The sequence below is a fragment of the Sinohyriopsis cumingii genome, chromosome 3 (assembly GCF_028554795.1).
Source record: "Sinohyriopsis cumingii isolate HCF-2022 chromosome 3, ASM2855479v2, whole genome shotgun sequence".
Classification (NCBI taxonomy): Eukaryota; Metazoa; Mollusca; class Bivalvia; order Unionida; family Unionidae; genus Sinohyriopsis; species Sinohyriopsis cumingii.
Window position 1 is genome coordinate 106,695,271 of NC_142963.1, and position 72,089 is coordinate 106,767,359.

The 72,089-nt window shown below is 34.7% G+C and overlaps 3 protein-coding genes across 3 annotated transcripts in view; 2 read left to right on the forward strand and 1 right to left on the reverse strand.

Annotated features, from left to right (window-relative positions):
• LOC149803486 (ubiquitin-conjugating enzyme E2 S-like) overlaps positions 1-10,994 on the forward strand; it is a 26,789-nt gene extending 15,795 nt beyond the window's left edge. Inside the window, exons 4-5 of the mRNA XM_089953210.1 lie at positions 1,571-1,707; positions 7,515-10,994. Coding sequence (XP_089809336.1) covers positions 1,571-1,707; positions 7,515-7,641 — 264 coding nt within the window. The 3' untranslated portion in view covers positions 7,642-10,994. The remainder of the gene's footprint in view (positions 1-1,570; positions 1,708-7,514) is intronic.
• An 8,103-nt stretch (positions 10,995-19,097) lies between these two features.
• LOC149803487 (uncharacterized) lies at positions 19,098-45,596 on the reverse strand. The gene is made up of 7 exons (XM_089953937.1): positions 45,547-45,596; positions 44,850-44,864; positions 40,968-41,093; positions 36,305-36,484; positions 33,403-33,638; positions 25,114-25,252; positions 19,098-19,849 (listed from the first exon to the last, which is right to left on the reverse strand). The coding sequence occupies exons 1-7, from the start codon at positions 45,594-45,596 to the stop codon at positions 19,735-19,737; spliced, it is 861 nt and encodes a 286-aa protein (XP_089810063.1). The 3' UTR covers positions 19,098-19,734.
• Positions 45,597-48,420: 2,824 nt separating this feature from the next.
• Positions 48,421-72,089, forward strand: part of LOC149803488 (protein-lysine N-methyltransferase EEF2KMT-like) — a 31,466-nt gene continuing 7,797 nt past the window's right edge. Inside the window, exons 1-5 of the mRNA XM_089953211.1 lie at positions 48,421-48,551; positions 55,414-55,554; positions 56,141-56,251; positions 64,414-64,491; positions 67,516-67,571. Of these exons, the coding sequence (XP_089809337.1) occupies positions 48,447-48,551; positions 55,414-55,554; positions 56,141-56,251; positions 64,414-64,491; positions 67,516-67,571 (491 nt within the window). The 5' untranslated portion in view covers positions 48,421-48,446. The remainder of the gene's footprint in view (positions 48,552-55,413; positions 55,555-56,140; positions 56,252-64,413; positions 64,492-67,515; positions 67,572-72,089) is intronic.

The following is a 72,089-nucleotide window of genomic DNA, read 5'->3' on the forward strand; positions in this document are numbered from 1 at the left end:
AGATACTCCCTTTAGATAAATTTCTGTCAGCATCTCTGCCAACCCCAATCTTGTTTGCCTTCCTCATTTGCATGTGACACAGATTATTGAGCCTGCAGAATCAATTTCTGACAGGAAGTGGGTCTAGTTGAGTTTTTGCAACTCCTCAGACTACATAGTGTGGCAGTGGATTTAATTCTTCTCCGCCATCTTTTCATGCACCTTCTCCAAATGGCTTTGCTAATGCAGTGGCATTTCTTTTATGGCTCACGCAGAATCATGATCTCGAAAGTAGTGTCTTTCCTGCATTAGTGGCATAGTAAACAAAGGCTTACAGCAGAAATTACTTTACAGATGTTCCAACCAGAAGTCAGTGGCAGATGGTAGCCACAAGAGTGGGTAATATGCTCTGAGATCTCAAGTGATCAAATATGCTGCAAGAAATATTCAGCTCATGAAATAGTAGTTATTTTGGCAAGCCTTGTGTTGGAATGAAACATGGCTGCTATCCAAGACATAATAGAGACAGTTTGGCTGGCATGCACTGTCAACCTTTTCTACGTGATCTTGTTTTGCAGAGACAGGAACTGAATCTGGTAGGTCTTATGGTCATAGAGCAGCACTTTCACTGGATCAACATGTTATTTACTCAGTAAAAAAAGGAAATCATAATTTCCCTCTTCTATTAAATAGGTAATGGCCCCACAGTTTAGGTGACTCTCAATAGTGCTGTTTCCTTTTTAGGGGTATGGTTTATCCTTAATAGGGAAGAATCCTATTTACTTTTGTGTGACCATGATAGAGGTAGAATGCTCAGCATTTGCTCCTCCTATTACTTCTTCTGATGTTAACATGATCAGGGAATGTATTCAAATGAGACAGCAAATTTGGTAGTAAATTCTGGTTCTTTGAGACTATTTACTTGATTACAATAATAACCAACATAATTTACTACACAAGCTGTTTTTTCAGTGGTAAAACATTTTAGTAGGTTGAAGAGCAAAGGTAGCTGAAGAATGCTGAAGTTAGTTAACTTACGGTATATTTTCATTTAACAAAACAAATATTTATGAAAATATTTCGCCAAATGTGATTAGCCATATTCGTTTCATTAAATGTAACTGAATTCATCATTTCTCAGCTATCATCGCTCTTCAACCAACTGATATGACACACAACAGAGTTTGACAAACTAAACCATTTGATTGTGCTGGATATACTTTTAAAAAATCAGGACTGTAAATGTAATATGATTTCAGCAATTAGACTTTAATTATGCTTGGATACACCTAAGTAAATAAAAATATCATTTCAGCAAGTATAATATCATTAAAGCAGTTAGACTAATCTGCGGAACAATGTTAATATGAGCTGCCAACTACTGGTTATTTTGAAAATGTGGCCTTTAGTTCCAGGGTTGACTTGATGGGGGAACAACTATTATATTCAGGCAATAAGACTTAAGAGCACACACACTCACAAATACTAAAATGACTTAGTGATTTATTGTTATTATATATCCCCAAGGAGAAATCTGGGGTAAGAATAAATCTGAAAAAAGACTAATTTTTTGTACTGCTTACTTTTTCAGACAGTAAAATGTTTATTAATAGTACCAAATCCAGAATCAGCTTTAAATGAAGAGGCAGGAAAGTTGTTACTAGAACAGTATGATGATTATTCAATGAGGGCAAAACTCTACACAGAAATCCATGCCAGACCTTTGAGGTAAGTAAAATGGCTTTTTCTGATATGGTTTGTCATTGTTTGCATCATCAGCCTTTTGAATCAGACATTAATACCTCTGTTTAAAATGGTCTAACAGATTTTCAGCCCAAGAGTCAAAGCTGAAATTGTTAATTTTTCCACAGTATCTAAATAAAATGTGACTTAAATTCTTGCATTTTCTATGTACACACATGACTATTCCAGCAACATTTAATAGTAAATGATGCCAATAAATTAACCTTGGTTAGGTTTCAGTCTCAATTCTGTTGGTGTGTAACTTGCCTTTAAACACCAGATATAAGACATGTCTGTGTTGTACAGCAGTAAATATCTGTCCTTTTTAATCTAGTTTCCTTGTGATAATGAAAGTGACATATCACGCAGCCAGACTAAATAATTATGATAAACATATACGAGATGCTTTGAATCTGGATAAGTAGGCCGGGTATGTTTATCGCTTGGTTCATCTTCTTTTATTATTTTATAGTTCTAATTGGATAATAATATCTTAAGGAGAAAATCCATGAAAATTATCACTTTTATTTAACAGATATTAACTCCTAAATATTGAAAATGTTATTGAAGTTTGAAAAACTCATGTTTATGGAAATATTTTGTTCAGACATTTGAAAATCCAGCACTTCCATATGTGTGGTGGTGCCATATTACAGAGGTAAAATGTGAATGATGTGAAAGCATCAGAGGATCTCCAAATGCGTTGTTGCATTACGAGGTCGGTTTGTATTCACTACACTAATAAGTAGACTAAGAATCTTAAACTGCAATATTTTCATAAAGTCAAAACGTTAACAACATTAAACCTCAAGTTACGTTTGCTTTCAATTCAGCATTAGGCATGTGTTTTCATAAGTTAATAAATCTGGTTTGACATAGAAGTGTTGTAATAACAAGTTCGACCTGTTTATACAGTTCCCATTCACTTAAAAATTTAAGTGAGACGTGCAAACATTGTCCTTGGAATGTACAAAATATTGGCCTGATATGTGCAGTTTACAGATAGAAATTGGAGCCTAGTGAATGCACTAAATTAAATCTAAGAAACTATATTTACTGCTGGGTATCGTTGTTAGTCAGTTTCTGTCAAAATTGAGATGGATAAAAAAGTAAACCTGATCCAACTTGGCTGATGTGTGATATGTATTGGAGATTTCAGTGGTAAATATACTATAATTGCCATATTGGCAATGAATGATAGACTTGTTCTTTGTCTCCAGAGATGCTCCCAGGTTGCGTGATTGCATGATTATAAGATTTGTACTAATTCGCACACTTGGAAAGCAGTGATGCCTGAGAACTCCTGCAAATTAATTTCGAGTCACATATGAAACTGTTCTGTGCACTGTATACAGTCTTTATTCACCCATTCACCCTTATAAGTGCTTGTATTGATCTCATTCAAGTTGGTAGAAATTTTGTAGTGCTTGTTGTGACATGTATTTTTTCGTAACTGTTTACACATCTGGTTTTTTCCGCTTGAATGGTTGTTAAACAAATTAGATTGGCACACTGGGCACCATAACAGGAATTCTGTCATAGCTTGAACTTTATAGTGGAAGTGGAAAATTGTACAATTCCCTCTTATGATAAAAGCCTGGGAGCATCTCTGTGTCTGAACTGTACTAATGCACATATAGATCTGGAAAAACATCCACAGAGATTACAAAATTCTGAAGTGGCATATACGACTCATGACTTTAGAAATAAATGATGCATTGGTGAGCCTTGGGGTTACTTATACTAAAGTTTTTTTTTTTGCTAGTACAATATTTGGAGATGTTAAAAAACTTACTTTTGAATCGTTTTGTACATAACAATTCTTTATGTAAATTGCCATGTATAAACAAGTTGGGAAATTTGTAATTATTTTTTTAAATATATACTCCAGTCAGTAATACTATATTATTTACAATGTACACACCCAAATTTTTGTGTTGTTTCCCTATTTTGTGACCCAGGACCCAGTGGTACAGAACCTCTGAACTGAAGAACATTTGAGTCCATGTAGTGCTTATAAAAACAAACAAACCTTGACATTATAGCCAGTTTCCAATGGTGGACAACTGTGACAGTGATAATACAGTACTATCAAGTGATCTATTTCCTTGAAATAAAATGTTGTCCATTCTGATGTGGAGATAATTTATAACATGTCTCCTATATACTGTACATAATAAATAAAATGCAACATGAATTGTAATATATGTCCATTGATAATTTCATGTTTCCTAATGGACCTAATATGGTAACTTGTGCATTTTGTAAGAGATGACCAATGAAGGCAGCTGCCTTGGTGACTGATTGATTAGGTAGTATGCTGAACTTGTGATTGAAAGTGTGTAAGTTAGAGTCTACCACTGAATGAGCCTGGATTGGCTCTAGTGGTGCATCCTTTGGAGAAGGCACTTTACTCTAATGAGAGTGTCTGCCTCGGATGTGGGAGATTGTGGGTTTGACACCCGGCCGAGTCATACCAAAGACTTACAAAAATGGTACTAACAGCATTAAGAGATTAGTGTTAGGACTGGTTGGCCTGGTGTCAGGATAATGTGACTAAGTGGGACATGATGCCCCAGTGCTAGAGATCACTAGAAACTGCCACACTGCAGACATCATAGCGATATGACTGAAAAATTGTTAAAGCTACGTTAAAAATCCAAATCACACACACATACTTTAATGAGGACTAGTGGTCAGTTATCTGAAGAAATTGGTGGTGCCACTGCTACCAGTTTAGCAGCTGATATACACACATATATAAATGTACATTTTAAAGTATGTTTAGATATTTATCATGGAATCAAAATTTGGTTTAATAATGATTCCTCAGTTGAGAGTAGAACTAAGGAAACAAAATGCTAGGATTACTGGACAAATGAATAAGCTGGTTGAAAGGTTTGCATGTTAAAGTATGTCTCTTAGCACATGTTACACCATGTCATTAATAAAAGTAAAAGTAGAAATTCTTAAGAAATGGGTCGCATGTAAAGCTATGATTCTAATGTGGTTCCGTGGTCAGTGTGCTAACTATTATACCATGGTTGACGAACTAATTTGTAAAGAAAGTATAATTTTATCTCCACAAAGTGAAATATTAAAGATTTAAAACATATTACTCCTTTGTGAGTTCTTCATTGTTAAAATGTTTAATGTTTTCTCTAGATATATCTTTATTTCAGTATGTACTCTTTTACGACTCATCTTTCTGTTGTCTAATACTACCCAGGGAAACAAAACACACTCGTGACATAATTAAAGAAAATGTAACCCAACAGTTCAATCTGGGAAGTGTTTGGGCCGATATGCAAGGCAACAGATAGAATGGGTAGTGTTTGGGCAGATATGCAAGGCAACAGATAGAATGGGTAGCACCAAGCTAGCCAGATCATTTACTGCAGATTTGTCACTTATGTTGATTTACATGGGATCCTCCTGAATTTTTGTTGAAAAATCCAAAAATCTTGATTTCTCAAAATAAATTTGTTCTAAAATCCCAAATTTTAAAATGTCAGAATGCCAAAATTTTAAAAAGATATCTTTTGATTCATGATGGCTGTGCAACGAGAGCAAAAGTGATGCAGAAATTCTGCAAGAAAAGCTCTACAGTCCTACCATGAATTTAATGTGTTAATTGACTTAAGACTAAATATCAGCATAAAAGATGAAAATAGAAAAATGGTAGATTTTCAGAGTATGACATTAGCATACATTTTTAAGTAAATAGCATAAGATAGCAGAGATATAAATTCCTTTGTGTCTTGTGTGTGATTTGTAGTTTGAACATAGATCTAAAAAAATGTCATATTGCTATGATGTCTGCAGTGTGGTACTTTTGTAGTGATGTCTTGCACAGAGGCATATTATCCTGACACCAGGCTGACCAGTTTTAACACTAACCTCTTAGTGCTGAGCACCAAGCAAGGCAGATGCTATTACCATTTTTTTTACAAGTCTTTTATATGAATTGGCCATGGTTTGAACCTGCGATCTTCCACATTCAAGGCGGACGCTCTAACCACTTAGGCCACCAGAGCTTTGTAAAAAATTTGCAAACATTGGTTGCAAACACTGATCCTGATTTTGTTTCTTCTCCAAATCCTGCTTTTCTTTCTTTATCATCCTGATTTTCATTCCACTCAAAGTGGGAGGTCTGTTATTGTTGTCACAAATGTCAAGTCTGCACCTATTGATTTTCATCCTACCTTGGCTGAGATCGATTGTGATCAGTTTATGTCCAGCTCATCCTTTAGCAGAGTTACAGCCCCTGGATTAAGAACCCCACTCAGTGAAATCTGGGAGGCCCCGAGTGGTCGAGTGGTCTAAAGCGCTTTCCGTTACAGATCACTGCCATCTCACCACTGTCTGCGTGGGTTCGAGTCTAGGATTCGGCCAATGTGGGTATGTGAGAAAGCTTGCCAGAAGCTTCTCGTGGGTCAGTGGTTCTTCCTGGGGTTTTCCCGGAATCTTCCTCCACCATTAATACTGGCCGCTATGCATAGCCTATTGTGCTGAAAAATGGCGTTAAACCCAACAACAACAACAGTGAAATCTGCAGTCATGTAGTAATTGTGCAGGCTGTCCGTTTGATTTCTGCAAGTTAACTTTACTGGGAATTATTAGATTTTGACCAAATTTTGTATAGCTTTATGTGTTTGAATAGGGTTCTCATGTCAAAATCTTGTTTATGTTTACTTGACCACTGGAACATAAAATGATTGTTTTAACATGATTAATCCACTTTCATGCCAGAACTGGCAGTTTGTGGCAAATATGTTGTTTATATTAAAGATAATGACTGGAAAAGTAAAGTCTTCTTTTTTAAGTCTTACCTTGTTCTAATTTTCAAGTGATTGCCTAAATAGCATTAATGTTATCAAGATTAATTCCCATAAACTTCAGTTATACATGTAAGCCAAAAGCTTCCAGTTGTGTACATGTATTTCACACTACACTAACCAAACGGTTAAGCCTGTCACAATATTTACTTCAAATATGTAAGTGTTGAAACATGTAAATTCAGTCACGTAGAATTTACATGCAAACAATTACAGCTATCTCTTAATTTTTTTGTTAGTATTCTTAAACAGTGTTGGACATATCAAATTCAGGTAGCATTAATGCCTATATAATAACAATACACCTAGTTTAAATCTTTTTTCACCATTTTAGTCAGTGGCTTGTGTGCCAAGCTGGAGGGGTGATCTCAGTGTTACTAGCATAATGATCTATATGAAATATGCAATTCACTTGGAAGAAGCAAATTTTCTTCTTTTTTTTTATTTTCTCCTCAAACATATTGACTAGTAAACTGTATAACAGATTGAAGTAGCATTTTTCTTCTGATAATGTCACATCTGTGTTGTGTGTATATTCACACAGAAAATTTGAATAGTAACAATTCTCTTTCCTAATTCAGGATTAAAAAACCCCCAAAGAAATATAGAAATTAAAAACAATAAATAATTTATAGGATCGTAACTCCTGCATGGCAGGTTGCTATGCTTACCACTGGACCAAGAAGTTAACAAACATTGCAGATGTAATGTTTTAGCTATAATGTTATGCAGTAAAAAAATAAAAGTACAATTCAATCCTGTGAATTCAAAATTGTCTTTGAATTTAAGTCTCCATGAAAATGTCCTTTTTTCTTTTTACAAAACTGTGAACATAAATAAAATCACAGTATTGCCCTTATATATTTCCATATTAAAAGGGAGATCTATGTTGGATGTCTGATTATAAATTTGCTTGTTTTACTGATATATCATGTATTTTTTCATTATTTGCAGATCTTCTAATGAGGAAAATACCATAGATAAAACGACAGAAGGACCAATGGCCAAGAAACATGCAGGAGATAAGAAAATAGTTGATAAGAAGAAAAAAGATAAAAAGAAAGTGTTGAAAAGATTATGATCTTTGGCATTTTGTACAAGAAAGAAGCCCTCTTCAGCTTGCGTGCTGTGTGTTATATAGTTTACACGAACTTTACTAAACTTTTCCAAGACCAAGTTGAGTAGGTTCCTCTTGCATCAAGAACTTAAAGGATTTCTTTCTGAAGAAATATCACTGAACATTTGCTGTCAGGGATCCTCTCTCATAACAAGCCTGTCAGATAAACATAATTTTAACAACCATATAATTAAACTTTTTTGTGAAAGTTGGTTTACTTCATGTCTTGAACTCTCTGTTTAACCAACTTTTTTTATTTAATTCTTTTTATGAGTGTGTCCAATTTGCATGTTATCATATATGGTTAATGGGATTTAGACCAAGATTTGTACCATTGTACTTACTAATTTCTCCATGTTAAATTTAGGAAAATTCAAATTCAGAAGTACTTTAGAACTAGTCACATTCATTAACATCGAATCATTCATTTTTAACTCATTTGTTGATATTCATCTCAGATAAGTAACAAAGACCTACCTACTTAGATTTCAAGTGAACAGTTTCATTGACCATGGTACTAGATGCTTACAATGCTGTGTACTGTTGATGATTTTGTGGTTTGAACTGTTTCTGATGAGGTCTTTTATAAGCAACTTCCCCCTCTTTTATTCATTCACTATTTGGCATAGCATATCATGCTATAATGTTTGCCATCCATCCGTGCCAGATAGTTAGCCTGGAATAAACTCTTACTTAACCAGTGGTTTTTATAACTTAAACAGTGGTTTTTATAGTCTTTATGACTAAAGCAGTTGAGGATTTCAAGAGAAAAATGTATTTGTGCAAATTGTTGTTTTCTGGAACTCATTATATGATCCTTCTACTAGCGATTGTTATTAATTAGAAATTGAGACTGGTCAGGTCTTCATGTAGTAAGCATTTATTATTATTAAAGAGTGAAAATGAAGTGCTTCCATGAGCATGATCAAATACAAATGGAAAACAAATTTCCAGTAGAAAATTTAGACTTTCACTAAACAAAACTCTCTTAGCAGAAAATCATCTTCATTGAAGAGAAACACTGGTGATCTTTGAATCAGCACTTGACAAATCTGGACAGTGCTTGGAAAATTCATTAGACCACAGGAAAGTTTTCATTTGCCAGTTTGAGTTCATTGAGTAAACTTAGACTCTTGTACCATACCAAACTATATGAAGCTTTCATTTGTGGCAGCGAAAAAGCATATTGAGTTAAAACTCCAAAGGTCATGGTTACCAGAACGAAAAGAAGGAACTGTTGCCACTTGATAATATGACCAGATGCCTTGACTAAACTTCATAAATGGCTTGCAGTAGGGGTAAGATACCTATTGAATTGGTATCAAAAGGTTAGAGGTCAAGGTCATAGGAATATGAATAAGGAAAAATTATTTCTCCATCAAATACATTATCTAATTATAGTAACACTCGGAATTCATTTTTGCTACATCTAAAATCCAGTTGTCTTGACAAGTCCAAATAATTTGTCTGTTCCATCTGTATACACAAGTATTTGTAGGAAAAAAATTACCTCCCTTTGTCACTGCTAGGTAGCTGCTCATATAGGGTGTTCTTCTACAGAAGCTTTTGCGTGATGCAGGCAAAATTGCATTAGTATGCGTATCAAAATACTTGGATTGCATCCAAAAATATCAACCACTTGTCTGCAAAGTCTGTTGTTTTGAATTATTTTCAAGCACAAGTAACTTAAATTTTGCATTTTTATTTCCCTTCTGCTGTGGACTTAAGTTACCAACTACGGTCTATAAGTAGTTGTGTTTAGGGGACACTTTTGGGGTGTCCATAAGTATTTATAATTAGGGGACACTTTTGGGGTGTCCATAAGTATTTATAATTAGGGGACACTTTTGGGGTAATATTTTTATTTGTAATTTACAGCTACAGTGTTTTGTTTATAGTTTGCACCTTTTTTGGTCATTGCATTTCTTGGTCACTTTTAGCTCAACTGATTATAGTCCAGAAAAACTTATGGGATGTTATGTTTTCTGCAATCTGTCTGTAAGCACATATTTTTGTTGTTGCTATTCTTAAACAACTTGTAGGATTGACATGAAACAATCATCCATTTCCTGCTGTAGTTGACCCTGAATGAAAATGCTGCTGCTTGGACATCCATCTTGGAAATCTTACTATCTCTTCTTTTAATTCATTTAAGGACTCGAAAGTCATATTGAAATGGTGTTTTCCCAAAAGGCTTCTTATGATATATAGTTGGCCCTAAATGAAAATTGTGCCAATAATTTCAAAGGTTTTTTTCCCCATAGATTCTCTGTATTATGGTCAGTGCAGTATAAACAATGCAAAAACAAATGCTTGGTTTTATCATTCTGGGAGGAATGGATTCAGGAGGTTGCAGGTTAGTTCTTTATGTCAATGTGATTAAGGTATTTAGTGTAAAAGAAATCTTAACTTTTGATTTTAAAAAGTTTTTTTTTCCCCCAAAATATGTGCAAATTTTGTAACATATAGTGACTAAACTTGTGTATAGCCTGTTGATTTTGGGGTGAAATATCAAGGTAAGAAGGACCTTAAAAGAAAAAAAAAATTCCACAAGGTATCAGATTTTGTGGATCTCAACTCAGGGGTTAAAGATAAACGTCAATGTCACCAGAAATGAAAGAGAAAAAAATTGTTTCTGCAGAATACATGACTATTTATAAGGTGGAGCATACATTTAGAATTGTAATGCTACTTAGTGACAAAGTACAAAAGGTAGATAGGGGCTGCATCTTAGAACCAGAGGATCCAAACTAATAAAAGGGTTGGGATTTGCATTAAGTATAATGATACTATTTTACCACAGACAAGTATATATTGTACTGTTTATAGGACTCCTTTTCTTGGGTCATCAGATTTTACCCATACTTACCTCAGGAACCTTTCTTTGTCAGTGCTTTAAGTACATCAAGTATTAGTATAGGTTAAAGATTCTCATCAATTATGATTTCATTTCTCATCTTACCAAAAGACAGGAGGAGACAATACCTGTGCACAATGAATTTATTTTATCTTGCTATTTATTTGCTAATTTATTTGTAATCTCATTCCTCTATTTGTTCATGCATTGAAGCAAGTTCATTGTCATTTTACTCTACAAGTCACGTTACACTGGAAAAGAATAATGCAGTATATACTTTCTCTTTTCTTGGGAGTCTCTTCCACTTAATGTGATATTATTTCAGTTTGTGCACGTGGGACTGCATGATTGTGTCAGAGAGAGGTTGAAGAGTTTATTCTTGTCATCATGTCAATTGAAATTTATATGGTAATATATACAAATATATATGTACAATAAATTGAAACAGTAGCATTAACAATTCTTTTCTTGTTATTTAAGTCAAGTAAGCTATATTAAACATTCACTAATGGAGTAGGAATGAGATCTGATGATTTTGATGTAAACATAGTTCACACGCTTTTCTAAAGATAAATTTCCAGGGTTTTTCCAGGATGAAATTAATTTTTTCAAGGTTCACATATGACCATTACTGAATGGAATTAAAATACATTTCAGATGATAAAATATGCATTTTTATATCTAAAGAGGTTTCTCTTTCAAGAATTTCCAAAACATCTAAGTCAGAAATGATGATGTACAAAACCAAAAAATGTATCACATGAAACTATATTCCTATAATTTGACATGTAAAGTCATGTCAATGTGCAGAATAAAATTTCTAACTTTGCTGCCATGGTTTATGTTGCTATGTGGAAATAACATAATGAACATAAATTAGTTTTGTTTCCTTTTAAACCTTTAACCTTTAATTCTAAAGAATTCTATAGCAATATATATATATATATATATATATATTTGTTATACTAATTAAACATTTACTACCGGTCACAGTAAGAAAAAAAAAACCCAGTAAAAGCAAAGTATTATTGTAATGAAAAAGTTTAACCCTAAATTTATCTGTGCCAATAAAACCCCAAACAAGATTTTTCAAACAACCTAAACTTCTTAAGACAATTTGATTCAAAATTATTCTTTTTAAAAAACGATTACAAAAGGGTTGGTTTACATTTTGACAAAAGACGTTCAAAATTATGTACTGTATTGTTGCATAAACAAGGACTGAATTTTCTGTAAAATCGACTAGTCTTTGTGTAATTCAATAAACCAGTACCCAAACCTGTATTGATACAGGGGCTAGTATCGTTTTTTTAATATATATAATACAAGAGGCGACAATTTCCCATTTTTTCCTGTGTTCTGTTGAAGATCTGAAACCAAAATTTCAAGCTTCATGCCACTGTAATAGTTTCTCACCAAATTTCAGCTCAGAGATTTGACAGTTTGGACACAAAAATTGGCTTACAACGAATAGCAGTCTGTTTTCTAATCTGGGTTCCTGCATATATTCCACCCCATTTTTCACATTTGGACATTTAGGTTGGGTTGTTGGGTCAGTAATTGCATTTAGAATTTGCCACCACTGTGCGTTAGTGGCATACGAGTCACTTTCCAGCGGGCCTAGAAAATTTAAACGATGTAATAATGACTTGTACCTGCATGAAATTGATAGGAAAATTATTTATTTTCTCATAAATGGCAAGTATTTTAATTGTTATGTCTTTAATCCACTGATAGATCAGATGAAACTACAGCATAGATGAAACCTGACCTTGTAGTCGCCATTTGCATTACTAGTCATGACTTTAAAAAATCTCAAACAACTACATCTTAAGTCCAATTGTCATGTTATATCAACAACAAACTCCATTTTAATGTTTTTGTTGTACAAAATTCAATTATATTAAGTCTGATACATTTTGTAAAAACCAGAATGAACATATAGTTCTCGATGTATTTATTTTGAGAATGACAAGAAACCAGTCCCTGTCACAGCAATCTGGCCTGTCAGATTCATCAAGCAGAGAGCACATAAACGTGGTAGTCAACAAAACCCCAGTAGTTGCTCATGGAATATATATAGAGAATTTTGTGTTCTTTTATTTTTGTATTCTTTTTACAACTGGTATACAACTTGTTAATGTTTAATTTTTGTCTACAACATTTGAAAATGTGCGTTTTGAGATTTGTGTACTCGTGTGACAAGGAATGCAAATCAGAGTACCAGGTCAAATTTCATAAACGCCTTAGTTTTATCTTGTTTTTTAGCAGATTAATGACAAAGATTTTAATACTCTCAATTTCTGAGAAAGTAAATTTTCATATCGATTTCATACAGGTATGACTTGATTTAACAAAGAATTTAACAACAGCCAATTGGTTAGCAGCTATGCTTTGCTGCCAATATGTTGGCCTCTTCTGATGCTAGACTGGTTTTCATACCTTCCATGTAAAGAAAAATATGGATATTTGAGCTGTGGAAAAAATCTACTAATCAAATCGAATGCACTGAGCGTCTGGATTGACGCAACAAATTTGTTTATGGCAAGCACCCAAATGAACCATTCTGGTCAGAACAGAATAAATTTAACTTGGGATCAGTTATGACTCAATTACGTAATTGTTTTGGGCATCAAGTGGTGGCAGAAAATCCCTGGGTTTTTCCCCCAACATATTGCTCATAAATTAAGCATATTTTTTCAAAAAGCCATTTAGGTAATTTCTTCATGTTTGGTCTGAAGAAATCTTTGAGCTTAGTGTAACCACTATTATCATTTTGCCCCAGTTTGACTGATTTCATGTCTATATGTTGTTAATATGCTACTACAATGGGTTTTGAATCTACATTTTTCAGGTAAAAGATTTTATTGTTTCAACATTGTTCTTTGCAATATGGGTTGATACAACTATTGCTGTGTATGTGTGTGTAATCAGTCCATAAACATTTTATTTACAAAGCATAACTCGCCAACTGTTCATGATATCCATTTGAACTTTGTACACAGATGAGATAAGTGGTCCAGATGTCTTGCTATTAAAAATTCTGTTTAAAGAATTGTTCCGCTATACAGCAGTCCATTATCCACGTTATGGCATAGTGGTGCAGATGTGCCTTTTGTGCACATCATTTTTATTTAGTCTCTTTGTCACACCTGAATTCCAAGGATAAACTTCAACTTGTTCAAGATAGCTATGTGCACATGTTCTAGATCTGCATTCTGCTCATGAGTCTTCATTTTCAATATTTTAATGGTTTTCTTCATTGGTGCACTCATCCAGGTTTGTTTCTTGTGCAAAACTCCAAAACTGTTCAAGATAAGTCTGAAATTTGGTCCATATAATAGATTTGTGGTCTCGATGTGCTTTTTGCTATTAGTTCTTAGTTTCAATTCTAATGATAAAAACTATTGGCATGCTTAATACAAAACCACTTTGGGCAGACAAATTAAATTTGGGAGGCATGTTTGTATTTATATGTTTATTATCCGATTTGACTAGACCACTATATCCATTTTTTGGGGGGGGGGGGCAGCTTGTCTTACAAACCCAAATCATATTTTAGCTATGTAGGTTGTTACATGTTTAGGCTCAAATAAACAGTAACACAAGAAAGAGTGAAAACAACAAGCTTTGAAAAATATGATAATTTATTTCCCTAAAAGAAATTCTGTAAAAAAAAAAATATGAACTTAGGTTTTAAGAATCAAATCCAAAAATAATCCAAGAATAAAATTTTAGTAGTCCTAATAATAAAATGTTCTAATGATTTCAAGTCCCGATGAAGAATCCAAGATGGAAGACAATGATATATGCTGTAACTTGTATTGTTGAAGTCTACAGTTCCTTGTAGAAACAAGAAATATCACTCCGGTTTTGGAAATCTGAATAAATTTTTATAAAAGCTGTCCTTGTTCAACAATTTCATATGAGCAAATGTATTTTTCAGGAAAGAAAAGAACTAATCCTTTTGAATCCAACTAATTTGAAATAACTCTAAACAGCACAATGTACAACTTCCAGTGTAAGAGCCCAAATGAGAATATGTCTCCAAAACAAAGGTTATATCTTATTCTAAAACACAAAAAGGGGGTCACGTGATCATGTTCCAGAACCTCGTTGAAATTATTTACATGTTAAAATACACGTACACCCAGTGTGGCCCTGATGAAAAACAATTATTTTACTCTAAGAAATAAAAAAATTTAAAATTGTTTACATCTTAAACACTTAGTCCCATCAGGACCTCGACAACAACCAATCATTTTAAAATAAAAATAGAACTTATTTACATGGTTGCTACTAATTTTGTTTCAAGGTCAGGATCTAGGTCAACACCTGTTGTTTACTAAAACAGTCAAGGTAAAACTATTTTCTAAAAAATATTAAGTTCCTAACAAACAGAACTACATTTTGAGATATAATGAAATTTAAATTTTTTTTTTTAAAAACTTACAAACAATTAAATCAGATATAATTTAATCAAATATACATAACACTTTCCCCCATAAAAAAAGAAAGATTTATATGATGAAGTTTTCTTTTTACCACAGACTTATTTAACATGAGGTTAAAAAAGAACTCGTAAATTACAGTGTACATGAAAAATTACATTGTTATACACAGGAAAGTGCATCTGCTATTAAATTATCTTTTTCCTTGATGTACCTGATGTCAAGATTATATTCCTGTAACAACAAACTCTAACTTAATAGTCTTTGATTTTTATTTTTATCTTGCCGATGAAAGTAAGGGGGTTGTGGTCACTCAACACAATAATTGAAGAAAGAGCTGAACTAAGGTGAACTTCAAAATGTAATGCTATTATCAAAGCCAAACATTCCTTCTCGATTCTTGAATAACTTCTTTGGTGCTTATTTAATTTCTTAGAAAAACAGCACACTGGATGATCAATACCATTTTAATCTTCTTGAATCAAAACTGCTCCAACCCAAAACTCACTTGCATCAACAGTTTTAATGATTGGCTGAAATTTGGAGCTGTACAAACTGGCATGCTTTTAGGTATGCATAGCTGCCAACCTTCCAGCTTACAATTAGTGAAAATAGGGATAAAAAGTCGTGAATTTGGACATGAATTCATGAAAAATACCATGACAATAACTCCATCCACTCTGACTACTCCGACTGTCAATACTACACTATATCAAGTTCGCAAAATAAAAATAAAACACTACATATATGCAGAAATATTTATTTATCAAGACATGATACTGTTGCAGACTTGAACTTCCTCAACTGCTTGATCGTAAATTTGTTTTCTAAACAGTTCAACTTATTGCCTGCTGGTTGATCTTGGGGACTAAAATTGCTGACAAATTTTCTGCAGCTAAGGAGGCCCTAAAGTCTGTCTTATTTTTCCTCACTAAAGAAAATACGCTTTCACTGTCACTGTTGCTGTGAGGAATGCACAGGAACTGCAGCATTTTTTGTTCTTCCACAGGAAAATTTGGAAGCGATTTTCGAGTCCGGAAACATTAGTCAGAACAAATGTTTAGCATTGTCTCCAGCTGATAACGGTAGATTGTGTTTGACAAGAAAACTCACAAATAATGCTTCAGCGTTGGTAGCCTGCAGGTCTTCCGCCAATGGTTTAAAATATTCCAGAGTTGAAATCTGCGAATTCTTAGTTTTCCCAACTTCTTTGTGTTTTTTCAACCGACATTCTTCCTCACATCGTCTCTGCAATGGCATACTGAGTGCAAAAAGGATGAATGAATATCAATGTTTAATGGCAGAATGCACGGCCAATTTTTGATATATTCCAAATTAAACTTCACTTTTTGAGTAATACATTTCTTTTTCCTTGGTGGTGAAGACATTTTCAAGATCTTACATGCGATGCCGAACGGTAACTCAAATCAGTGTTTTGATGCATGCGAGGAGCGAATTTCCGGTTAAGCCCCAGTTTCTCTCAAAAGCATTTGTAAAACTACTCTTATACATATAGATTAAAATAGGCTAAAATGCTTGCTACCGGGCCAACTGTACTAATCGGCTGTAGATCTACTAATATCGTGACCAGCAGTACCGGACCGTTTCGGCAACTGCGAATATCACGACTAGCGCTTAACGGGAAATCGGTTATTTTATTAAAGATTTAAAATAATTAAGGATTGGAAAATTCGTGAATTTTTGGCTTACGGCATGAATCGCTGAAAAAAGTCATGAAATTCACACTGAATTCGTGAGGGTTGGCAGCTATGGGTATGGCTTTCAACTTACCAAAAGCCTCCTAACATTTTTCAGACCAAAGGAACTTGTTTTTCTTTATACATTTGTCAGGGGTTCAGCAATTATAGAAAAATTGGAACAAAAGTTTTGATAGTATCTGGCCATACCTAAAAATCGCATCAGTTGCTTTCTATTTACAGGCATGGGAAATTCAGAGATAGCCTTGACCTTAGCATCTATAGGTTTAACTTGTCCATGTCCTAGAAGTTATACTCGCATGGCAGAACTCACTTTTAGAAAAATTAATTGTCAAACATGCATCAGTGAGTCTGTCAAAGAATTTCCAAATTGTTGCTAAATGTTCTTTCCAGGAGTTGTAGTTGTTGTTGTGGGGTTTAACGCCATTTTTCAGCACGATAGGTAATACTGGCCGCCATGTATAGCCTATCGTGCTGAAAAATGGCGTTAAACCCCACAACAACAACAACTTTCCAGGAGTCATTGTAGACGACATCAATGTAAGCATGACAATTGTCTAGACCAGAGGTAATCATATTCATCAGATGTTGAAATGTACTCATCCCAAATGGCATTACTTTATATTGGTAAAGTCCATCTGTAGTCATGAATGCCAAAATTTCCTTTGCTCTTTTTGTTAATGGAATTTGCCAAAATCCTTTCAGAAGGTCAAATTTGGTTAACATGCTTGGCATTACCTGATCTTATCAATACAGTCATCGATTCTTGGTAATGGGAATGAATGTTTTTGTCACGCTATTCACCTTCCTATAATCAGTACACATACGGAAAGTTTTATCTGGTTTTGGAACAAGTATGTTTTGTGAACTCCAGTCACTTTTACTGGGCTCTATAAAATCATTCTCCAGCAAATATTGAATTTCTTTTTTCAAGTATTCCTGTTTGCGAGGCTTCAGCCTGTGTTGTTTCACAGGTTTAGAATTTACAATTTCAACATCAAGGAAAATTTTGTTGGTTCTTGTAGGAACATCGGGAAATAAGTGCTCATATTCAAATAATAACTGTTTAAGTTCATTTCTTTCTTGCTCTTGCAAATGTGTAAGTTTCTGGTCCAGATCTTTCATAATTTCTGGATTCTGAAGATTTTTCACTCCAATATCAATTTAATCCGATGATATTCCTTCACTTAAAACTTCACTGAGTGGGATGGGTACAACTAAATTGCATTTTTAACCTGGCTATCTCTTTCAATATACTCTTTTAGCATGTTTATGTGACAGAGTTGTTGTTCACGCCTCCCAGAAGTATACATGATGTAATTTAAATCATTTATTTTCCTGTCAACTTTGTAGGGACCATAATACTTGGCCTGAAGAGGATTTTTAGGTTGGGCAAGAGAGCCAGGATTCTATCACCAGGCTGAAAGCTCCTTTCCTTCGAGTTTTTATCATATGCTGACTTCATTTTGGATTGAGTGCAGATTTGCTTTTCGACCTCACAAGACTTTGACAACTTATAATTAAAATTAGAAACATAATCAAGAAGATTAATTTCAGAAGCTTCATTAGAAAGAAGTTTCTCTTTCCATAACTTCAATGGTCCATGCACAGTGTGTCCAAAATCCAGTTCAAAGGGACTGGAACCTAAAGATTCTTGAACTGATTCCCTGATAGCAAACAAAAGTAAATGAATGCTTTCATCCCAATCTTTACCTGTATCAAAACAATATGATTAAATCATATTTTTCCTCTGATGGAATCTTTTTAATGCCCCTTGGCTCTCAGGATGATAGGCAGAAGATTTGAATTGTTGGATGCCTAATTTGTATATAACTCGCTGGAAAATTCCAGACATGAAATTTGAGCCTTGATAAGACTGGACAGACTTGGGAAGGCCAAACCGAGTTAAAAAAAACTTTTTTAAAGCCTTTAGTATTGTTTTAAATTTTATATTCCTCAAAGGCTGCCTCTGGAAACCTTGTTGATGCATACATAATGGTCAACATGTATTGGTTACCTGATTTGGACTTGGGTAAGGGACCAACACAATCTACAATAATTCTACTAAATGGTTCATCAAAGGCAGGAATAGGTTGTAGATGAACCTTGGGAATTTCCTGATTGGGTTTTCCTCCCATTTGACAGTTATGACAAGATCGACAGTATTTAGCAACATCACTTTTGATTTAGTTTTTTCAGTCCCACTGGGTGGAATGAATGGTCAGTGTAATAACTATACTTTCATTTATTTGCACTAGTTATAGGGAAAAGAAATTAATCACAATTTTGAAGCCATAAATATTTATGCATTCCATATAAGCAAAACCTGAATCAACTGTACCTATGAATACTTTAAAAGATTAAGGCACAAGGACAACTTCTTAAAAAATGATGTAAAATGAATATTTTATTGGCATGTACTATATAAAATTGAACTCATTCACATCACATATAAATATCACATTCAATATGAAGAATAATCTTCCGCTACTCCAAGTCCTGACATACCATGAGAGATTAAAAGCAAATTGTTTCAATAACACTTTCTTTGTATGCATCATAGCTCTTGTCTTAAAAGGGTTATCATTTTTTGTTTATATAAATGAACAGACAATTATTAAAATGTGTTCAACAGCATGACACAGAAAAATGTTTACGTAGCATCATAGAGAATCATTTTCTGTCGTGCCAAAATGCAGCATACCTGCACAATGGAAAAGTGCTCTGTCACAAACTAAAACCGAAATGAGCCAATATGTAATAATTTTTGGATTCAGTTTTAGCTGGCAACAAATATGCCATTTTGAACGGCTCCAGAATGGTTCTTAATGTGACTTAGAATATCATAGAAAAAGTATAACTAATTGGAGAGCTAATTTATTAAAATGACAATTGAACTTCTGAAAGTCATGCTGAAAAACGGACACATAAAAATGTTGAAACACATGATCCACTAGTTAGACACCAGCTTGATGGGAGTTTTTTTTTTTTAGGGGCATGGCCTGGTTTCAAGGGCAACATCAATTTGAAATTATCTTGAAGAACTGGAGCTTGATCGACTGTATCTACGACGTTTGGCTGGAGAGCGTGATCGACTTCGTGATGTACGTCTTCTGGCTGGTGGTGAACGTCGTCGTGGAGGAGATCTGAGACAAATAATAAGAAGCTTTCATTTAAAAGACATGGGGAAAGCAAATTCTGATGCAGTCATGTTTCAATTCGACAAATGATAAAGAAAAGATGCTCATATGCTTCATGAAATAAAACGGCAAACAGTATTATCACCACCCATAATTGTTATTTTAGAAAACAGGCACAAAATAGGCTCTTGTTTGCTAACATTTAAAATCTGCAATCACAACTTGTAAATATAAGTTGTTTGATTGCTGAAAATAGCAGTGCACAATAATTTTGGAATCAATACCATGAAATTTTCAACATTTAATATGAAATCATGTACTGCAATATCATTTTTTCATGGGGTACCAATTTATATTGAATTTAAAGACCCAATGAAAAAGTAGCCACACATGATAAAGAAGCCCCTTCCCCAAACCCCTCTAATTTCTTACTGTGTTTCATTCCCAGGACAGGTCAACAAAACTGTTTGATAAATCAATATCATTTCTGTAATCCAAAAATAAAATTAGCTTTAACATGCATTTAATATTGTTTCAATGCACATGTATCTATATGGTATCCAGTAGCTGCAACTTCCACATACTTCTTTTAAGCTAATATGTGTGTGTTTGTGATTTTTATTTTTATCGTAGATTTAAAAAAAATAAAGTCATATTGCTATGATGTCTGCAGAGTGGCAGTTTATAGTGATGTTTAGCACTGGGACATCAGCCATACGTAGTAAAGCTGTACCAATGTCACTTTTTGGCGATTATGCCGACACAGCATATAGCCAATTATTAAAATTGCCAATACTGATTATTTCAAGAAAATGCCTGTTCTATAATTAGTGAAAGCACTAGCATTTGATTGACAAGTAAACCATGCCCTATTTTTGTTATAACTAACAATGCCTAAATTGGGTGCAGATTTATGTTGTCAATTCAAATGTGGTCTCAAGCCACCATACATGTGAGAACTATTTCCCACATTTTATATCCCACCTTATTTCTTATTGTTAACTCATATATGCAAATCAAACTCTTTACTAAATAACATTTATTCCAAATTAATTTTTTTGGGGCACATATGCTCTGTGATATGTTTCTTCATTCCTTCTTTTAATTTAATGATGATAATCAATGCTTATATATATATATGGTACAGTAATGCCAGCTCAAGTTGACTCGTGTAAGTTTCATTGGCGGGAATGGAGATCATAATTTACTTGTCGAGAAAACATCTACAGCATTCAGTGATCATTCCTGGGATTTAGGAAGCAATTCACTAACAAGCAAAGCATGTAAAGCACAGCAAAAATAAATTTCTGAACTCCTGGTTGACACAGATGTATTTTGTGAAGCTAGCCATAAGGGGGGGGGGGGGATTTAATTCCTGAATGCGTGAAATTGACAGTTGCATTATACGTCACTTATCTTACATTGCAAAATACGATCATAGGGTTTTAGTATTAAAATGTCATTATCTAAATAAAGTTTCTTACGAAACAATTTGGAAAATAATATACATAATATAGATTTGCTTAATATCTGATGTTTCTATTAAAAAAAGGGAGACAGTAGGAAAGTAGATATTTTATATTTGATAATGCATTTATTTCAGGTGACAACAGTTAGACCTATGCATTAACAGTGATGCGCAATGCAAAGACCATGGAAGTAGTGCAAAACAGTCATGTTATGATTTATTTTGTAATATTATGGCTGTATTGCTTGCTGTCAATAAGTAACTATCCCATCTTTTTCAATTTTCATTGCCTATTACATTAGTCTTGGAAAAATATTCACTACTTATTCTGGTGACATTTTTTGAAAATTGGCAACAAAATATTGAGATTAGTGATTTTTTTTGGCGACAACTTTTTTAAAGCCAGGACCATCCCTGTAATGTGTATGTTGGAAGTTCAACAACCACATGAGACCTCATTGGCTGGTTGGCTGCTGTGATTGGGATGAGTGCATGCATGGTATTGATAATTTGTTGTTAGCAGACAATCAGCGGTAGTTTACAGCAAGCATGTTAAAAAGTATTTACTTTTAAGAATATACTGTCTTTCAATTAACCCCCAAATCAAATGTTTATTCCTTAATTTCCACTATTTAATTCTGATTTAAATTCAATCCATGTCAAGATGAATGTTGTGATTAAATTTATATTTTGGAAATTTGTTTACATCAGCACCGATTATTTCTGCTGATACCGATTGTTCCAATAATCGGCCTGATTATGAGTATGGCCGATTAATCGGTACAGCTTTAACATGTAGCATCATGTCCTACCCAGTCACATTATCCAACCAATCCTAACACTAACCTCTTAATGTGGAGTGCCTAGCGAGGCAGCTGTTAGTGCCATTTTTTAAAGTCTTTGGTATGACTCAGCCAGGGTTCGAACCTGTGACCTCCTGCATCCGAGGCTGACATTCTAACCACTAGGCCACCGGAGCGGTCTGTGACACAAGTAAAGATAGAGAAATGAGAAAAGCACAACATGCTCAAATACTATTATTACTAAAATTAAAAGAAAGAAATGATACCAGAATATTAAAATTAGAATACATATTCATATAGATTCTTCAATCAAGTGAAGCTTGTCGACTCAGTTTATCCATGCATGCTTAATCCTAATGAACAACATGGCTGTAAAATACTAGAATTAATGCAAGAAGCACGTTTAGTAAATAAACACGTAGTATTTACATTAATTACTGCACACTACTTAAGCTCTCACTTCACTGATTTTTGGACAAAACCACTGAATCAACATTGTTGAAGTTTGCCGATAAACACAAATGTTTATCAGGTAAACAATCCTGGCATTGTTGAATTAAAAAAAGTCCAGCATTCTCCAAGCCACTGATAATTAGGTCTTATCTTCACACATTTTTGCATGAGCCACAATCATGCATTAATCATGAATTGGTTTTAATTGCTGAAGTTTTAAGTAAAGTCTAGAAGCTTAAGTTGGTCTGTACAGGCAGACTCAAAGAAAGGATTGATCATGTTTCTCAATTTAGTTGGCATTTTCAGATTCTGATGGGCCCTGAACACAGGAAATGTTGACACCACTTGCCAAATACACTGAGCAAGGGGTGGTTGGTCACATGTAGAATGATGACATTATCCAAACTGCTGGGGATCTTCAAGTTAAAAGTCACACTTCTCAACCATTGTTGTGTTCATGCCATGATCATCAGAAACTGATCGTGCAATTTATGTATAGTGTTTTATGGAATAGATCATATGTGCTTTATTAACCAATTAGCTTTGTGTTGTTAAACACATCAAATACTGACAATTCACTGTGCAAAGAGGCAGATGGTCACATGTTTGATTCACATGTGGAATGAAGACATTATCTAAGCCAAAAGGGATCTAAGAATTATCCACTCTTGAACCAATGTATTAAAGCCTAGGTCATCAGAAAATAACTGATGGTGCAGCTTTATGGACATTGTTTTGAGAAAGAGATCACATACATGTACTTTAATAACCAATTAGCTTAATGCTGTTGACTGCATCAGGTCCCTTTGATTTTGAATGTAAGTGACTGATCTTGACAGATGCTGGATTTGTGCTCAAAGGTGGTAATATTGTTTTAATCATTAAAATGACTGCTTTTTATTGTTGGCATAGGTCTGATATTTTGTACTATTCATTTTCAATATTTGTAGAGCTTAAACCACAAAATGAAAAAATACCACTTTTATGAGGCAAAATAACGTAAAACCATGAAAATTTAGACCAACACAAATAAACGATACAGAATTCTGTAAGACTGTCTGAAGTAATAGTAATTTCTCAAAGAACATAATATACATTGAAATACTGATCAATGAAAATGTTGGGAAATGCCTAATGGTGGCAACACAAAGAAATTAAAAAAAACCAAACATTTTTACTGATCCTGCCTAAATTTCACTGATACAATAAAAAATCAAACAGAAACCAGTTCATTTTCTAATTCAACTCCATTATTCATTAAAATCATCTATAAATGAATAAAGGCATCCACCCACTTTTGTATTTCTCTGAATACCAAGTGCAGAAAGTGTACAGATCATGGCCTCTCCTCAAACTTCAGGCATTTTGTATTAATTTTCCACACATTTCTAGGACTTTCTAAGTTTCTTCTGTATATCACATTTATGATCATGCTCTCTTATCATCATCTATTTTCTGCCATTTTAGTGGCAGCTGTGCAAATTGCAAATACTTCCAAACTTTTTTTTTACAACAGTCACCACACAATGCATTGAATATTTATCAACAATGATATACATATAAAAACACATCATTCAGTATAATTATGGATTATTTGTTGGTACCTGCCAGCATTCCTGTAAGAACCTAAAATTAAGTCAGATTTATTTTAACTGTTGACAACTTTTGTGGTCCTTTGACATGACAACACATGGTAGGTAACAGATTAATTTGTTTCTAGAAGGGTACAATACTTGAAAGGTGGCAACATGATGTGTCTAGTGTCAGCTAAATTTCTTGTTAAAATCACACACTGTAGAAAACTCCAAAGTTGTTTTGTCTGCCTTATCTGTGGCCTGTTCCTCAAAATTTCATTTTATACATTTGAAAATCAACTTGAAAGTTCTAAAACAAATGCACAATTTGTTGTCTTTTCTCTTTCTATGTGGTAAATTGTTTGTTTTTTTATGTGTATGTAAGGTTCTGTATTTATTAGCATACATGATACAGGGTTGTTCACAGCCATGTGCTATCAATGAAGTGACATTAAAACTTGATGTCTTGTGGAGTTAACGTGAGAAAACACACTTTCTAGCTATGAAGCTTTAGTTCTCTGGTGTTTGCTTAGTGGGATACACATATTCTACCTGTATAACATAAATAACTGCAAATTAATGGGTATACAAACATGTCAACCTGAACTTTACTTCATGAACATGGTGTTGGACAAGTTAAATGATATTACACATGCATACAATGACAAACAGAATCACATAATTCTCCCATGTTTCTCGCCAATGTGGGTATATGAGAAAGCTTGCCAGTAGCTTCTCGTGGGTCGGTGGTTCTTTCCGGGGTTTTCCCGGGTTTTTCCTCCACCGTTAATACTGGCCGCCATGTATAGCCTATCGTGTGCTGAAAAATGGCATTAAACCCTACAACAACAACAACGTTTCTCCGGAACATTCCTACCCTGTTTCAGCAGCTTATAATTTGCTTGACAGACATAATAGAGAAAACTGCATTACAAGTTTCTTAGTTTTCCATAAATCAATAATTAAGATCACCTTCTCCTATCCCTGAATCGTGGTGGTGAGGCCCTCCATCTGGCTGAGGGTCGTCTTACTGGACTTCTGCGAGGTGGTACACGCACTGGGCGGGGAGCCAATACAGCAGCTGCAGTTATTTCCTGCCCATCAATCTGACCTGATAAAGGAACATAAATACTTATAATGTCCAGTACACCAAGTACTTTGAAACATTAGTGGCCATATGGTAACCTTGTTTTTAGTGGCCATTTCTCTTCTTAGTTGGTACAGACTCTTGGAAAGATTGGACAAACAACTTCTGTCCCTTTTCTTTTATTGCACAAGAATTGTTCTCAATATTGCATGAATATTTCTAAACAATTTTAAGAATCAGAGTAGATTACTGTTTTAAAAAAATGAAAAGCCAAAGAAAACTATACATGATTTGGATGTGTCGTGTTTGTGTGATTTGTATTTTTATTGCAGCTTTAGCAAATTTTGAGTAATATCATTTTGATGTTTGCAGTGTAGTGGGACATCATGCTGCACACATGTAGCATCATGTCCCATGCAGTCACATTATCTGACACCAGGTCGAACAGTCCCAACACTAACCTCTTAATGCTAAGCACCAAGCATGGCAGTTGCTAGTACCATTTTTATAAGCAGGAGTCATTCTACCAGTTGAAGTGGGCGAACAAGTTGCCGTAAAAATGTAATCTTCGTCTTCTTCTGTTGGGAAAGTGAAAATGACTTTGCCCTGTGATTGTTGAGAGGAAAATTGAATGGCCATCCTTTTGAGATGCTCCCAAACCTTGGCCAGGTTAGTTCCAGTGTTATGTTACAGCTCAGGCGAAATGTAGGCTTTAAGCCATCATATAGTTGGTGTTGATATCAATTGTACTGACAAACTCTTGCACATTCATAGGCATGTGTTTTGATAGCTAATTGACAATCAACCCGTCCCCAAGTAAGTTAGCAACTATTATTGCCCAATTTCTACAAATCATCCCTTGCTGTTAACAAAATACAAGCCTGTGTTTCAAAACTTACACTGATGTAAATAGCAATTTGTGTTTTAAGAATAGAATGATAACATGAATACTTTAACTATCATGTACATTATTTTCTTCATAAAAATCAGTCTCCAACTGTAATGGAATAATGGCCAAAATCGCTGTGTCTGGGATGTACCACTTTATTCAGAAAAAAAAAAACAATTCAAAGAAAGCTGAGTCTAAAGATTATGTTATTGAAGATTTAGCTTTAAAATGCAATTATGCATGTCAGAAAGATACAGGACAATGCTATGTTGTAGAATTTGACTTGCTGTAGGGTCAAGAATGTATTCTGAGTTCACTCATTTATGTGAAGCTATAAAGAAAACAAACATACAAAACAGCAAAGCAAATACTATTTAACCAATGCCTAAAGTAACACTAAGTATGTAGACAAATAATAAAAGCTTATACTGCAATCCTATCAATGTTCCTGGGGTTGTTTTCAAACAAATTTATAAATCTTTTTAAGTGCTATTTTATAGTAAAATTCTTGATTAAAGGTAGGTAATTAAGCTAACTTGCAATTAAAATATTGGAATCTATTTACTTGGTGAAAATTCATCACAATGTATAGCATCTGTTGTTCTCTTTTAAGTCATATTGCCAAAATACACTGCATATAAATATGACAGTATTTAAACACGTACCACATGTGTTTATAACATAGATAAAATTTAGGAAATTTTCTACTCAGATATAAAATATTGCTTAAAACCAATGGCAACTGCAAATATGCATACTGGGAAACTGAATGAAAACACATACACATTTGTATCTATCCGTAAGTATGTATGCATGTAAAAAACATGACTTGTTTTTCTCCTACTTCTCACTACACCCTGTTCTGTTCAAAAGGAAGTCACTTCTCCCAAAATTTCAAGTCCATCTTGACCCTTTGGTATTACTTGTCTAGGGTTTGAACCAACATCTTAGGCAGACACTCTAACCACTTAGACCACTGGCATGGTCACATGATTTGGGGAAATTTTAGGCAAATAATTACCTGCCATAATCAGATGCGTGTTGTGGACAACCAATGTTATCTCAATAATTATTGTGGACAACCAATGTTATCTCAAATAACTGCTGTGAACAAATAATGTTATCTCAATAATTACTGAAAAAATTCACACACCAATGTACCCTTTTCAATGTACTGGTATCTTTATTAAGCAGTCTCATATTTGGCCAGTGTAAATTTGATGTTTTTTTAAAATAGTCATTATTTTCAGCTGGTACAGCTGTGCAGCAGAAGTTCACCGAGGATAATGAGCCATCAGGTGTCACAACTCCTCTAAATGATGCCATGGAATGCAGAAATCAAATTTTATTCAAAAGTTGGGCGAAGGGCAATCTGGGCCAATAATTTCTCTAAATGATGTCACGGAATGCCAGAAATTAAGCTCGCTTAAGGTCCCACCAATATAAAGGCGAGGCTACATTTTGTTGAAATCAAACAATATTTGGTAATGATATGCTGCAAAAACCAAAGTTATAATGACTGCCAATCAGAGAACCTGCACATGATATCGTGGAACATACAAAGTTATGATGACTGCCAATCTGAGAACCTGCACATGATATCATGGAACATACAAAGGTATGATGACTGCCAATCAGAGAACCTGCACATGATATTATGGAACACACAAAGTTATGACAACTGCCAATCAGAGAACCTGCACATGATATCATGGAACACACAAAGGTATGATGACTGCCAATCAAGAACCTGCACATGATATCATGGAACATACAAAGGTATGATGACTGCCAATCAGAGAACCTGCACATGATATTATGGAACACACAAAGTTATGACAACTGCCAATCAGAGAACCTGCACATGATATCATGGAACATACAAAGGTATGATGACTGCCAATCAGAGAACCTGCACATGATATCATGGAACATACAAAGTTATGACGACTGCCAATCAGAGAACCTGCACATGATATCATGGAACATACAAAGATTTTAGCATTCATTACTAAGCTGCAATACAAACATGGCTGAAATTTAAAAATCCTTGGTCAAGTGACATGTATGTCCGGGAAACCAAAATCAGAAGAATATGCAAGCAAAGGTCAAAGGTTCGAACCCTGGCCAAGTCATACCATAAAAATATAATAGCAGCTGCCTTGCTTGGCACTTAGCATTAAGAGGTTAGTGTTAGGGTTGGTCAGCCTGGTGTCAGGAAATGAAGCTACGTGTCTGTGGCATGACGCCCCCCCCATGCTAGAAATCACTATAAACTGCCACAGTGCAACATTGATGTGACTAAAATTGCTACAGCTACATTAAAAATCTAAATCACACACACAGATGAGGTACTTCTTCTTCTTCCATAAAGTAAAACAAGGTTTGGAGAAACAAAAGGTTTAGGTATTTCTTCCATGAAGTAAAACAAGGAAGAAACGAAATTCTCGTTTTAACATTGAATTGAATAATCAATTAGTGGTGTGGGACTGGGGCCTGGTCTTGGGCTTTGGAGAAATTGTGTAAATTTTAAAACAATCTGAATAAAATCAAATCTTCATTATGCTACGTGAAGCTCTGACAGTGTCTGCTTAAGGGTCAAGTTCTGGTGACATTTGAATTAGCCAATGGAAATGCAGCTTTCAAAAATCTGACAGTAAATCAAATTATTCAGCACACATTGATGTTTTTCATACATACTGATCAGTCTCCCAAATAATAAGATTTAAGACTTCATCTGATTCGCTGATGAAATTAGTAATTATGGTAAAAACATGGATCACCAGAGCATGAGATCTAAGCAGTCACTGTCAGATCTTCACTTAGGACAGTTGAGATCTGATTTTAATCAAATTGAATTTGAAACTACATTGTAATTTTTAAGTTTTTCAAAGCTTCCAATTTTTTGCTGTTTTTATTGTTGTTATTATTCTCCTTGTTAGTTATACTTACTCTATCAACTTACTCCTTTTATATGTCAAAGTTTTTTTTGTTTTGGTTTCCAGGAGTAATAATGATATAATTTAAATCAGTTTCTTTTCAGCTGTGCAAGTACCATAGTACTTAGCCTTAAGAGGGTTCTGAGATAAGGTCAAGAGTCAGAACTCATCTCCAGGCTGAAAACTCCAATTTTTTGTATTTTTGTCATACCTTAATTTCATTTTTAAGTGCAGATTAGTTTGTGCAACTTTACAAGCCATTTACAACTTTAAAATTTGAACGATAGTTGAAAAGATTAATTTTTCTATCTTCATATGAAGGAAGTTTCACTATTAACAACTTCAATGGTCAATGGAAAGCATGTCTAAAACTAGCTCAAAGGGACTAAATCCTAAAGATTCTTGAACTGATTTCCTAACACCAAATCGCATCTGAACACCTTCATTTCAATCTCTTCTGGTATCAAAACAATATGACCAAACATTTTTCAAACTAGTGAAATCTTTCTACAACCCCCTGGCTTTCAGGGAGATAGATGACTTAAAACTGCTTGATGTCAAATTCATGCATAACTTGCTGTAAATCTGAACCCTGATCTGAATGAACAGATTTGGAAAATTAAGCAAAAACACTTATCAAAGCTTTTACTATTGTTTTAGTTTTAACATTCCTCTAATTTTCTCAGGGAATCTTGTAGATGCACACATTATTGTCAACAAATATTAGTTGCCTGATTTGTTCTTAGTTCTGACAGTCATCTACCATGTTAAATGGTTCGTCAAATGCAGGAATAGGCTGCAGATGAATCTTAGGTATATTCTGAGTGGATTTTTCTACCATTTGACATGTATTACAAGATCTACAGTATTTACAAACATCATTTTTAATTTTTGAACAAAAAAATTATTTAAGATCTTGTGATAAGTCTTATTAATTCCTAAATGACCAGCCAAAGAAGTTTCATGGACTAGACTAAGAATTTTCTGTCTACATGACTTAATTTGATAGCTCATTGACCACTTGTCATTAGTGGGTACCTCAGGTGGTCTCAATTTTCTCATAAGGACCCCATTTTTAACAAAATAACAAACAGGATATCTCAGGATCTTGTTTCTGTTCGATAAGTGATTGTTGCTGGTCACCCGGATTAGAATAAAGAGAATTAGTAGTAAAAAGAGGATCACTTGATCAATACCTGTCGAATGATCAATGTGAGGAGCAAAAGTGACCTCATCAAAAGCCTGACCAATACATGTGTCAGCTAAATGAATACTTTCCTGATCAACATGAATCTCAAGAGCTTTCATTTCCATAGCTCTAGTAACTGCACCTATCTGATTAAAATCAGATCTCAAATGTCCTACATAAAGATCTTACGACTACTTATGGTTCATATTCTGGTGACCTTTAAATTAGCCACTGGAAACGGGACTTTCAAAAATCTGAACTTGAATCAAATCATTCGACAGATAATGATGATCTTCAATCATACTGCCCCATCTTCCAAATGCAAGGATACAAGACTTAATATGATTGGCTGAGAAAATTACTGATTATGGTAATAACCTAGGTCACCAAAACATGACTCTTAAGTGGTCTCTGCTGTATCTTCAAGTAGGACTTTGGGGATATGATTTTAATTAGATTGGTAACTGCACAATCTGGGTATAAATCAGGGATTTCATTTTCAAATGCATAGCTGCCAACCTTCCAGGCTCGCAATTAGTGAAAACAGGGATAAAAATTAGTGAAAAATACCATGACAATAACTAAATCCACTCTAACTGCCAATACTACACTATATCAAGATCGCAATATAAAACTAAAACACTACATACATGCAGAAATATATCTGCATTTCTATTTATTATGGTATTCATAAACTTCACTTGTTCTTGTGGTTATTTATCAAGACATGATACTGTGGCAGACTTGAACTTCCTCAACTGCTTGATCATAAATTTGTTTTCTAAACAGTTCAGTCTTCTTGCCTGCTGGATGATTTTGGTGACTAAAATTGCTGCAAATTTTCTCCAGCTAAGGAGGCCCTAAAATCTGTCTTATTTTTCCTCACTAGAGAAAATACTCTTTCACTGTCACTGTTAGGAATGCACAGGAGCTGCAGCACTTCTGGTTCTTCCACAGGAAAATTCGGAAGCGATCTTCGAGTCTGGGAACATTTGTCGGAACAAATGTTTAGCATGGTCTCCAGCTGATAAAGATAGATAGTGTTCAACAAGAAAACTCACAAATAATGCTTCAGCCTTGGTAGCCTGCTGGTCTTTCACTGATGGCTTAAAATATTCCAGAGCTGAAATCTGCGAATTCTTAACTTTCCCAACTTCTTTGTGTTTTTTGCAACTGATGTGCTTCCTCACATCGTCTCTGCTACCATGCCAATACTAAAGTTTGTGCCACACTGTGTGCAAAAAACATGATGTATATCAATGTTTAATGGCAGAATGCACAGCCAATTTGTGATATATTTCAAATTAAACTTCACTTTTTGAGCAATACATTTCTTTTTCCTTGGTGGTGAAGCCATTTACAAGATCTTACATGTGATGCCGAACGGTAACTCAAATAAGTGTTGTTGACGGATGTGCGGAGCAAAATTTCTGTTAGGCTCCAGTTTCTCTCAAAAGCATTTTTAAAACTACTCGTGTACATATAGATTAAAATAGGCTAAAATGCTTGCTGCTTGCTACCGGGCCAACTATACCAATCGGTTGTAGTTTTACTAATATTGCGACCAGCAGTACCGGACTGTTTCGCCAACTGCCAATATCATGACATGCGCTTAACGGGAAATCGGTTATTTTTATTAAAGATTTCAATAAACTGAGAATTCGTGAATTTTTGGATTTGTGGCGTGAATCTGTGAATCGCTGAAAAAGTTGTGAAATTCATGCCAAAATCGTGAGGGTTGGTAGCAATGCAAATGGATCAACTTTCGTAAGCAATCAAGGCATGTCAGTAACAAGTGGATTAAACAAAACCTATTGTCTGACTAGGTCATTGCCGAGTAGTAAATGAATACCCTTAATGTCAGTGTTCCAAAAATGCTGCACTTGACTAACTGAATAAGAGCACTCTCATTAGCACAAAAGACCTCTCAGAAAAAGGAAAAGTACCTAACAATAAAAGACTGAGCAGAACCCATGTCCCTTAAAATTTTAACAGGGCTAGGACTGGCATTAATTTCCATGAGTGATACAGGACCGTTTGACGTGAATGGTTCATAATTCTAGATAATAAAATTAGATGCTTTCAATACATGATTGTAACCTTGACCTCTTAGAAATCAGAGCATTTGGAATACGTCTGTCTTGATTCTATTAATTATTTTTCAATTTGTAGCAATCAGAAATAACTTGCCATTCTTGCAATAGGTGCATGTTGGAAGAGATAAGAAACTTGATTCCTAAAAGCTGTGCAAGATTGAGATTTGGAAATGCTCCTACAAGACTGAAATAGCTTTTTACCAGAAGACTGTTGAGTGGCATTCTTACTGACAAAAGAAACTCTGTCAGTTACAGAATAATTGTCAACTGTACGACAGGCGTTGTTGTGCCTGTAGTGACCTGTAGTACTAATCTACAAATGGTATAAATTGTAATGATGTGCTAACAGTCTTTTCATGAATCACAATTATAAAATCCAAGATTTCCTTGTCTGAATTCACTATAATTCCAAGTTAATGTCTCTGTCCAAGAACATCATAGAACACTTTGCAATTCCAGAGAATGATAATTTGAATAAATTCCAGCCCAATTGAAATACTGAGCAGAACAAATGATTTGCTTCAAGATTTTCACTGCACGATTAAATAACCTTCCCAGTAAACAAGACTATAAAAATATCCACTTGACCTAGGTCAAAATTAACATTTTCTCTCTCTCTCTCTCTATATATATATAAAAGCTATTATCTTGTGGAAAATTCCATTCTAGAAGATTCTGTTACTAAAATTATAATAAAGAACATGATAAACACAATGTCCTTGACTCAGACCAAGATAAAGATGCTAACTTAAATAAAATATTAGCAAACTACTGTTTAGATTTTTTATATATACAAAATCAACGATTCTGTCAAGTACACAATGAGCTTGATTTTGGACAAGGTCTGCCATAAAATACAAAAAAACCTAACAAACAATGCAAATTAAATATACATAACACTATATTTCCTTTAATGTGGAGTATAAAAAGAGAATTATATTTAAATAAGCACAAATGTGTAACAAAATAAATTTTTTCATTCATCAAACAAATGGGATTGGTGACTGGGGCCAGCTATGGATGACAAAATGTGTAGAGTGATGCTGCTGGAAACTTCTTACCTCCATCCATATACTTGATAGCTTTCTCTGTACTGTCAGGTGTATCATACTCCACATAAGCAAATCCACGTGAAAAGTTTGGATGTAATCTATCCACTGGCATTTCTATGTGTTTGATGACTCCGTACACTGAGAATATCTCATTGATATGCTCTTTGTTTACATTTCGAGTGAGACGACCCACATGAACTTTTGTTGGTCTGGGTGTTGGACTTCGCTTCTTCCTCTTGGGTGACCTTTTTAAAATAAAGTGTCACACATCAATAAGGCAGTGTAAATGTTTTTAAAAAAAGCAGTTCCTCAAACGGATTAAGACTCTACTGACTGAAAAGCATTTCTAGACGTAAATAGTTCTCACTCTCGATGTGCACATTATTGAGGTAGAAATCAATCAAAGGTAAATATATGAGTTTCAAGTTGCCCAGTTTTGCTGATTTGTTTACTTCACATGTTTAATTGCTGATATCCATCTAGGCAGGTTCTGAATACAAACCATGCATCAGCAATAATTGTAGCTACCCTACTACGTAACTGGATTTGTCAGTTAATCCACAATGTATCTTTCCGTAAGTACTAAACACACACACCACATGAAAGTAGTATTTGTAGCTACCATTATGTGACTATCAGTTAAGTGCTGTATCCCCATGGGCGAGTACGAGGGAAAGCTGTATTGTAATACCATATTCTTCAGTCATATCCCACTACTGTCAATCGCATACATGGTGGTGCATAACGTGCTTGAAGATCAGGAACTGCTCTATTTTGTTTTCTTCATTAATGGTTCCAAGTGAATCACACAGACCAGCATCAGCACATTACGCACTGACAAGTCTACATCATTACCAGTTGCATTTTTTACTATCGTAGAAATAAAGGTATTACTCTGACACCATTAATATAGACCATCAGTAAAGACTCCAAAAAATCTGACTGTGACTCATCAATTTGACAAGTTAGGGGCCAACTAACACCTAATATGGAACAACTGGTTGAAGCTCTTCAAAGTCCATTCCTACTGACATTTTATATTGCTGAATATCGAAAACATTTGACATTCTTGAGAAAACTCCAACATGTACTTATTTTGATATAATACCTGCTACTATTGCAATGCTTAGTCTTCCAGGATGCTAAGTCCTCAGTTGAAGCCAATATTCCATCCTCCTATTATTAACTGGGAGAGGGAATATTAACTTTGAGGACATCAATATGACCCCTGGATGTAACAATTTAGGGGTCAATTAACCCCTTAAATGGAACAGCTAGTGGAAGATCATTAAGTCAATTCCAACTAGTTTTCTCAATTTTTTTCATTTATCTTCTGAATATTGAAGTCACTGAGTGGAATGAAAGTCAGGATGCCAAAGGAAAAGAAAAAAATCAGGATATTTGACAGAAAAAGCACAGGATCAGTGTTTGTGACCATACAGTTACAAAAACTTTACAAAGAAATGGACGTCTCCACTGTCGTATGCTATTTACTTTACATGAAAAATGTATGCTATGTTTATAGCATGAAAATCTATCATTTGTCTATCTTCATATTTTATTCTGATATTTAGTGTTTTTTCAATTAACATCCTAAATGTCAGAATAAAAGATAAAAATTAAGAAAAGATTTTCATGGTATGACTAGTGTATTCCTTGCTGAACTTCAGCATCACTTTTGTTCTGTTTGAAGAAGGTGCAGCCATCATGAATCCAAAGGTATTTTTGTGTTTTGCAAAATTCGGGATTTTGTAGAAAAAATTGGAAAATCTGACGTTTTAGATTTTTAATCAAATATTTGGGATGATCACGATAAATTAGGATAAGTAGCAGGTCAGTGAAGGGTCCAGTGAGGAAACATGTTTCACAATAAAAATATTATCGACAATAAGAAGGAGCATATTCTTAGCCATGAAAGCAGCAATGAAATCAAAACATCAGGATAAAACAGTAAATAGTTCAAGTGAATTGAAAAGGCATCTAACTCTATGTTTCTACCTGCTGATTTAGCTAGAATGACTAGGAAGAAAGTTTTTTATGAGAGGTACACCAATGATGCTCTTGATAGCAGTTCATATGGTGCCTTACTCAAACATGTCAGAACCTACTGTCCATTTTATTTTTGGCAGAAGGTCAAAGCTTATAGCCATCTTTTTCTTCTTTTCTGTCTTGACAGAACAGTGCCATTCTTTCCTTCTTTCCAGTGCCAAGTTCATGATACTAGGACAAGTTAGGCGACTTTTAATCCCTGTAACATGTTGCTGTCATCAACAGCTGAGGCTGTCTGAGCTGGTATTGACTGTTGTTGATCTTCCTCAAAAATCTCTGAGAAGGTGCAGATGGAGGCTATTGCATCAACGAGGAATGACTCCTAATGGTATTACTGAAAACATCTGTTCCAATTGAAAAGGTGAAGGTGGAGAAGATTTTACTATATTTATTTATTATCTTGCCTTGTATGAATTCACATTGCAAAATACACTGTAGGCTTAAAAAGACGCAAGCAACAGCTGAATATTAAGCCAAGTTTTGTTTAAATCCATTAAGTCTTTCAAAAACAAACATGTTATTTTCAAGTACATGGACAGAATTCTCAGTCAAAAAAGGGAACTCATTCAAACTGTATAGCAACATTTAAAATTTTGAAGGAAAATATGCAAATCAAATAGAACTTGGTCTTTGCATTAATTTGGTCTTTGTATTAATTAGGTACAAAAATTCATTTTAAATTCACAAATTCCTTCAAAACTATCGAGTGGAAACAAAAACTGGCACATATGAAACAGTTGGAGAGATGTGGGAAAATTGACAACTGTCCCCTTAGGCTAAATGGAATACGGCAGCCCCCACCTCCTTCTTCAACAACAATAATGATCAATTACGATAACAGAATACTGCAAATTCATCTTACTCTGGGGTTGACTTCCCTCTGGTTCTCTGTCGACTGCGGCTGCGACTTCCACTGCTGGATGATCCACTGGAACTGGAGCTAGCTGATCGTGAAGAACTGCTTCCTGAACTACTACTGCTTCCAGATGAACTGCTTCCGGATGATGATGATCTTGACCTGCTTCCTGATGAGCTGGTGCCACTGTAAATAGAGTAATCTTGGGATATTATGTTAGTGCAAATTATTATTAGGAGTACTCATCAAACAGGTCCTTCTCTCATTCATGCTATCGAGTGTTGATGAAAATGTTCTCTAGATCAAATGCAATATATCTTCTAAACAATGCAACCATACATCATAACAATACCCCCATCTAAAATTTTAAATATCCCAGTTTAGGATGCAACTTCATGCTAATGCTGATGACTACAAAGGCATTACATACATTATGTATATACCATAAACCCACATAAATCCATCAGAGCTAAGCCGACTCTTCATCTGGTGCTGTGTTGTTGTCAATCACTGATCCAAGTCGATGGGAACATGGGACTACAGCTACATGAAAAGAATAGATTGGCTTCTGACAAGCTTAGATGAGTGTGTTTGATTTGGATTTTTAACGCAGCTTTATAAAAAAATCAGTCACATCGCTATGATGTCTCAGTTTGACACTTTATGGTGATGTCTAGCACTGGCGCATCATGCCACAGACATGTAGCATGATGTCCCACCCAGTCACATTATCCTGACACCAGGCCAACCAGTCCTAACACTAACCTTTTATGCTGAGCCCCAAGCGAGGCAGCTGTTAGTACCATTTTTGTAAGTCTTTGGTATGACTCAACCAGGGATCGAACCCACAACCTCCCACATCCGAGGTGGGCGCTCTAACCACTAGACCACTGGAGCAGTCACAAGCTTTGATGATGGTATATACCAGTTTACTGGAATCTGACTTGTCTCCAATCTTGTTTAAAAAAGATGATTGTTGCATTTGCCTTACAAATATCAATAAAAATGTCTTTTTGTCTCAATTTTTGATGGAGAGAAAGTTGTTCCTTACAAAACAGTACGAAGCATGAGTTTAAGTATCTATTTAAATGCATGCTTGACTGCCATCCCTGCATACCCTGCAATACTGGCAAACACAGACGTTGACATAACGTGATCATGGCATAGCTTCCAAATTTTAACCTCAATTTCTCATAAATTATTTTTAATTACTGTTTTTAGTCCAAAGTAAACAAGAATCTGACATGTTACTTAAGCAAGATATGCTGTTTTGTAGAAGAAAACACATTAGTCTAAGCATTTTATCGCAGTTTAAAAAAAAATATTTATGAATGTTCATTTTAAACAGGTCAACAGTCAGTCCATGGACTTTGTTAGTCTTAAAAGATGCGAGTCATTAAAAAAAGCTGATAACTATAAATCGAATTTGTACATTCCACAAAAAAGCTGTTATTTCTTCTCTGTTTAACTTCAATAACCTACAATTGTCTGGTCAACCAACCTGTACACAAACCAATAAACCACACTGTTATATATAGCTGTATTATGTGTGTACATTTTTATGATTACACATTGTAAGGATCATTCAGTATAAAAAAGGAGGTTAAAGTGCTCATTTTATCCATTGTGGGTATTAGCTATAAGATAAGGTCATTTTGTTTGGTAAACATGTTATTGTGGCCTTTTGACCTTGGAAGGTGTATAACAAATTTTGTTGATGAATGTTTCGAGGTTTGAGTTCAGGTCATTCGTTTTCCCCATCAAAAATCAGGTCTCTGATTTCTGATTGGCTGGCTGTTAAAGAACCTGCCTTTGTTGACAAGTTAAAATAATCTGGAAATGAATATCTGACCATCATCCTGGCGTCGTAGTTTATTTTGTATATAAGGGATGTTTACCTGAGAAAAAGTCAGTGGATTCATTTGGTTGTGTTCAATTATTATTTGGGAGGATTTATTAGTTACTCACTGAAATGGCAATGTGCTCATAAACTTTAGGGCTAAGTAACTGTTTTAGAATTACGGTAAAATCATTTAAAGACATGGATTATATCATTGTGATACATCAAACTAATCTAGACTATTGGCACATCAGCACAATATATTGATCCTCATTTGGAACACCACTGGAACTCATTTGGAACACTAAAGACTTCTGAACTTGTGATAGAACTTTGTCTTTGAAAATTAACATTAGACGAGATCAAAACAGGTCCTTTTTTGCACCATACCCTGTGTTAAATCGACAATGTCATGCATGGAATTGTTGATTCTTATGTTGAGTTAAAAAAAAGACAAATCTTGCATATCTGGCATTATTTTAATTTTAGCGCAAATTTTAGTGTGAGTAATGGCATGACAAATGCATGCTCTACAGATTTATTCTTACCATTTCTAAAGATATTTTTGAAAATTGTAACTGATGCTCATTGCATGAAATTGAGTTTTGCATTAATTGTGTCAGACATGTATTCCAAATCAGAAGATGTATTGCCAACATGATGGAAGAAGTACAAATACTTAGTGATATTTTCCCAAAGCTTGAAAATATGTTACACTGCAAATTAATGTAAACTTTCTGACCAATATCATACAGCAAATTCATAATTTTTCAAACACTAAATACATAATTTTAATAAGACTGATCACCAGCTTATGAGGTATAAACTTCTGGACTGCTACTCTGGTGACATCTAGTGGTCTCACAAGGACTTTAAATCTAGGAGTCCAAGACTCACTTTGATAAAACTTGAAGTCCTGCCATCAAAAGCTGCAGTCCTCTCCCATAAGCATACTAGGCATGCCTGAAGTGACTAAATGTCCAGATAAGAAGAACCAATGGTCGTCACAGAGTTTAATTTTCCAGACCGGTATGAATATCAAACAGACAGATGAACCTTTGCAAAAAGTAGGATAAGATGGGTGTTTGGAAAAAAGAGTGGTCTCGATACAAAATTAACTTTAACGCTTCTACTCATGCGTGAGCCAAATAGCCAATTTTCTTATATGCATTTCCGTGTACATTTATCCGTTGCAAATTTCCAATAATTAACGGGTGTACGCATATTTGTTTGAATGGCTGCAGCAAGAATAATTAACAATCAACACATGCTTTCAGCATGTATATAACTTTTACTTTAGATGCTGTGAATTGTTTGAGCAGCGATTGTATAAGGAATTAATTGAAGACAATCACAAAGACGACTTACTGGCTTTACTCATGAGCAGTAATAAGTAACATTTCCAATAATGTTTATTTTGGCACAACACTTCAAGAACCTAGTGAAATTGTTAAATTTCAGAAGCCAAGCCATGATTGCATTAGATTCAAATTTGTATGCGAACTCTTCCCCAAAATGATAATAAACATTTTAAACGCTATTTCTCGTACTTTACGCCACGATCGTATTATAGTTGAATTCAAACACAATCTCTTCCCCAAAATGATTTAAAAAATGTGCGCAAAGTGCAGAGAATAAATTGCATTTGTGAACTTGCTTTTCCATAACGGTAAAATATATTTTAAATAAAATACACGAGTTCATAAGAAAACCTCCATACACATGTAAAATCCGATAACTAAGTGCAGCAGGCCTGCAATGGTCACAAGTCAATTTTATAATTATTTTTTACAGCTGAACACGTGTAAAATTTCATACCCTTTCAATTTCAAAGCAGACATTATTTACTGGCCAACTGATTGCGTCTTAAAACACTGCCAAGCACAGCAAACATCTTGGTGGCTTTTGTTTTTTGATGTTTATTAAACTGTGACAATCTTCTATCAACCACTGCATTGTATACAGAATTAATTGAAGACCATCATAAAGACGACGTACTGACTTTACTCGTGGACCAGTAATAAATAAGTAACATTTCCGATAATGTTTATTTTGGCATAACACTTGAACAACCTGGTGATATTGTTAAATTTCAGAAGCTATGCCACAATCATATTATATTAAAATTCATAAGCAAACTCCTCCCCAAAAATGATAATAAACGTTTTACACACTATTTCCTGAATTTTAAAAAAATGTTCTTTGCCGGTATGAGAAAAATACACACAGCTGTATCTAAAATTTCAGGAACCACGTCAAGATCACATTAAATTCAAAATTATATGTGATCTCTTCCCCATAATGATAATAAATCGTTATACACTATTTCATGTACTTCGAACAAAAAATATTTTTTTCATGTGCGAATGACTATAAGAAATTTCGGGAGACATGCCACAACCGCGTTATATTTGACTTTGTGTTATAGCGGGTTTCCACTGTACTATCAGAGATGTAAGCCACTGAACAGACATTTTTGCTTTCGCATATTAGGAATTGGTTTGTTACTATAGGTTTGGGGAAAAACTGTGCAGTAGAAACAAATTAAATTGCTAAAACTTTGATTCTACAAAATTTCTGATTATTAAATTCAGAGTTGGGGGACAATCTTTGGCCCCTAAGAATCACTAAACAAAGAAATTAGTCGATAGGACATAAAACCCTGCCAACCCAACTTACAAATAAGCCTGCATACAACAGTTCATAAAAAAGCAGACTTAAAACACAGAACTTAACAAAAGTGTGATGTAAATCTGGCCAGCCCTATGAGTTGATGGACAAAAGGCTTATAAAGTATGCACCATGTTGAGACTTTGCTACATATCTTACCTGCTACTGCTTGAGCTTCCACTGCTTACAGATGCTGCACGTTTTTTCTTCTCCTTCTCTCTACCTCTCTCAGGGCCTGTCTTTTTCTTTTCAATTCTTTCCTTGCTTCGACTTTCACTTCGAACCCTTTAAAAATGTAAAGGAAACAGATGTAAGAACACTTTTTCAAGTTATGAAGGAAAAAAGCTATTTTGTGGGGCTCAAGTTTTCAATATCTTTCACTCCTGCATAACAATGACACAAGTAATATTGTGCAAAATACAAAAATACACAGCATAAATTAATTCCCAAAGCTTATAAATCCCAATTTCAATCCATTTTGGAGATAAATACATCAAACATGCACAAACCTAGAAACAAGATTGATAGGTTACTGTATTTGTATGGGAAAATATGAACAAGTTTTTCGGACGTAAATACTGCACGACCTTGGGATTGCAGTATATTCATCTGACAAAACGAGTTCATATTTTCCCATACAAATGCAGCAACCTTTTTATTTATGCTCATTTTTTAAATTCTACCTAATGCTTAATTATATTAACAAAATATCCAAGAAACAATATAAATGAATGTATGCCGTATTTCAAACTAAATACACAAGTGCAGATTCATCATTACACAACAACAACATCATTACTGCACACCAACCTTGCCCAGATAAGTTTGAACTTAGACGTGTGCTCGGCATAACTTTTATAAGAAAATAGCGCATCTAGTTAAAATTGAAACTGGGAGTCATATTGTGAATAAATGCGCATTGCAACAACTTTTTCATCTGATGTAGAATGAATAGATTTTGGTATTTTTTTTTCTTTCTACGAAATTTCATGATTATGGACCAAATTTACATGTGACAATTCCAAAGGAAATACATTGGATTGAATAAGCGTGTTGACATCTGCAAATGTGTTTCTGTTTTTGTCATTGAATGTTTGAAATGATAATGTGGAAAAAATATGAGGTCTTTCAATTGCAATTATCAAAGACGCTATGGAATTTAATGCTTATTTCATTCTGAGTGCAGTAAGGAGGATGTAATTGCACTTATCATCAAAATAACATTATAATTTTGAATTGTGTAATTAAGATTGAGAACCTATGACATGGCTAATGTAATTTGGATTTGCAGAACTAGGAAAGCACATTTTGAGGAAATTCAGGATGTAAAACTCTAAGTATAATTTTTGCCATTCTTATCACCAGCTAAAGAAGACAATTTCTGTCTTGATACTTGTATGTTGTCTGTACGGAGCCTTTCTTGCATTTATTGTATAGCTAGTCTAAATCCAAAACATTGCATCAAAAAGTTAACGTGGAATGTGCCAAAGCAGCTGATATGTGGCAATCCACAAAACACCTGCTTTACCTCATTCAGAAACAAATTTAAACAACAACATAAAGCTCCTACTATGTGAGTGTACATGATTTGCTTACAATAGAAAGCAGTTCCTTTATGCACGTGAATGCAATATGAAGGTGTGCAATATCGTACAATACTGAATGATTGTGACAATGTAAAGTTAACAGAGAGAAAAAAAAAGCATAAAATAATCTTTAATATTCAATCTCTTCTACTTCCTTTAACAAATATTTTCTATATACTTGCTGCAGGAATGATTTGAAACAATCTAAAAATGTAGGTGACATCAGAATGAGTAGTCAAAGTTTCAGGAATATCTCACACTTGGCAGCCCAAAACGACATTCTTCCACAAATTAATATGTAATTAACATACTTACTGTACTGTTTGTATCCTGGTGGAGTCAAACTCTGACATTAGCAAACTGACACATTTTCATGTTCAGTTGACATTTGAATTTTTTGAAATGTGACACAGTCAAGATATGCAGATGTTCAAGAAGGTTCATGTGGGGGATATGTTTCTTGAATGAAATGAAACTTTACTTACAGTTCCAATAGGCATAATATATTTTTTATTCGTTTCGTAAAAGAATAATATTTCAACTTAACATGATTCTGGCATTCCTGGCTTTCAATGCTTTCCAGCCAAATGAAATGTAGGCCAACGAAACATGAGAACAGGTCCATTTCTTTGTGAGAATTTGAATTTATTAGCAAAAAGATATCAGAGTAAGTCTGACCAAGACATTATGACTTTACTTGGTAGAAAAGTGTCATTATTGGTAGCCAGTTGTGTGAGATATTCCTGAAAATTTTACTTTCATTACTATGCATACATGCCAACCCCTGACGAGGAAAAAGTGTAATCCAAGTGGACAAAAAGAGGAATCCAAGCAGAAAAAGAGAAATCCACATGTAACATGCTAAAAATTCTATAAACAATTATTTATTTGCCCCTTTAGTCTTTTAACATTCTTTACTGCTTCAAGTTTTCAAATGTAGCACTTTCAGCTTTCGAAAGCAACAGATTTTCATGTTGCATTTTAAAACACTTTGTACCAGCTGAGACCAGAGGTCAGAAAACAGCTTAGACCTTAAAGCGCATCTCGCGAATTCCACAATCTAGCATTGTCCCATACATTTCTGACCTACCTAATCTGCATTTTAAAATTAAATCTTTAATAAAATAATACCTAGGCTTTAGTTTCAATGATTTATATATTTTTTCTGAATATATCTGCCCGACTTTTTAAGAAAACAGACCGACATTATTTTCCGTTAGGCCTACTGGTTCACTTACAGTTTCAAACTAATTTTATGATGAAATAGTGTATAAGAGGCAGCTAATATATATCCAGATCACCGATTCTCATCATAGCATGCAGGAAATTGATAGTTGCTACCTTACTCGGAAAAGGGTTAATGGTCAATCAGCTATCAAAACATAATGCTGGTGAATGGGCAAGAGTTTGTTTGTCAACGTAAGTGATATGAAAACTAGGCCTAGCTACTTATGCCTAGAAGAATACATTTTGCTACAACACTAGAACTAGCCGGGCTAAGGCGAGGGGCATTAAAAAAAAATTGGTATGGTCAGTCACTGTCGAAATTGTTTTCGCTTTCCTAACAGAAGAAGGTGAAGTTGACATTTTTCGGTGACTTGTCACCCACTTACGTATGGCCTTTTGTTGAAGTCTCAACATGTCTTGATTCTGAGGTCACGTGCACTGCTTATTATTTGGAAATGAACACAATAACGAAAGCTAATGTTGTTTATTTGATGTACTTTTACAAATAATCGAATGTAAATATCTGGGTTTTTCTGCCTCTGAATTCAATCACTGTAAATATCAGTACATTTTCCACCCGGCCGCCAGTCAAAGCCTTTGAACGTGATGCCCAGCTATTGCATAATGTTCTTTTTTATGTACTCTTATAAAATGGCAACATGTATGTATCAAGGGGTCTTTCAGTCGTTGAAAAGATTCTTCTGAACTAGAAAAAAAACATGAATGTTTTGCACACCATCTCCATAGGGGAATTTCTTGAGAATGTAATCACAGGCAGGAAACTTGAGAACAGATCCATTTCTTTTGTGAGAATTTAAATTTATTAGAGAAAAGACATCAGGGTAAATAAAAGTCTGACAAAAACGTAACTTTACTTTGTAGAAAAGCGTTGTTATTGGTTGCCAGTCATGTGTGATGGTTCTGAAAATTTGACTTTTGTTACACTGTTATTTGACATCAAAACATACCACACAGCGCCGTTAGTTAGGCAGTAAGCCCATCACTACCAGATCAAAAATATCGGGTGATATGTCTAGTCCTACAATGCAAGACAAAACACATGGTTTTGTTTCAGTGCTATATCTTACTATCCAAATAACAGCCTTGCATAGCGCAGTTTGATGCTGGTGACATCGGAATGAGTAATCAAAGTTTCAGGAACATCTCACACACTAGGCAGCCTATATCGACACTCTTCCACTAATTTACGTGTAATTAATATACTTACTGTGCTGTCTTTATCCTGGTGAAATGAAAATATGATATTAGCAAATGGGCGCATTTTCACATTCCGTTGACATAAATTTGAATTTGTTGCAATGTGACGGTAGTCGAGGTATGCCAAGTAGGTTCACCTTGGGATATGTTTCTTGAATGAAACGAATCTTTGCTCACAGTTCCAATAGGCATAATATATATATCGTTTCGTAAAAGAATAATATTTCAACTTAATCCGATTTTGGCATTCACGGCTTTCCAGCCAACTGAAATGTAGGCCAACAAAACTTCAAAACAGGTCCATTTCTTTTGTGAGAATTTGAATTTATTAGAGAAAATACATCAGGGTAAGTCAAGTCTTGACTAAAACATTATGACCTTACTTTCTAGAAAAGCGTCATTATTTTAGTTGTCAGTTGTGTTAAATATTCCTGAAAATTTGACTTTCATAACAATGTTAGTAGACATCAAAACACACTACATTGCGCCGTTAGTTAGGCTGTAAGACCTTGACGCCCACAACATAAATAACAACTTCGAGGTCTTACATGTAGGACTGGTGATTTGTCTTATGTTGTAGGACTATAGTCAGAATATACATGCCTGTTTGTTTGTACCCCACTAAAGATTCCAATAACAAAAAACATGAACAAGATCAGAAATCCATAGAACTTACTTAGTTCATTCAATGATTTATAATTTCTAACCTGCTTGCCACCAGGGTGTCAATAACACCGTCATCGTCTAAGAGTTTCATGCTTAACGGAAGTTTTCAATGCAATAGACCGATATGCTCGAGATCCATTTCCAGTTCATGGACAAGACTATTTTCAGCAAAGAGGTGTGTGTGTGATTAAGATTTTTAACGTAGCTTTAACAATTTTTCAGTCATATTGCTACGATGTCTGCAGTGTGGCAGTTTATAGTGATGTCTAGCACTGAGGCATCATGCTGCAGACATGTAGTATGATGTCCCACCCAGTCACATTATTCTGACACCAGGCCAGCCAGTTCTAACACTAACCTCTTAATGCTGAGCGTCTAGCAAGGCAGCTGTTAGTACCATTTTTGTAAGTCTTTGGTATGACTCGGCCGGGGTTCGAACCCACGACCTCCAGCTTCTGAGGCAGACGCTCTAACCACTAGGACACCGGAGTGGTCAGCAAAGGGGTGTGTGCACGACTACAGATGTAGATACATATATCGTCTGCTTCCGATATTTACAATGTCGAATGAAGCAAAAGAAAAGAATGACAACAAATTTGCATCTTCCATGGATTTAACATGCGGTTTAATTTCAATGTTCATGTCTGCAAAGTGATACAATTTATGGAAATATCCAGCAGTTACCAACCAGGATGAAATACGTCATTATGTTTTCTGATGGAAATAAGCTAGCTCATAGTGTACGCAATATGGCGCCATGTTAGTATGGAAAGTCCGTTAAGCATGAAAGGTGCAGTGGATGCCAGTATTAGTGCCATTCTGGACAGTCAGGTTAGAAATTATAAATCAGTGATTCAATTGACTTAGTTCTGTGCACTGTTTATCACATGAAATGTTCCTGTTTTTGAAATTGGTAGGGGGGTAAAAACAAATGGGGATGTAGAGTCAGACTTAGTCCCACATGTAAGACATAGCACATGTTGATTTTGTTTAGGTGCTATGTCTTAATATCCAAATAACAGCCTTGTATAGTGTGTTCCAATGTCGTTGACATCACAATGAATAGTCAAAGTTTCAGGAATATCTCACACATCTGGCAGCTTATATCGACACTCTTCCACTAATTTATGTGTAATTAATATACTTACTGTGCTGTCTTTATCCTGGCGGAATGAAAATATGACACTACCAAATAGACACCATTTCATGTTCCGTTGACATACATTTGAATTTGTTGCAATGCGATGGCAGTCGAGGTATGCCGAAGTTTAAGTAGGTTCATGTGGCGGATATGTTTCTTAAACGAAACAAAACGTTAATTTACAGTTCCAATAGGAATATTATATTTTTATTCATTTTGTTAAAGAATAATATTTCCACTTAACCCGATTTCAGCATTCCCCACTTTCATTGCTTTCCAGTCAACCGAAATGAAGGCCAACATAACTTGAAAACAGGTCCAGTTCTTTTATGAGAATTTGAATTTGTTAGAGAAAAGACATTGGAGTAAGTAAAGTCTGACTAAAACATTATTACCTTACTTTGTAGAAAAAGTGCCGTTATTTTAGTTGCCAGTTGTGTGAGATATTCCTGAAAATGTGACTTTCATTACGATGTTAGTCGACATCAAAACACACTACACAGCGCTGTTAGTTAGGCTATAAAACCCTGGCGCCCACAACATAAATATTAGCTACGATGTCGTAGCCTCAACTTGATTTGTTGTGGTTGAGGCTACGAACTGATCCCATATTATGTAATGGAGCACCAAAAAAAATCATCACTAGTCAGAAAAACAAAGTGTAGAAATCAACTACGAAAGTATAATCATGTTGTGAAAGAAGTCTGGCTTATTTTGAATTTATTAAGCCCTTACACAATAAAATAAATTGGCATGGTTACTCTAACCTTATCCTGTCTGCCATGACATAACGCGAGACTCTCGCAGTGACCCCCTTTTCAAACAAGTGCAAATAATCGCTTCTTGGTGGAATTTCAAAGTTGCAGATAAACTGTATTTATTTTTAATGCGCAGAATTTCTGACCCAAACGGCACAAACTTTTTACTACGATTGTTTACATTTCCAAATAATTCATCAATGTCCTTATATGGCACACAAACGAGGCTGAGAACGGAAGTAATCATTATTTGAAATAATATGGCGGACGATCTAAACGAAAATATCAGCTAAAAATGGTAAACTAGATTTTACAACTATTTCTACAATGATTTTCGATACTTCCGGTATTAAATATGAGGACTACTCAATTTATTGGATTATATGTAAGGAATATGTTTAAAGTGTTATTATTAGGCTAAAAGAGCGCCGGGTGTGAATCACACCCGGCTTGCTCCATTAACACGTATATGCTTATGTTAGTACCTTGTCCACGAGGTACGAGTAAGGGTACTAATATTATTACTACATAAATATCAGCGCCAGGTCTTACATGTAGGACTGGAGTCAGACTATAATCATTTCGATAATCTGCTGTTCGCTATGGAACACAAAATTATGAACATCATCACTGCTTATGTAAGTTAAGACTTGAATGGAAAAATGCTGTTTTCCTCAGACAACTCGACTAATTATGTGTTTTAAGTTCGAATGATTTATTGATGTACGTTGGCAATTTCGAACACAAACAAAACTTCTGATTCTCTCCCCTGCCAACACAAGTTTGAGTTGCGACTGTGTACCGCACAAATATAAAAAAATTAACGTGCTATCTGCCCACTATAAGATGTATATATATCACTGTATAGCATTTTTTGCCAAAGGATTCTCGATGTAAGCGATTTCTTTGGATATTCTTACATGTTTCCTTCTTCAGGTTTGGCGTCAGCTACATAAACCAGCAGTGAATAAAACGCATTTTATGATTGGCTTGATTCCTCATTTGAACTAATCCAAAAGCACGTAACAAGCAAGGTTTAAAAATGGCTGCCTCCATAGAAGAACAGTCGACGATTGAGGAGTCAACATATAAATCGATTTCTGCCCAGTTTCTCGAAATGGTTCCGATTCGTCGAATAAAATGGCAGGTAAAGAACAATACGCTAAGGTCGTGCTAAAATTCTAAGGTTAGCGTTTTCCTAGCCACTAAAACTAGACTTGATGCATGTAAAATACCCTATTCAGTGGGCAGGGTCCAGTTTTTATGTACAAATTTAATGCCGCAATCAGCGACCTAGTATAAAAAATCGTAAAAAATCAAATACACAAGTAAGGTAAAAAAGGTCCATATTTTTAGATACCTATAATAAAACAAAGCGTAAGAATAGTATTCACTTGACCAGAGAAGTCAATGGCAGTTCACAGCAGAAGAGGTTTATGCACCCCAACCCCTATTTTATACATGCATTTTTCACATCCAAATGCCATTTTTGACAGCATGTGGTGCTCACAGTGCAAATGCAAGCCCTTTTCCTGGATGAAAATTTTGAAAAACATTGTCTACTAAATAGTTTGATGTTATTCAGAATAGTTGTCATCCAAGCCGTTTTTGAGATACTCTGCTTACCTTGAACCCACATGTCTACTGCTATGGGAGGCTAGCTCTTCTTCCTAGCCAACTATTGGTATTTCACTATCAACATACTGCAGAGCAACTATGGAAGGTGTACATGCCTGACATCAATTTTAAGAACAACACAAGCCCAAAACACCTAGTTCACAAATATATCCATATCTATAAATAGTAAACAATAATAGCTGAAAAAGTCACACCATAGCCTCAAGTTAAGAAATTTGCCAGGGGCCAATATACGAAACTGGACCCTGCCACCTCAGTTGGAGACCAAACTATGGACTGAATCACCGGAACGGACATGGAATATATGCAAGTCATCTATTAGTACCATTTTTATAAGTCTTTGGTATGACTCTGCCAGGGATCGAAACCACGACCTCCCGCATCCTAGGTGGATGCTCTAACCACTAGGCCACTGGAGCGGTCGTTAATTTTTGTATTATGCTGTATAATGATAGATATAAGCAATAAAAGGTGTGATGTAATTTATAAAAGCTTACATTAAATACCGAGTACAAATTTTATATTGCTGACAAAAGCCACAATTAATTTTAAATGCAACTTTATAAAGAATCATACAAACATAATAATAAACATATTTCCAGACATGGAAGCTTAATTGAAATGTTAAAAAAGCAATCCAAACTGCAAAGACTTTTTTGAATAGGAAGAAACTTCATAGTGATTGAAAGAATGGTAAAAGATATTATGAGTAGTAAATTATTAAGGGATAATAACTAATATTAGCAAATAGTGTTTTAAAAGTATGATTATACAGTCTGATTAATGTTGAGTGCAAACAATGGCACATATGAAGAATTCCATGTTTGTTCTGGTGATTAAATTATGTTTGGGTGATTCTATAAACCTGCAACCAAGTCGTTTAATGCGGACTGTTGTAAATGTCTCTTTTCCCATTAATGTGTTTATTTTCATGACCTCCAAAAATGGTGATTTGGATTATGTTCTCATTGTTTATCAAGGAGGTCATTAAATATTGACAAAATAACAGAATTTTAACATGCATTATACAAAATCCATTCCAGAACATGCACCCCAAAATTGACAAGTTGGAGCTAACAGACTGTTGAATGGTAGTGAAAGTTATAAGACCTTCTAGGAAATAGTTTTCATTGTGATTATTAATGCACCAACCTGACACTATGAAATAATATTAGGCATAGGCGTACATTTATTGGCATATAAGAATGGAAACATATTAACATTAGAGAAAATACTTGCACGTCAACAAGTCATTCGCTTTTAAAGTGTTTGTGCTATGTAACATTGAATTAGTTAATATAGGTTTATTACGTGCATTTACATGTTATTATGGCTTCATTTCTTTTATTATGTGTAGCACAGCAAAAAAAAAATTTTTCTCGTTCCAGTGACTAATAATATTTTGTATTATTATTATTATTATAATGATGGTATGAATAAATATTGTTTCTCAATGGTAATCATCATAAATTTATGATCCTCACAATAGTATGTTCATTTATTATTGCTTTTTATATTATTGCTATTTACATGTATTGTTTTTATTTGTTAATTAAGATGAGGAGAAAGGAATACCATTTAATTCCAGCTGTCATTACTTTGATATAAGAATATGATTAAAAACAAGAAGTTTTTATTGTTTTGCACTTATGGAAATGAAAACTAGCTTAGTTTCTTAGTCGGTGATCATGTGAAAGTGTGAGTACTTTTTTATATTATTATTATGTATGGGTTTATTCCAGGATGCCTTAATATTATTCTATGATATCTGTCGGGGTAGAAATAATTGATAGTCCATTGTTATCTCTGGACCAGCAGATTTTTCTGGTTGCTGGTAAATTACAGCAGTTTCCCTCAAAACTGATATAAATAAAAATTCTTCAGCAATATTTTCATCTACATAGGTCATCTTAATTCCATCAGATACTTAAACTTACCGTCAGTCCTGCTGATAAAAGTGTCACACAAATTTACATGCTCATTTAACCTGTTAATATGTTGTATAATAAGGTTTTTTGTTAGTGAATATATACCTTTGTGCATTCCTTCAATATACTTTCCATGTACCTTGCATCATCCTTGCTGAGTGTCTAGTTATTAAATGCCATTTTGTAATCAATGTTTGGTATATTGTTCATACACTGGAAAGCTGCACTTCCATCTGCAAGATGGTTTCCAAATCATCTGACCCACAGTGAAAATTTTATAACAGGATTCAGGCAGAAATCACTTGAAGCTATGTCAGGGCTGTATGAAGGCTATGGCAGCTTTGTTTCTTCACGATACCTGATTATGTGCTTGTGTGTAGTAATAGAGTAGTTGAGTTCCAGTGTGCAAATGGGTGTTTTGGTAGTGTTCTTCAACTTTTGGCAACAAAATAATCCAGCTGCATGACTGTTCTTTTGCACTGAAATAAGGCCTGTTAAACTTTCTTGACAGTCTGACTAATTCTAGTGAATTGTAGTGTCTGTCTGTTTGCTCTGATCCTGACTTTATTGTTTTATCATGAGTTTGGTTTATCTGCAGATAAAGTGCAGACTGTTCTAAAGCAACACTGCTAAGCATTAAGCATGGCTGCAGTACAAAAAGGTATAAATACCACGATCAGTCGTGTGATATTCATATTATGATGTCCTGTGTTATTGTGTCTGACTTCTTATAAAACTTCAGGAATGTTAAAACTTTTTCCCTATCATTTGATTCACATACACACACATGTTCAGAGTTTACTTTTTTCAACCTAGCATTTAATGCAAATTTTATATTGTAGCGATTACCAGTATTGTCAAGGGGTGTCATTTATTTCAAATGGTAATTTATTTCAGTTTTAAGAACACATTTTGAGGGGCCTCGAGTGGCCAAGTGGTCTAAAGCGCTGTTCGTTACGGATCACTGCCATCTCACCTCTGTCTGTGGCGGTTCGAGTCTAAGATTCCGCCAATGTGGGTATGTGAGAAAGCTTGCCAGTAGCTTCTCGAGGGTCGGTGGTTCTTTCTGGGGTTTTCCCGGGTTCTTCCTCCACCATTAATACTGGCCGCCATGTATAGCCTATCATGTGCTGAAAAAAGGCGTTAAACCCCACAACAACAAAGAACACATTTTGGAATAGGAAAATTAAAGGATACTCCTCTTGAATTGGATTGCAGAGCCAGCTCTGACTAGTGTTGTAATTTTCTACATTGGATCAATGGCGTGAGGGACTCGATTTCAGAAGGAAGAAACTGGTATAAATAAATAATTTACCAGTAGCATCAACTCATTGAAATATTACTTTGGAAAGAAGACTAATTCAGTGATAGTTGTAAATATTAATTAAAACACTTGTAAAAGATGGCTTGATTACTAAAATTAAATGAGTAAACACTACAGTTATATGGGAGCAAGATCAGAAAAAAAATTCCACATTGCTGCCATTTTCTGTTAGGCCAGATAATTAAACATGTCATTCATTTTCATGAGACCAAATGGAAAATTCTAGTACCAACCTCACTATTCACACACTAAAAAAAGACCAGGGATAGTAATGCTTAGGTTTGGTCAGAAATATAGTTTAATGTTATGTTCATAGTCCAGAATGTGACTTGCATTCTTAAAGTGAGATGTCGTATTGTGAATTAAAGTTTTTATGACTATTATTACTACTACAAATAAATGTTAATTCCAGTGAATAATTATTTGAGTATATTAATCCACCCAAACTGAAAAACTAAACACAGTAATAAAACTGATTATGCTTTGGTTGTTAAGGCAAAAATGAATATTTCTTAAAGGTCACTGGCCACATACATTGTGCAAATGTGTGATATTATAGTCAATAAAAAAAATGCATTTGTTATGTATGCACACCATAAAAATGTTTAATTAAACTGGAAAATCCACTTTCTTAAATGAAAAAATTATTCAGCAATTTCTGTAAACAATCGGTAGTTTCCACGTGCCAAATACAGATAACAAAATCACCAAAGAGATGGGAATATCACCTGATTGCTTGAAGGCACCTGCCATTCATGCATGGTATTTTATAATGTGCAAAAGGACCAATATTGTATTGTATCCAGATTAACTATTTGATGGTATCTCGCAAATAAAAAAAAATCATTATTTGAAAATACATTCTCAGTGAGTGCAAATGATAATATTTTCATTAGCATGGGTTACAAAAGTATTATTAAGCAAGTTATTGCTGTGTATACTATTTACATCAATGCCCATTTGTATGAATCATGATTACAAATGGCAAACAAATCGAAGCCCGAGTGATGAATAAACAACTTGTTTACAATTAATAATGATCTGAATATTTAATCTATAATCATAGAGAAATAATAGCTATTATTATGTTGTTTACAAAATAAATGTTACTGGTCAGGATCATTAACTTGATTTTGGATGAAGGTCAAGAACAAAATACAGATCAACATAACATATAATCATTGAAAAAGTCCAACTAACAATTCAAATGAAATATACAGAAGATATTTAAGTTCAAACTTTGATAGCAAACTATTTATTTTTATAAATAATGTCTACCTTTGATACATTCTTAATGGCCATAGTTATAAATACTATAGACTTACTAAGGATGGGGGACCCCGAGTGGCCGATTGGTCTAAAGCGCTCACTGTTATGGATCATTGCCATCTCACCTGTCTGCTTGGGTTCAAGTCTCAGATTTGGCCAATGTGGGTGTGTGAGAAAGCTTGACAGTAACTTCTCGTGGGTTGGTAGTTCTTGCGGGGTTTTCCCAGGTTCTTCCTCCGCCATTTATACTGGCCGCCATGTATAGCCTATCTTTTGCTGAAAATGGTGTTAAACCCTACAACAACAACTACAGCAACTAAGGATGGTGATTCAGAAATTGAACCTCCCACTGCTACTCTGACTTAAAACTGGCATACCCTGTCAACACAACATTGTTCTGCCCACTGTAGCAATTTCAAAGCTGGTGAAACAAATGTTATAACATCTTGGCTAGCCAGCATGTTTCACAGAAAAGTTGTCCTACCAAGCTAGATCTATTGGTGTGCAGCTAGTAGATTTAGGTTATTTTTAACCTTGGTGTACAAGTCACACGGCCTTTTTTAATAACCAGCTGTGTGTGTGTGCGTGATTTGGATTTTTACCATGGCTTTAAAAAGTTTTCAGTCATATCGCTACGATGTCTGCAGTATGGCAGTTATTAGTGATGTTTAGCACTGGGGCCTCATTTCGCAGACATGACATGTAGCATCATGTCCCACCCATTCACATTATTCTGGCACAAGGCTGACCAGTCTTAACACTAACCCCTTAATGCTGAGCACCAAGTGATGCAGCTGTTAGTACCATTTTTTAAGTCATTGGTATGACTCTCCCGGGATAGAACCTGTGACCTTCCTTATCCGAGGCGGAGGCTCTAATCAGTAGGCCACTGGGGCGGTCTTAATAACCAGCAGATTCCTAAGGAAACAAAACAAAAATTGTTTGACTTCAGTTAACATTAGCATAATCATTTAAATTACACCAGATCTTTTGAGAAAAGCAAGAAAAAACTTGAATATTTTGTGCCAAAATTTAATTATAAAACTACTTAGTAACCACATTTTTACGTGTATACATTTTATAAGTGATATGTGGAGTATTTTAAGTATTTAAATAATGGTACCAGTATTATTTCAATGTGAAATATGTATCATTTAAAGTATTATTAGTTTTGTTTAAATTTAGTTTAGACTTGATTTATTTTTGGTTTTGATTGCTCTCAAATATCTCATTTTATGATAGGCTTCTTAGTAGGTGTTGGTAACAAACATAGATATCTTTCCACTTTGGAAAATGTGCAACGTAAATTGCATGTTTTTAATACAAAAAGCAATTTTGTGGTCTAAAAGGCATGTCTTGTCAAACACACTTGAAAAATGAAAATTTCCAGAAAATGTAGTGTTGACTTTGTCTGTCTGTCTCTTGACTTTTCCAGGACCTGCTGGCAGCATGACAACTATGTTGGTTAAATTGGCAGAAAATTGTCTGCAGACTTGCACCAGAAATTTGACCTGTTAATTGATTAATTAATTAATAAATCCAGTTAACCAAATTACCTAACTATAAACAAGAAGACTAGGTGTTAGGGTTAGCGCTAAAAACATTAAAATTAAAACTTAATTATTTGTTTTTCTATCATTACCTCTATGGTCTAGTATGACAAATGATGTGATAATAATAAAATAAAGATTATCTTAATTAGATTTGTTTATTGTTGTGAAAAAAATATGACAATTTAAAAGCACAGTACAGTGTTGGATAATTTGGGAGAATGATTATGTCTGGAAAATTGGATAATCAGCATCTTAATGTGCAGTTTAAAGTTTTGAAAGATGTGGTTGATTTTGCAGACCCACAGCATCGAAGGGAGTCAACTAGGTCCAGATGTTCAAAGAAAGGTTCTGGAAGCCACTGTTCTAAGTCCCATCTGCCAGAGATACCCACCAGCACTTTCTTATCGCAGAGCGTTCATGAAGAAGTTTATTCACATTGTAAGCTTGGAAAAGAATCATACAAAGTTGTGCATTTCTTTGGTACTGAAAGATGTTGTTTTTTGTTACTGAACAGAATTAACATTTGTCAAATAAGATGCATATTTTATTATTGGTTGATCGCAATTATCTGTTACATTATCGTCCATAAAGTATTAGTTTGAGTGATGTTTCTGGAAAGTGAATACGTTCATTTAATCCAAACTTTACAGCAGAATACATGTATTAACAATCAGTATTATTTGAAAAGATGCCCAAAAGATTATGGTGGAGAATGAATAATTGTGCAGTGCTTTATATACACATAATCACCCAGTGCACTTTAAGGCTTACAGCTGTCAGGTCACAAGGATAAATACCTAATGAATTTCTTCCTCATATGCATGAAATTTCTTATTAGTTTATAGTAGAGATGACAGCAATTATAATGAATATATGATACAGTAAACCTTGATTTATCTGCTATAAATGGCATTAAAAGACATTGATTTTGCTTCCAAGACTGAAGTTAATCATTCTGAAGCAACTAGGGAAGTTTTGTAACCATTCTTTGATTATTTAATTAGTATATATAAATGTTTTCCAGCTTGAAGAGTTTGATATTGAGATACATGATGAAGTTTATGAGGCATACACTGACTTACTTCAACAGGAGGAGGAAGAAGATGACACTTTGTGTTACAAAACCTACACACTGGTAAGATGTACATGATAAATTTGGTCAGACTTGTACAAATTTGAACCCTTTAAAATCTCAAAATTATGGGGAAAAATTCAAAATTTAATTAAAAAAAATTCAAAACTTATTTTGTGATGTGACAAATTAGTGAAATTATATAAAAAAATATTATATAATAAATATCAACTGTGAAAATATAGTTTGTCCAAAATGAAAGGGCATCAATCTGACATTCAAAATGACTGCCACTGTAGCCATATTAAAAATCTTGCTTTGGCTGCTTCTCCTGAATGGTGTGCATGACCCAAATATGTAAAACTACAATTGAGAACATGTTATTTACTCATCAAAGCCTACTGAACATTCCTGAAAATAAAAATTTGAAAATGATGACATCCAATCCAATTTGAAAATCATGTTATCAGTATTCTTACTGAATGTATGGTCATTTCAACATTTGGTTTTCACTAAAAGATTTATGATGCTAAATAAAATTGGCACCAATCTGGTGCTTTATATGGCCACCACAGTGGTTTTCTTTAAATCCTTTAATTGCTACTTCTCCAGAATAGATGGTCCTATCAATATTGAATTTTCACCAAAAGACATCTTATGGTGTCTGATGTGCAATATGATTGCCACTGCAGCCATCTTGGAAATCGTGTTATTGCAAATTCTTCTGACGAGAAGGTCATATTGACATGGGCTTTTCACCAGCAGACATCTTATGATGTTTAGCTGGGCCTAAATGAAAATGATGTTGATCTGAGGTATACAATGGCTGCCATAGTGGCCATTTTGAAAATCCTGTTATCACCTGTCATGAATGAATAGTTGTATCAACATCACATTTTGATTGAAAGACTGCATATGCTGTCTAATTGGTCCTAATTAAAAATGGTGGCAATCTGATGTCTACAAATGACTGCTATAGTGGTCATTTTGAAAATCTTGTTATTACCAATCCTCCAGAACAGATGGTTGTATCAACATGGGATTTCTCCTTTGAATATGTTTCCCAATAATATGATAGGAATATTAGCCTGCTGCCTTGTGAATCAAGCCCTACTAAAAGACAGAAATTAGTTTTTGTCTGTCTATATTGATAGACAAAGGGCAATTACTCTTGCTCAGTACCTCCCCTTGTTATCACCAGATGTGCCAGTTTTAAGCTTTGCTGCTGTACAGACTACACATCGTACAATTCATCCTCTAACAATCCAGCTGTTTTTGTGTTCCTATGGACCCATACAGTTAATTTTAGATTTATTGTGCAGATTTATCTATCTACTGCATGTTGTCTGCATTATTTTTCAATTTCTGCCAACTTTTGAGTAATTTTTCACGTATCCGAACTTTGTCTTATAGGACCACTATGCTACCATGCTATCATTGACCTTATACAAGGTCATTACAAGTTAACGTACCTTTGACTTTATTTTCTTACTCTGTCTGTTGTTGTAGGGTTTAACGCCATTTGTCAGCATAAGATAAGGTTATACATGGCAGCTAGTATAAATGGTGGAGGAAAAAGCCGGGAAAACCCCAGAAAGAACCACCGACTCATGAGAAGTTACTGGCAAGCTTTCTGACATACCCACGTTGATGAAACCCAAGACTCAAACCCATGCAGACAGAGGTGAGATGGCAATGATCTGTAATGGTTTTGCGCTTTAGACCACTTGGCCACTCAGGGCCCTTACTCTGTTATGGAGCTCTTATAAACAAAATTCTGAAGTACTGATTGATAATTATGCTTAGGTTTATTCATATTTCATGCTGGTTTTGATAGCGGTATGGTTCAATTAGTAACTAAGCATTCTGCATAAGTTTAGAACAGGGCTTCTGATTCAACACTTTCACTAATCTGTTAGTTATGATCTAGTAATTTCAAAATATTACTGGTTTCTACTTTAGATTGTGTTTTTGTGTCATTTCAGCAGCATGTCAATTTAAATGATTTATATGCAACTTCAGAGCATGGAAGTCTACCATGTCTTGTTTTGTTTATACCACGTATAGACCATTTATAATATGTAGTTAGTGGAAGCCTGGGCTTCCGTTTTGGTTAATTATTCTTATGCTGATTTGACAATTTATGCTAGTAGCTAAAAAGTCAAGTACTAATTTGCTATTCTATGCTTTGTTTTCTATTCTTGTGTCATTTCAGGAGGAATGCTTACTTTAAGCATGAACTGCACATTCACAGCGATCGTTTTTTTGGCATTGAATGGAAGGAAAGATGGAATAAATCTAGGAAGACAACCTAATTGTTGGCAATTAAGGTCTCATTGGGGAGTATTCCCCCATTTGTATGCAGCCCATGAGGCATAAGTCCTTCTGTATATCAGAGCATGGCTTTCCGGCCTTTAAGTCCGACCAGGCCTTTGGAGCAGTCATTACCAGTGATAGCTGGACCATCTTCTATTCTGCCTGCTTCCAGGTTGACCATTTTCTGGGCAAACCAGCCGTCATCGCTAGTAGTACTGTATGTTCAGTGCTTGCCCACAAGGGAGAGCTAGTGACATTTTACTGGGGATGTAATTAAGTCTTCATACCACCTGGTATATCTTCTCTAGGGTTGCAAGTAGACCCATTTAGGCTTCGACATACAGTGCATGCAACAGAACTCCTTCAAATCCACCATCCTTCACATCTTACTCAGATCTGACTGGAAGGACAGTAGTTAGCTTTCAAATCGCCGTTGAGGACAATTTCATTTTTCAGGTGTTGGCTACTTCAGAATGCCCCCACCCTTACCACTGCTCTAAAGAATTGGTCAATCTCATTGAGGAGAAAGAAATGGACAGACATCTTCAGAACCGATCTCCCGGCACTAGACAAGAATGTGGTAGCTGTTCATAAGTAAGCTCATCTGTATTTCAGAGCAGACAAATAGCCACATTTGAGAGGCAAGTGACCAAGTCTGCTCAGCATACTATGGCCAATTCTTGGACGGGTTCAGCCAATCAACTCTTGATACGACGTATTGCTTGGGTCCAATCCACATCGCTCCTACCTTATACCCTCCATTTCCAGATGATTTTGTTGGGGTCAACATTTCTTTGGAGGAAGTTCAGAGGCATACAGCTCAGGAAATGCCCCTCCACCTCACTGCTCAACCCACATGGATGTTTTTGTTAAATATCCTCTCGTCTCTTCTTAAATACACCATCACATTGGGAGACAGTTGACTTTCTATGACAGGAGATACAGTCGCTCATCAGAGGTGTTGGAGCTTATGCAAAGGCCACAATCCTCTGTGTTTTACTCAAGGCTGTTTCTTTTTCAGAAAGCACACAGAAAGTTGAGGCCCACCATCAACTGGGGTTTCCTCACTCAATTCAAGATGGAGATGGCAAGTCAATCTGCCTATCCGTCAGATGAGGTGAGTATGTAATCAGTCTCAATCTGACAGATGCATACTTTCATGTCCCTGTCTCCCACAAGTTTCTTCATATCACTTACCATGACACCGTCTATCAATTCACCATTGTTCCCTTTGGTCTCAACATCAGTCCCTGGGCTTTCACTTAGATTATTGAAGGCATCATCTTCCTGTTCTGGTCAACATCATCTACAATGATGGCAGCATACCTGGCAACATCGTCCAGAAACACTTGGTAAGTTCTATTCTACTCCAAGGCAGGAATGAGCTTCTTTCTCTTCTAGCTCATCTTAACTTTCTAGTGAACTGGAAAAAGTCAGACCTATGTCCATCCCAGAACATTGTCCATCTTGGTTTGGATTTCTTAACCAACTGGGGCCCCAAGTGGCTGAGTGGTCTAAAGTGCTCACCATTACGGATCATTGCCATCTCACCTCTGTCTGCGTCGGTTCGAGTCTCGGATTCGGCTAATGTGGTTATGTGAGAAAGCTTGCCAGTAGCTTCTCGTGGGTCGGTGGTTCTTTCTGGGGTTTTCCAGGTTCTTCCTCCACCATTAATACTGGCCACCATGTATAGCCTATCTTGTGCTGAAAAATGGCGTTAAACCCTACAACAACAACAACAACAACAACAACTTAACCAACCAGAGGTTGGTGCAGCTTCCTTTTGTTTGCATCACCAGTATAGGTCGAACTCATCGAGTGTTTCCAAGACTTGGATTTCATTAGAGAGTTTTGCATCTCCTCAGTTTATTCAGTGCGGCGGTGGACCTGATCCTTTTTATGCGCCCCTTACAGATGTCATTGCTGACTCAGTGGTGCCCTTTATAAAGTTCCCTCAACCAGGCCATCCTGATCATGCATGAGATTTGATCATTCTTGCATCAGTGGCAAAACCCAGGTTGGCTGACCATGGTAATCCCACTAGAGAAGCCCCAAGCAGAAATAATGGTATGACCAGTGCATAATTTTGGGGTGCCCACCTCTTGCCGGACTTAACTACCGTCGGCGGCATGCCTCCTTATGTCAACCTGAATTCCCTTCAGTTCATATCGGAGGGTTAGGTGAGTCTCATGACACCATTGGGCTTCATGGCCCCAAATAGGTTACCATCTGTTGATAATTAAACAGTCATAGCCCCAAATAGGTTACCATCTGTCAATAATTAAAGTCATAGCCCCAAATAGGTTACCATCTGTCGATAATTAAACAGTCATAGCCCCAAATAGGTCACCATCTGTCGATAATTAAACAGTCATAGCCCCAAATAGGTTACCATCTGTCGATAATTAAACAGTCATCGCTTGCTCTCTTTCTTAGGTTGAGAACAGCAGCCATGCAAGATCCTGTTTGCACCCTCAAGCATTAGATTGAAGCGCACAGAGACAAGGCATGTGCAAAGAAGGCAGGATATCATCCTTCAAATCCTTTATTTGGAGCTAAAATGGTTTGTACACCTGGTGTACTCTAAGGTCTCACCAGTTCAGAGTCACCTCTCGTAGATTGCTGCTCAGAAGTTTCGAGCGTTTTCTGTGAGTCTCACATTCAACTGCAATGTACCAACCCACGATATAATAGAAGCTGTTGGGTGGCAGGCAGTCAACTTTCTCGAGCCTCCATTTCAGAGATTTGGTATCGCAGAGGCAACTGAGAATTTGACGGGTCCAGTGGTGGCAGCATAGACAGACACCAGACCCAACTGGAGCAATCAACATAGCTTGTTAGCTTTGCTGAATTTGTTGGTAAGAAAATTTCAGTTATCATCTTCTTAACCATATGTTAGGGTCACAGGTCAAGTGAGCCAAGGCTGTGTTGCTTATGTAGTTAGGAGAATGGGTTATCATTTGCATGGGGGAATTCAGCCATTCTTCCCTAGAAAGATACCCAAGGGAGAGGTCAGATGTTCAGTATCCCCTCCTTCTATTACTTATTCTCCTAATGTAATGTGATTGTGGAACGTATTATGTTTCTCCAAGAATACTTACCCAATCACATTACATAAAAACCCTCCCAACCACCTTGCCATGCAGTCATCTTCATTAGTATCTTGCTCAGCTAAAAACTGGTGACACCTAGTGGTATCAAGGGAGGTATTGGGCAAGAATTATTGCCCTTTGTCTATTGATGTAGACAGGAAAAGACAAATTTTAGTCTTTTAGTAGGGCTAGATTCAGTAGGTAGCAGGCTTATATTCCTAATGTAATGTGATTGGATAAGTATTCTTGGAGAAACATAATTTACTGAAAAATTTGCTTTTCACTAAAATATGTTTTATAAAGACTGGTTGGGCCTAAATGAAAATAGTATCAATCTGATGTCCTGTATGGTCACAATAATCTTGAAAATCTCATTGTTACTACTGCTGAAAAGTAGTATTGCCATGAGGTTTTCACCAAAAGAATTCTTATGATGTCTAGTTGGTCCTAAATGAAAAGAATGCAGCTTACACTTCCAGTATGACTGCCACAATGGCCATCTTGAAAATCATGTTATTGCTTCTCCTCCTAAATGGATGGACATATCAACATGGGTTTTTACTAAATGACTTCTTATTATGTCTAGATGGTCCTAAATAAAATGGTGCAGCTAAGTCAGACGTCCAATATGGCCAGCATGTTGTGCATCTTGAAAAACTTGTCAACATTGGTTTTGAATGAACTATCATATCAGCATGGGGTTTTCACTGAAATACTTCTTAATATATTTAATTGGTTGTAAATGACAGCAGGGTGCCAGTCTGAATTCATATATGACTACCACAAGATTTTAGATTTCCCCTCTGATGCCAAGTGTGCAGAAGTTTCTTTTTCTTGCTAATTATAGAAAGTAAGTGTACATCTTACATGTGTGACATTGAGAACATTGACATAATGTGATACATAGTGTGATACTTACTAATGATAACAATATTAATACTTTCGGTAAATGGCATAATGGGCCCATTATCTTATCTGCTCTAAGGTCCGATAAATGTATTTGTTTGACAGGATAATTTTTGGTATGTACCTATCCAGTTGGTAAGAAATAGCAATATCAGTGGTACAGGTAATTTAGTAAAAATTCAGTGTTACAGGTGACAACTAAATCATAATAACTATGGTAAAAGTATGACTAAATAGTAGTTTAAGTGGTACATGTTGTGATATCTAAATAGTAATCTCAATGGGACAGGTGATAATATAGTTGTAAATCTCAGTGGTAAAAATGGTAATATATTTGTAATCTCTGGTACAAAAGATGACTAAATAGTAATCTCAGTGGTACAAATGATGATGAAATAGTAATTTCAGTGGTACAGGGGCCCCGAGTGGTCTAAACTGCTCTCTGTTACGGATCACTGCCATCTCACCTCTGTCTGCGTAGGTTCGAGTCTCGGATTCTCCCAGTGTGGGTATGTGAGAAAGCTTGCCAGTAGCTTCTCAAGCGTCGGTGGTTCTTTCCGGGGATTTCCTGGGTTTTTCCTCCACCATTAATACTGGCCGCCATGTATAGCCTATCGTGTGCTGAAAAATGGCATTAAACCTTACAACAACAACAACATCAGTGGTACAAGTGATGACTTAATAGTAATCTCAGTGTTCAAGTGATGACTAAATAGTAATCTCAGTGATACAAGTGATGACTAAATAGTAATTTCATTGGTACATGTGATGACTAAATAGTATTATCAATGTTACATGTAATAACTTAATAGTAATCTCAGTGGTACAGGCAGTGACTTAATAGTAATATCAGTGGTACATGTGATGACTAAATAGTAATCTCAGTGGTGATAATATACTAGTAAGTCTCAGTGGTACAAATGATATTATACTAGTAGCCTTAATGGTACAAGTGATGACTTAATAGTAATCTCGGTACAGGTGATGACTTAATAGTAATCTCGGTACAGGTGATGACTTAATAGTAATCTGATTGGTACAGGTGATGACTTAATATTAATCTCAGTCGTACAGGTGATGACTTAATAGTAATCTCAGTGGTACAAGTGATGACAATAGTAATCTCAGTGGCACAGGTGATGATTTAATAGTAATCTCAGTGGTACAGGTGATGACTTAATAGTAATCTCAATGGTACAAGTAATGACTTTATAATAATCTCACTGGTACAAGTGATGACTTAATTATAATCTGAATGATAAAATATTTTAATTATATTTTGAATGGTACAAGTGATGACTTAATGTTAATATCAGTGGTACATGTAATGACATAATAGCAATTTCAGTTTAATGTATCTCTTTGTGACACTCAGGAAAAGTCTCTGACTCCCAAAAATCTGAAGAAAAGAAAATTTGTTTTGGACTCTCCATTTGTGAAAAGTGCTCTATAAACAAGGCTACCAGAGATTTTTGCTGAAAATCTGTATTTTTGTCTGCAGTTGTGAAACATAACCAGCATCTAGAAGAAATCACTTAGGAAATTGGAATACTTGGTATATAGAGTTGATATACCTCTAATTTATTCAGTATTTTCTGAAGTTCTGCTTCTGCTTGCTTTATTTTGAATGACTGTTGTTTTTTTTCTAAGAAAGAAATAAGCAATATATGCAGTGATTTTACAGAAATTGTCATTGAAACAATTTAATTTTGATCTTGCCAAACTATTTGCGATTTATCTGCATTAAGGATGGAAAAAATCTATACATGTGGTCAGATTGTACAAGTTGCACTTTAACTATTTATGTGACTTGCAGTGCTGTAATCCTATGGACAATGCAGACCTCTATCATGTGATCATCCGTTTAGTTAATAAATCAGACGTCAAGTGTTTAACTTTTTCTCTTTATAGCCCTGTGGCAAGACCATATCACTGCAGGAGTCCGTCAGTATGATTTCCTGTGGGACTACAGGACTTACTACCTGGCAGGTTGGATTCTTAATTTTACACCTTTCAAGTATTTCAGGCACTGCTGAGATATAATTTTCAAAGGAATCTTGTATTGCTTTTAAGAGTCATATTTAGACTTCAATGGAATCATTGGCTTTTCATATATTTTCCATATCTGTCTCTTGAATAGTTAGGGACAAAAATAAATTTCTGGAAAGCATTGCAAATATATAATTATAGTTTCAACATTCGCTGCACTGTGAACCCAAATTACTTAAATGGGTATTTACTATAGTTACGCTTACACAAAGAATGGATGCCAGTCAAAGACTATTATATAAGATCAGTTCAGCAGATGTGCCCACAATGTTGCTATCAGCTCTCAGCGAGTGAGAGATAAGGGTGTGTGTTCTGAGTTGGCTAGTTAGCAGTCATTCATTTACAAGTGATCAGCATCGAGAATAGACAGGTTGTGTTTGGTTATTATCTTCTCATCCTTTGTTCAATATTTTATGTTTTATTGGAGCTTGACAGTCGTTTCAGGACTCTTGCATAAGCTATGCTGGTACAGATTGGTCAGTGGAAAAACTGTGTAAGAAAATTTGTGTTCTTAATATTATTATACCAGCTTTTAGAAAGAATTTTTTATTTATTTAGAGTTACAAAAAAAATCGGAAGTGAACTCAAGATGGCATCTAGACACAAACCTTGAGCATGAGATTTTCCCACAAAGACTTGTACATGTTTACATTAAGGTGTTGTCAGGGAACAAATGCAGATATAAAACAGGAAATTGATATTTCTTCCTTCCTTCTGTCCTTTTTCTGTTCCTTTTCGTTTCTATTCCTCTTTCGTTTTATCATTCATTCGTTCATTCATTCTCTTGTATCAATCTCATTCATCTTTTCTTTCCTTCATAAATTGTTCCTCCTTTCCTTCCTATGCTTTTTCTTTCCTACCTGCCTACCTTTGCACCATCACTACTTGATCAAAGGGCCCCGAGCAGCCGAGTGGTCTAAAGCGCTCTCCGTTATGGATCACTGCCATCTCACCTCTGCCTGCGTGGGTTCGAGTCTCAGATTCGGCTAATGTGGGTATGTGAGAATGCTTGCCAGTAGCTTCTTGTGGGGCGGTGGTTCTTTCTGGGGTTTTCCTGGGTTCTTCCTCCACCATTAATACTGGCCGCCATGTATAGCCTATCATGTGCTGAAAAATGGCGTTAAACCCTACAACAACAACAACAACAACTACTTGATCACATTTGATGATATTGTCAAATTTGATATATAAAATTATTCAACATATGAAAAGTCTTTTATTTTTTGGTTCTCGACACCATATGCAATAATGTGCAAAGATTTGTGATAATGTAGATTCAGATCTGTTGTTAGATAAAATTCTGGCAAAACATATCTTCTATGTTCACTTGAAATTAAGAGTTGAAAATATCATACACCCTGATTTGCAATATTTTGTGAGATCTGGCTCATCTATGCTTTAAACATTTTGGTACACTTTTTACACAGATAAGTATACAGCAGTTGACCCTTACAAAAAAATGGAGAATGCTCCCTCCAACTGCTCATTTGCATATTGATACTACAGTTTTAATTTTAAAAAACTTCTAGTGTTTGTTTGAAACAAGACTTATGAAAAATGAAGAAGTTATATAGTTTACTTGGGTATATGGTTTTAGTGAATTCTGTCTATTTGCCCCAAGCTGCTGTCTGGTCAGCCATATACTGTATACATGTATAACACTTCACACCCACGGGTGACAGATCCAATTGTTTAATTGTTCATTGTAATCTCTGTTATGTGATACTTGATTAACTGATGCCACCTATTGACAGAGGGGGTCAATTCAACTTCAGTTTTTGTGAAGATGATTAATAAGACACATTAGGCAAAAAAGGTGTTTCCTGTTGCATTGGTTTTAAATTAGCATAGGTATTTTTTAAACATATATAATAATTAACATATATAATAATTAACATATATAATAATTAACATATATAATGTACTTCAAGTACTGTTTCAAGTACTGGGCTCAGTTGGACCTTGAAATCAATTTTGGGAATTTTTCTTTTACATTTTTTTTTTAACCCTGGAGGGAAAAAAGCGCTAGGGTCAGCAATGAAAAACATGGATGATCGGCTGACCGGAAAAATACTTTTGGGGGCTTACGGTAAACCTATGTAACAACATTGTCTTTAAAACTAATAGAACTTCACGTTCTTTATTCCAACATTTTGATTTGCTGTTTCTCATTGACAAAATGTACATTTAAAACAGTGACACCTTTAAAAAACCTCAACGAATTTCATTAACAATTAGTTACTGAGATGAACTTTCATTTTATTATATAATTAATTAAACCCTTGATTAATTAACTGTAATGCACATATTAGAAAGACACATTTTTTATATGTAAGAGTTTTTTTTTAATATCTTAGAGTTATGCTTGTGATTAGAAGACATAAGTAACTAACTTACCATAGAATTAACAATGTTAGGCACATAATCACTTTCTTCTAATCCATGTATGTATGATTAATAATTTAGGTATGTGTGATTAATAATTCATGAATGTTTAATTAATAATCCAGGTATGTGTATGTGTAATTAAAAATCCAGGAATGTGTGATTAATAATTTAGGTATGTGTGATAAATAATCCAGGAATGTGTGATAAATAATCCAGGTATGTGTAATTAATAATCCAGGTATGTGTGATTAATAATCCAGGTATGTGTAACTAATAATCCAGGTATGTGTGATTAATAATCAGGTATGTGTGATTAATAATTCATGTATGTCATTAATCGTCCAGGTATGTGTAATATAGTAATCCAGGTATGTGTAGTTACTTTGAGAAACACAGTTAAGTTGATTAAATGTTTTCATTATTTCAAGATAATTTGTATACATTTGACCACTTCAGAGATATTAATTTTCTAGTATGTTTTTGGAAAATAATTAGCATTTCTTGTGGAAACTTATTTATCCTATATACTGAATATGATCTTTGATTTGATCATGATTTTTTTTTTTCACACTACAGGCAGCCCAGCATCTAGCAGAGTGGGTCTTACAGAATAATCATCTCTTTCAGAACAGGTGACTTATATATAGATGTGTGTGTGTGTTCTCTGCATTCGCTTCAGATACATTAACTTTGCAAGCTGAAAATGTTAGAACATGTCAAATGAAATATTCAAAGAAATTTGATCAATTTTCCTGACATATTTATAGAGACATTATATTTGGCAACATTGTTAAAAGAGAAAATGGCAGCATTTAATCATGTGTATATATGATGTGTTTGTTATTGCATGATTCAGACTTCAATGTATGCAGCTCTTGTTTGTATATAACAAAACAAAGAGCAACTATTTTATTGTCTAGTTAAAATGAGATTAATTAATTCTGCAATAGGTATGATGTGAAGAATTAATATCAGAGTAAGAATTCTAGTAATATATACTTAAAAGATTCATTTTCTTTGCATGTCTGTCCTTTTTCCAAATCAAGGGAAGAGATGGGTTTAACCTAAATAAAAAGTTTTAAAACCAAAGGAGTATTCTGTAGAGGTTGAGAGGATTGAGGAGAATTTCACTTCTTTACCTTTGGTCAACAGCCATGAGTTTTTATATTTAAAAGGACTCTATCCTAATCTTTATATACTTGGTTTTTTCAATAATAATAAAATGGCAATTTTGGGGTGAAAAAACTATGATAAAGTTAAAAAAGAAAATCTATCAGAAACTTTAAAAGGTCTACAAACATCATCCTTTGGTATTCCTAGAATTACGTCATCAAAATTAAGATGGGTCCCTCAGAAAATTCTTTGAAATATGTATTTAATATAAATCTCCTTTAGATTTTAGTTTAAAGGTCAGAAGAATTTCGTAAGCATTATTCAGCTTTATCCAGACTCAAAAGTCACAACACTGAGTACAGTATATAAAATGAGTCTCTTAGTATCATTCAGAATTGGCAGGTATGAAGAGATCCAAAAAGGGATAATCCGGAAATTTGCCTAATTATAATATTACTCTGAGCATAGTTATTTAAGACCCATATTTTGTGAATTTGAACAGGAGTTTAGTTTCAGTTGTCAGACAGTTTCATGGCTACAGGACCTGGAAGTCATAAAACTTACTATAGGGCCAGACCTGGAAGCTAAAACACATATAATGATGCCAGTCCCAGCAGTCATAAAATTTACTATGATGCCAGGCCTGGAAGTTGAACAACTTACTATAGGGGGTTTCACGGTTGCAATGGAGTTACTGATCATAGTGCCTAAGATTACCTCCCTTAGCTCCAGTGTGCATGCCCACAAAAAAATTCCAGTTCCGGATAGTTCACCGTTTTGGTTAGCGAAACATAAAGTCAACAAAGGAAGGAATCTTAGCTGTACTACAGATCATTATGGTTAAACCAATGAATCAATTATATATGTCAAATATCTTTTGTTCATACTAGGACATTAATTATAGACATTAAATCAGATAATTAGATTCAGTATCCATACTTACATTATATCAGATAATTAAATAATATTTACTTTCCATACTTAAATGATATCAAATAATTAAATTAAATACACTGTCCATACCTGATAATTTAGATTAATTATCCATAATTTCAGATTTGTAGGAACATTTCACTTTGCTCTCTGATTTTAAACATTTATTGCACATTTTTGGCTATATAACTTTAATGAAAACAATCTCAACAATTTGCATTCTTCTTTGTTGATATATCCTTCTTTCTCAGTTACTTTCACATGGCTAATAGTTCGTTTATAACATGAGTTAAGAAAGTTATAACACAAGTTCGATAAAAGTATTATAACATGAATTCGATAGGTCAGCTGATTTGTAATGCTGAATATTTTAAACCAGAAAAGTTTTTTTTTTTTAAAAAAGGAACACAGAATATTTATGTATTTAGTAGAACTTAACAAAGCAATAATTACATTAGCTATCATAACGATAAAGGAGTGTAATTAATGCAGATGGAATATTTATTCATATTTGGGTGTAAATATCTTACAATATTCAGATTAAATAACATGCCCAGTGATGTTTATTTTTGTTTCATTTTCTTTTTGACTTTTGAAACATCAAGTATCGAACAGTACATGCAATAACTTTCAGAATAATTTTTCTTTGCTTATGCTGACACGTAATAACTCTCAAATTTGCTGGGGTCTTTAGACAACATTTCTGATTGCCGCCAGCAAATTCATCTAGAACAGCCTTCTTAAAATTAGTTTAATTCTGTTTAACTCTCCTTGCATCAAATATGTAAGTTTTAAAGATCCAATTATTTCACAGATTCCGTTCTGTTACTTTGGTTCACCTTTTAAATCAATATTGATCCACGTGACCTGATGTTAAATTGCAAACAGTATGAATTAGAAAAGAGACTGCTTGTAAGAACATACTCTACAAGTCAATAATAAATGGATACTCACAAGTATTCATATTTGTTGCCTTTATCTGTCAGTCACTCTTTCTAACTTAGCATCATTTTATACTCATTTTTAACCAGAAGTATGTTTATGTAATATACATATGCGAACACACATTCATTCGAGAATATATATACCCATGCACCAGATGAAATGAAACAGACATACTTACAGACAGACAGGCAGATAGGTGAGAGCCACAAATATCCTATACATGCATAGCGTGTCTAACATCGATATTTCTCCAAATTGTATACATGTACTCTAAACTTTCCAACCGTTCAAGGAAGGAAATAAAATTAAAATAATCATCAAGGAGACTTGTACATGTGCCTGTCTGTTCAAGCATGGTTGATATTTGAGCATTTTGAAAAAACTCGAGTTATTTCAGGAAAAATATAATTAACATTAATAGAAAAGCAGTAGTCTAAATCAATAATAAAAGAACCTTAAGAAGTTAGAATTTTTTTCTTGTTGCTGATCAACTTCCATTAACTGCTGTGATTGAATTAATTTGCAGTTATGTTTACCCCCATTGCAAATAGGTCTCTGCCATCTTTTGCTCAACCTTGTCTTGCATCGATCAGTAATCAGTATACTATATTACATTATTTATCTTACGTGCGTAAGTGTCAACCCCTTGAGATGAAAACCTGTACGCCAGACCAATAAAAACCTTACAAAGACAACAAAAATACTTTCACGAAAAAATGTATTCATACATTATATGAGATCAACAGTTTTAAAACAAATGCTATACACAAATTATCATGACACATATTTACATAATTATTTACATTTCTGAAACTTTATTTCATTCTTTTTACTTATGACACTATCGTCTTCCTGCTTTGGCTGAGCAAAGAAGCTTTTGATGTATGCTACCTTCTTCATTTAAAAATTTCTTTCATGCAGTTTTGTCCTGAAGTGTTCCGCCAGATCATAAATGCTCAACACCACCACTTTTATGTCTTTACTGCATATTTTACAAAAAGCATGTGAAGATCCTAACTTGGCTACATCTACAATGCCAGGGAAGACTTTAATCCCTGGCATTGTAGACTTTAATCCAATCAGCCTGAAACTTGCCACAACCTCAGTCAGTGTCTTCAAGCTTGCATTTCTTTGAGTTACACTTAGTCAATATTAGAAATCCGAGTGAGCATCTAATCTCAAAGCGATAAACGACAAGATCTTCACACACTGGAGTTGAACCATGAATGAAACTCATTTCATTATCAAAGGAAAAGTGCGGTTTTGATTATGATTTGATTGGTTGTTTCGGGCCACCATAATCTCACTGAATTCTCATGCTTAAAAAAATGTATGCCCAGAGCCTCGGATGCACACAAAATGAAATTTTTAAAAATGAAATTTAAACAATTTTTATGAAAAATGTACAAAATGGTTGTACGGCCATATACTGACAAAAAAGGAAAAACCTATAAGTTGTGGGTAAACCATACAAGTTGACGCATATGTACGTGTATTATATGATTTATCTTACGTATATTTTATGATTTATCATACATATGTTATATAATTTATCATACGTATATTATATAGTTTATCATACATTTATGATTTATCACACATATATAATATGATTTATCGTACATATAGGATTTATCGTATGTATATTATATGATTTATCTTACGTGTATTATATGATTTATCTTACATGTATTATATGATTTATCTTACGTGTATTATATGATTTATCGTATGTATATTATATGATTTATCTTGCGTGTATTATATGATTTATCATACATATATGATTTATCGTACTTATATGATTATCATAAGTATATTATATGATTTATCTTATGTATATTGTATGATTTATCATATGTATACGATTTATCTTACATATATGATTTATCGTATGTATATTATATGATTTATCTTATGTATATTATATGATTTATTGTTCATATATTATATGATTTGTCTTTAGTATATTATTGCTTATACACTTACAAATATTGTGGATTCACAATTTTTGTATTATACCAATTTTTATGGATTTTGTATTTGCTACGAATGACAGATTTAAAGACCCAACAAAAACGGTACTCTGCCTTTGGAAACAATAATATCCTTTCCCTAATCCACATAGTTAAATAATAAATGAAAATGTCAATATTGGC

What these genes read in the sequence shown, in the direction of transcription:
- LOC149803487 (XM_089953937.1), bottom strand. Translation starts at nt 45,596, where the DNA reads ATGAAACTCTTAGACGATGACGGTGTTATTGACACCCTGGTGGCAAGC. An exon ending in AGAGGGAAGTCAACCCCAGA is followed by an intron (nt 33,639 to 36,304) that starts GTAAGATGAATT and finishes TATTTTAAAAAG; the next exon opens with GTCACCCAAGAGGAAGAAGC. An exon ending in TATCAAGTATATGGATGGAG is followed by an intron (nt 25,253 to 33,402) that starts GTAAGAAGTTTC and finishes TTCCTTTATCAG; the next exon opens with GTCAGATTGATGGGCAGGAA.